General features: G+C 39.0%; 1 protein-coding gene and 2 pseudogenes across 1 annotated transcript; all 3 read right to left on the minus strand.

Annotated features, from left to right (window-relative positions):
• Positions 1-432: 432 nt before the first annotated feature.
• LOC136123784 (DNA (cytosine-5)-methyltransferase 1 pseudogene) lies at positions 433-8,512 on the minus strand (annotated as a pseudogene).
• A 373-nt stretch (positions 8,513-8,885) lies between these two features.
• ADH4 (alcohol dehydrogenase 4 (class II), pi polypeptide) lies at positions 8,886-23,896 on the minus strand. The gene is given in 10 exon segments (XM_065878132.1): positions 8,886-9,028; positions 9,522-9,611; positions 9,614-9,656; positions 13,101-13,361; positions 17,790-18,018; positions 19,726-19,813; positions 21,339-21,416; positions 21,419-21,479; positions 22,451-22,542; positions 23,869-23,896. Coding segments are annotated over 10 exon segments (1,113 nt in total).
• A 25,354-nt stretch (positions 23,897-49,250) lies between these two features.
• On the minus strand, positions 49,251-49,719 carry LOC136123866 (riboflavin kinase pseudogene; annotated as a pseudogene).
• Positions 49,720-58,740: the final 9,021 nt, after the last annotated feature.

The following is a 58,740-nucleotide window of genomic DNA, read 5'->3' on the forward strand; positions in this document are numbered from 1 at the left end:
AGCTCCTAACTACTGTTAGGATCCCAGAAAAAGACTGAGTGAAGCCAAGACCTTGGGAAAAGTGTGGACAGAGAGAAACCCTAGAAAAAGGGAGGAAAGGGGGTGCCCATGAAGGGCAGGAGGATCGGGCGTGGGGAGGGACTCCTGGGAAGGAGCAGAATGCGGACAGTCGTAAACAGAACTCAAGGATCTCTGGGGGTGCCTCAGGCAGAGCCCACAACACTCCACCCCTGCTTTTGTCACACCCTGGACTTCTGCTCATGGATTTCTTCTGGAGAATTCTGAAGCTCTGCAACTTAAAATAGAGGTTTAAAAGCAAGGACTCTGACATAGTTATAGTCATTGTCAGTACCCACAGATAATCAGAAACACTTGGAAAAACAGCTACCTCTACCTAACTCTTAAAACACCACCGTGTGTTACAGCCCCATTTCAGGCAGTTTTCTGGAAGAGTCTGCTGCCTCCTGGAAGAGCAGAGGCCTTTGCCCACCTGTAGAACTTGTTGTCTGATCTTGATGTCTGTCTCATAGGGCCTGCCATTACTCTTCTTGATACAGAAGATCTCTTATGCGGCCAATTTGGTGTGGCTCACAGGCATCCAGGTTGCTGCCTTTGATGTAGTTGGAGTATTTCTGGTAGTGTTCTGGATTCAGATCTTCATTGATAGGCTCCTTCTGTGGGTGTTTTACAGGACTGGACAGCTTGATGTTCAACGTGAAGGCCTTAGGGAGGAGGTACACACCATCTCCCACTCGATACTGGATGCCATTCTTGGTGGCTGAGCTGTAGAGAACCCGGCCATCCAGATCCTTGAGCTGCTCTGTGATCCTGGGAATTTCTTTTTGCCTCATTCCAGCCAGATGAACATAGCTTGTGCAGAGTTTATACTTTTCCTCCATCGGCTGAGTTTTTGGAGGGGACTGAAATCTCGCATCGTTTTGATCATACCACAGCTGGTAGAGATAGGACTTCCCATCCCATCATCCTCTGCCATCAGGGCCTCCGAATCCATGCCTCCCTCCAAGGCCCAGTTTTATGACAGAACTTTATAGACCTTCACTTTGCTGTGAGTGTATGAAAAGCTGCATGTCCTCACATTTGTCCACCAGGAACAGCTCCAAGGGGTCTGATGCGGCCCCGAGGACGTTGGGTGTCCCAACACAGAACCAGTGGGTACGCAAGCTCTGCCTTTGCTGCTCTCCTCCCACAGTGCCATGACAGTGGTTTTGAGGAATTATCTGGAATAACAGAGACACAGTTCCCCACTTCCAGGGTTTCTGAGGCAATGTATACTTTCTTATAGTAACTCTTCTTCCCAGCAGTCTTGATGGCTTCTCCAACCCAATAGATCAGATTCTTGTACTTTCTTTTCTCCTGATGCATTTTTTTGGAGTGATGGCATCTCCAGGATATTGCCATTGACATTGTTGTGATCTGCCTCCTTCATGACCATATTGGGACATCTCTCTTGGCAAGCCTGTTTGCTCCATTCCCTACCACAAAATTTAACCGTATCCTTACAGGCTTTACACTTTCCACATTCGGGCTGTTGACGAATGTTACAAATGCCACACAGTCGGCGTTTAAAAGCATTCTTCTTGTCTTTGTCATCCTTTTCAATTTGCTCTGTGAAGAAAGTGTCAAAGATCTGGTAGAGCAGCTTGGTAGTGGTGGCTTTAGTGAGGCCTTGGTCCTTCTTCTTGGCAGAATGCCCAATGGTCTGACATCTTTCAGCTTGCCTTTTTCCCAGGATGACCCCTGCCAACTTGATCAGGTCCCTCACGTAGTGGGTCAGGAAGATGGGCTGCTTGTCACTATCCCGAGTCTCATCATAATTCTCTACTTGTTCCACCACAAACTGGGCAGTGAATTGACTTAAGTTGAGCACAGAGGACAAACAGCAACTTCAATCTTATTGATCCGGCCTTCATAGGCTGAGTCAGGGCTGTTCTGCAGGAACTCAACTACTGCCGTACTTGTGTAGACCTTCTGCATCGTGCTGAACATCAGTGCTTTCTCTGCTTTGGGATCCATCATAATGTATCTGACAAATGAGGTGCTGAAGCTCATGAGAGCCTTTTCACCTCTGTCAAAGCCAGTGATCCACCGTTCACTTATGGGACCAAGAATTTTGCCATTAACACCACTTTCAAGAGATCAGTCATCATTTTATATTGATTTTGCTGAATCAGAAAAGGAGAGTTTGACATTTTTCTTAATTAGGCTGGTGTTGATTGGGCACAGGTAACCACTTTTACAGTACATGCTGAAGCATGTCAGTTTGGTTGGGGAAGAGCCTCTCAAAGCCAGATTCATTGTCTTCAGAGACAGACATTCTCCCATTTGTTAACAACTGTATCTCATCCACTGCGTCAGGAGGATGCTCTTCATATCCTAGTTCAGTGTCATCCAGGTCCTGTCTGCATTGAATGCACCTTGGAGGATGGGTCTTGGAGGACACAACTATTTTGGTTTGAGCAACTTTTTTCTCAGCTGGGTCCTTGGATATAGTTTTGCATCTCTTCTCCTCCCTACTGGCACTTTAATCTTGGACTTTCAGTCTCCAAACTTTTCATCCTTCACTTTCTAATCGGCAACTTGTGATATTACTCTTTCAGGTTCTTTTCCCTCACGTCTCTGGCAGCTAGAATCTTTGGGTTGTCTTCTGTAACTCTTTTCATCTTTCTTATCTCCTTCATCCTGAATTTTATCTTGAACTCCTTGTTCTGCCTGGCTCCTTAGATTTCTGTTTAGGTGCTTGTTCTTTAGTTTGACCTCTGAATTTCTTCTTTTTCATCTCTTTGTTCTTCTTCCTCCCTGTGTGTTTATGGTTTTACTCTTTCTGGTTCTTCTGCAGGGAGTGGTCTAGCAACTGGTTCTCTGGATGTGACTTTATGTCTCTTTTCCTCCTAGTCTTTTTCTTCTTCATTGATAGAATCATCCAATTTCGGTCTTTCAAGTTCTTCCTCAGATTTCCTTGCGAAATGAGATGTGATGGTGGTCTGACTGGTAGTTTGCCTTATAATCCTGGGCCTAGATGAGACTTCAGACTTTGTTTCTCCATCAGACTTGCATCTTCTAGGTATGCAAAGTTTAGCAACGGGTATGGGACACTAGTTTTCCTCTGCTATTCCCACTCTGCGGTCCTTACCACTTGTTTTCTAGACATCCATTCACTTCCCAACTGAAAGCCTGAGGTCTGTTCTCCAAGGATAAATCTTTATTTAAAGGGATTTGATTTTAGCCAGGTAGCCCTCCACTGATAATTCTTCTTTATGTACTTTATATAAAGTCACACAACTGATTCTTTATTTCTGTTTGCAGAATCATGCAAGGGGTTCAATTTCTCCTTCACACATTCTCTTTCTGTTAAGCTATCTGAAAACCCACGGAGTCTGCTCCTGAACTGCAAAGAAAATCATCCTCACCACACTGAGCAGGGATCATTCCTTTTCTTCTTTTTTTTTTTTAAAACATCTTTATTGGAGTATAATTGCTTTACAATGGTGTGTTAGTTTCTGCTTTATAACAAAGTGAATCAGTTATACATATACATATATCCCCATATCTCCTCCCTCTTGCGTCTCTCCCCCACCCTCCTTATCCCACCCCTCTAGGTGGTCACAAAGCACCGAGCTGATCTCCCTGTGCTATGTGGCTGCATCCCACTAGCTATCTGTTTTACATTTGGTAAATTTGTTTTACATTTGGTAGTATATATAAGTCCATGACACACTCTCACTTCGTTCCAGCTTACCCTTCACCCTCCCCATGTCCTCAAGTCCATTCTCTACGTCTGTGTTTTTATTCCTGTCCTGTGCCCCTAGGTTCTTCAGAAGCCTTTTTTTTTTAGATTCCATATATATGTGTTCACATACAGTATTTGTTTTTCTCTTTCTGACTTACTTCACTCTGTATGACAGACTCTAGATCCATCCACCTCACTACAAATAACTCAATTTTGTTTCTTTTTATGGCTGAGTAATATTCCATTGTATACATGTGCCACATCTTCTTTATCCATTCATCTGTTGATGGACACTTCGGTTGCTTCCACATCCTGGCTATAGTAAATAGAGCTGCAATGAACAGTGTGGTACATGACTCTTTTTGAATTATGGTTTTCTCAGGGTATATGCCCAGTAGTGGGATTGCTGGATCATATGGTAGTTCTATTTTTAGTTTTTTAAGGAAGCTCCATACTGTTCTCCATAGTGGCTGTATCAATTTACATTCCCACCAACAGTGCAGGACGGTTCCCTTTTCTCCACATTCTCTCCAGCACTTATTGTTTGTGTGTGTATATATATATATATATATATATATATATATATATATATATATATATAATTTTTTTTTTTTTGGTGGTATGCGGGTCTCTCAGTGTTGTGGCCTCTCCCATTGCAGAGCACAGGCTCCGGACACGCAGGCTCAGCAGTCATAGCTCACGGGCCCAGCCGTTCCGCAGCATGTGGGAACTTCCCGGACCGGGGCACGAACCCATGTCCCCTGCATCAGCAGGCGGACTCTCAACCACTGCGCCACCAGGGAAGCCCGTCTGTAGATTATTTGATGGCCATTCTCACTGGCGTGAGGTGATACCTCATTGTAGTTTTGATTTGCATTTCTCTAATGATTAGTGATGTTGAGCATTCTTTCATGTGTTTGTTGGCAATCTGTATATCTTTTTTGGAGAAATGTCTATTTAGGTCTTCTGGACCTAAATTTTTGGATTGGGTTGTTTGGTTTTTTTTTGATATGAGCTGCATGAGCTGCTTGTAAATTTTGGAGATTAATCCTTTGTCAGTTGCTTCATTTGCAAATATTTCTCCCATTCTGAGGGTTGTGTTTTCGTCTTGTTTATGGTTTCCTTTGCTGTGCAAAAGCTTTTATGTCTCATTAGGTCCCATTTGTTTATTTTTGTTTTTATTTCCATTACTCTAGGAGGTGGGTCAAAAAGGATCTTGCTGTGATTTATGTCATAGAGTGTTCTTCCTATGTTTTCCTCTAAGAATTTGATAGTGTCTGGCCTTACATTTAGGTCTTTAATCCATTTTGAGTTTATATTTGTGTATGGTGTTAGGGAGTGTTCTAATTTCATTCTTTTACATGTAGCTGTCCAGTTGTCCTAGCACCACTTATGGAAGAGGCTATCTTTTCTCCATTGTATGTTCTTGCCTACCTTGTCATAAATTAGGTGACCATATGTGCGTGGGTTTATCTCTGGGCTTTCTATCCTGTTCCATTGATCTATATTTCTGTTTTTGTGTCAGTACCATACTGTCTTGATTACTATAGCTTTGTAGTACAGTCTGAAGTCAGGGAGCCTGATTCCTCCAGCTCCATTTTGCCTTCTAAAGATTGCTTTGTCTATTCCTGGTCTTTTGTGTTTCCATACAAACTTTGAAATTTTTTGTTCTAGTTCTGTGAAAAATGACATTGGTAGTTTGATAGGGATTGCATTGAATCTATAGATTGCTTTGGGTAGTATAGTCATTTTCACAAGGTTGATTCTTCCAATCCAAGAACATGGTATATCTCTCCATCTGTTTGTATCATCTTTAATTTCTTTCATCAGTGTCTTATAGTTTTCTGCATACAGGTCTTTTGTCTTGTTAGGTAGGTTTATTCCTAGGTATTTTATTCTTTTTGTTGCAGTGGTGCATGGGAGTGTTTCCTTAATTTCTCTTTCAGATATTTCATCATTAGTGTATAGGAATGCAAGAGATTTCTGTGCGTTAATATTGTATCCTGCTCCTTTACCAAATTCATTGATTAGCTCTAGTAGTTTTCTGGTAGCATCTTCAGGATTCTCTATGTATTGTATCATGTCATCTTCAAACAGTGACAGCTTTACTTCTTCTCTTCTGATTTGGATTCCTTTTATTTCTTTTTCTTCTCTGATTGCAGTGGCTAAAACTTCCAAAACTATGTTCAGTAATAGTGGTGAGAGTGGACAACCTTGTCTTGTTCCTGATCTTAGTGGAAATGGTTTCAGTTTTTCACCATTGAGAATGATGTTGGTTGTGGGTTTGTCATATATAGCCTTTATTATGTTGAGGAAAGTTCCCTCTATGCCTACTTTCTGGAGGGTTTTTATCATAAAGGGGTGTTGAATTTTGTCAAAAGCTTTTTCTGAATCCATTGAGGCGATCATATGGTTTTTTCCTTCCATTTGTTAATATGGTGTATAACATTGATTGATTTGCGTATATTGAAGAATCCTTGCATTCCTGGGATAAACCCCACTTGATCATGGTGTATGATCCTCTTAATGTGCTGTTGGATTCTGTTTGCTAGTATTTTGTTGAGGATTTTTGCCTCTATGTTCATCAGTGATACTGGTCTGTAGTTTTCTTCTTTTGTGACATCTTTGTCTGGTTTTGGTATCAGAGTGATGGTGGGCTCATAGAATGAGTTTGGGAGTGTTCCTCTCTCTGCTGTATTTTGGAAGAGTTTGAGAAGGATAGGTGTTAGCTCTTCTCTAAATGTTTGTTGGAATTCGCCTGTGAAGCCATCTCTTCCTGGGCTTTTGTTTGTTGGAAGATTTTTAATCACAGTCTCAATTTCAGTGCTTGTGAATGGTCTGTTCATATTTTCTATTTCTGCCTGGTTCAGTCTCGGAAGGTTGTGCTTTTCTAAAAATTTGTCCATTTCTTCCAGGTTATCCATTTTATTGGCATATAGTTGCTTGTAGTAATCTCTCACCATCCTTTGTATTTCTGCAGTGTCACTTGTTACTTCTCCTTTTTCATTTCTAATTCTATTGTTTTGAGTCTTTTCCTTTTTTTTCTTGATGAGTCTGGCTAATGGTTTATCAATTTTGTTTATCTTCTCAAAGAACCAGCTTTTACTTTTTGACCTTTGCAATCGTTTCCTGCATTTCTTTTTCATTTACTTCTGATCTGATCTTTATGATTTCTTTCCTTCTGCCAACTTGGGGTTTTTTTGTTCTTCTTTCTCTGATTGCTTTAGGTGTAAGGTTAGGTTGTTTATTTGAGATGTTTCTTGTTTCTTGATGTAGGACTGTATTGCTATAAACTTGCCCGTTAGAACTGCTTTTGTTGCATCCCATAGGTTTTGGGTCATTGTGTTTTCATTGTCATTTGTTTCTCGGTATTTTTTGATTTTCTGTTTGATTTCTTCAGTGATCTCTTGGTTATTAAGTAGTGTATTGTTTAGCCTCCATGTGTTTGTATTTTTTACAGATTTTTTTCCTGTAATTGATATCTAGTCTCATAGCGTTGTGGTCTGAAAAGATACTTGATGCGATTTCAATTTTCTTAAATTTACCAAGGCTTGATGTGTGACCCAAGATATGATCTATCCTGGAGAATGTTCCCTGAGCCCTTGAGGAGAAAGTGTATTGTTTTTTTTTTTTGGATGGAATGTCCTATAAATATCAAAGTCCATCTTGTTTAATGTATCATTTAAAGCTTGTGTTTCCTTATTTATTTTCATTTTCATGATCCTTCCATTGGTGAAAGTGGGGTGTTAAATTCCCCTACTATGATTGTGTTACTGTCAATTTCCCCTTTAATGGCTGTTAGAATTTGCCTTATATATTGAGGTGCTCATATGTTGGGTACATAAATATTTAGGATTGTTGTATCTTCTTCTTGGATTGATCCCTTGATCATTATGTAGTGTCCTTCTTTGTCTCTTGTAATAGTCATTATTTTAAAGTCTATTTTGTCTGATATGAGAATTGCTACTCCACCTTTCTTTTGATTCCCATTTGCATGGAATATCTTTTTCCATCCCCTCACTTTCAGTCTGTATGCGTCCCTAGGTCTGAAGTAGTCTCTTGTAGACAGCATATTTATGGGTCTTGTTTTTGTATCCATTCAGCCATTTTATGTCTTTTGGTGGGAGCATTTAATCCATTTACACTTAAGGTAATTATCAATATGTATGTTCCTATTACCATTTTCTTAAGTGTTCTTTTCTTTTTATCGAATGTCTTTTTGTTACATTGCAGTTAACACTTTTGCAAATTAGGGAGTTCATATGAGTAGAGATATTTTCTCAGATTTCTTACCCAGGAAGTATCCTTGGTCCTCACACCATGGACCTATTTTCTTCTTTTGCAACATTTGTTCTCTGCTTCAAAGTCCTGTCATTTAACTATGTACTTTTCCCCTTTCACTTCTTTTTGTTGCCTTTTTGCATCTCTTCTGTGTAACACTGTTCCTGGTGTTTTGGCCTTTGCTTCTATTGATCAACACTGTGGTTGATTATTTTAACCAAAATCATTGATCCTAGTCTTACCCACTCCCCAATTACCAGGGATCCCCTGATTGGGACATTTTTATAAATCATTTCTCAGGGTCTATGCCAAGAGAGCACAATGTAGCTAAATTGTAGACTTGAATCACTTGTAAGACAACCATGACAAAGCAAGAGAATGAGGCAGTTGGGGAACCCTTTAAGTATCTGTTACCTGCCACTCACTACTCACATCTTCATGGTTTTCACCTGAGTCTGATAATGAAGGGCCTGGAGTGGGCATTCTGTGTCAGTTGCAGACCACAGTGATTCCAGACTCAGGGCCATATTGTACTATATTGAACCTGACATTATACTCTAGAAACCTCTCTTGCTATGGAGCAGCCCCAACTGAGTTAACAATTTGTGAAGGGGAAAATATGTGTCAGTTTATATCGCCACTCTATGTTGGAACAGTGTATGTCCATGTACATTATGGAAATAGAGTAGGAAGTTTTCTTTTTTGCAAATGGCCACTATTTAATCTTTTAAGGACATTGAGTACTTCTGATGATGTGGAAAGTGTCAGAAGAGACACACTGGTTAGTTTTCAACATCAAATGAAAATAGAATCATCATAAAGGTTTTTCAAACTGCTCACTCATCTCTTTGGTAATTTACCTTTTTCTTTGGTACATTACGTCAAATGCCTCATTAACTTTGTCAGAAGCAAGGGTATGGGACACCAGTGCATCCAGATCGAATTTCTTATTCTTGTAGTCAGCAGCCAGCTTTGGGACAGAATCGATACCTTTCCAATCTGTAATTGGCCAAAATACCAAATAAAGACATGGTGCTTGACATGAAAAGGTAGTTTAACCAGTGTTTGTCGAATGAATGAAATTATCAGGTCAGATTTGGGTTGCTTCAAATAGCTTATCCCCCTGCCATCTTTAATTTTTTGTACTTCTATCTATTAAATTTTTTTTCTTCAAAAGAAAAATTCAAGATTATTTTCTATTTCTAGATAAGGAAGTATCTCAATTTGATCACCGTCTACCTTTTGTTCCCCTATGTTGGTCCATTTTAATGCAAACTGAATTTCAGTTTTCAAATTATAGTTATCCTTCTATAAAGAAACTCTGTTTACTTTCAAGTAACTAATAGAATAAATAGCTTTCAGGTAGTCTTCAGATATGTTCTAGGCACTCAATATTTAAAAAATAAATTATTTTCCTTTCCTTTCAATAATCCTAATTATGATAATTTGAGTACTACTATGAAGAAAATTAAAAGAAAAAAAAAAAACTGACCACCAAAGCTTGTTCCATTTAGAGTACGGCCCATTATTAGCTCCACTGCAGAAACACTCAATCCGTTGTCACCAACGTTTACTCCAATGATGTACATACTCCCCAACCTACTGTTATGCTGTCAAGGGCTGCTCTCTGGAAGGTCAAACAAAAAGATTAGCTGAGTAAGTAGAAAAGTAGAACATGAATTCCAATGTGGGTTTGTACAATAGTTTAGGGAAATTTTACACAACTCTGCATAAAAGATAATGGCTAATGAGGTTGTAATATTGTAGATTGAGACTTGAGGCACCAGTGTTCTGTTTCAGATAGAATATCCAATAAAATTTTGAATGTCATCAAAAAAGATGTTGAAAAGAAACCAAACATATTTTACTCTGTTTAATACCACACTTATGCTGAACCCAGAATGCATCTCATTGTATATCAAGAAAAATATACATACATGAAGGTAAAGAAAGATCTATAGAAGATATTATAAACTCTAGTCAACAAGTTTTTGACCAGGTACAATGGTATATATGAAGATATTTGCAATTCCAGGGACAAAGGATCAAAATTAAGTCACAAACAGAGGGTAAGTATTCACTAGAGTCTAAAAATGAGGCATATACTGTAAACTTAGCAGATCTCAATGTAGGATAATTTAAAAGAAATGCTATTTAAAACAGAAGGCAAAACGGTTAAACAGAAAATAACAGTGGCTGCTGCTCATCAAACATTTCATCTGCTTCCCTATATTTTTTAGCTCTCTTGCAGTTAAGTAGAGTCATATGACTAGTTCTGGGCTATGGGCAGGAGTGACGTGTGCCATTTCCTAGCCAAAATAGAAAAGCCAGTGTACATCCCGCCAGCTGTCCCTTCTACTCTGACAACCAAGAGGACCTCATGTTGAGATTGTAAAGCCACAAATTTGAACTTCCTTGATTGATGAATCACTACATGGAAGACAGGCCCAGGGGATTTGCATTGATCTTTGCATGAGAGAAAGAGAAAATATTATCTTAACCTACTGCAGGTTTGGAGTTAATATAAAAATGCCAAGATTGAAAATGTAAATAAGTTTAAGAAAGATATAAACTTGTGGATGGCCATTCCACATAGAAGCCCTATGTTATAGTTGAACATTTAAAATCTTTTGAGACTAATATTATACAAGAAAAATATAAACTTATCCCATATTGTTTGCCATAGCCAGTGGTTAACTTTGTTCTCACCTGTTGAGGCAACTTTTACTTCTACAGAAGTCCCAATAGGAATACCATTCCTGTTCATCACTGATCATTATATGAAAGAAGCAATCTGAAGTACAGTAAATTCTTTCCCTCTTCTCTCTGTCTGTCTTACTAGGGATGGGCAATGCAATGACCTAGAACTTTTAGAATGTGTTTTGAAATCTTTATTTGAATATGTATTTATAGTTTTGAGAATTTCTAACATTTCTAAATAGCAACTCTTCTAGTTTCTATACTTCTTATATGGCAGAAATATTTTTGTTTAATGTATATTGTACAGAGAGATCCACAGAGAGAGGTAAAGAGCACAGGCACTGCTTGCGACCTTAAGGTAGCTGCCTACATTACTCCTGGTTTTTTTTTTTTTTTTAATTTAATGTTTTTCCTATTGCCCTTCTCTACATTTCTGAGCTTTGCTCCAAGCAGGGAATTTACCTCCATCATTATAACTTAGTCAAATGGGTATTATATGCAAATACAGGGTTTTATTTGGTAGCCTCTGATAACTTTTGATGAGAATTTTTAATTCTCAAAATCGTATAAAATTGTCCATTACTGTAAATTTCTAATTGTTCTGTTGGGTTCTTTAGACTGCTGTAGAGCATTAGTGGACATTGAAATTAAGTTCATGCCCATTACTGGAATCTCCTCCACGACGTAGAAATTAAGCTTTCCCTAGTTATGGAAGCTTTTGGTGGGAGGGTAGTTAGCCCATCTTTTTGTGATTAAGCCCATCTCTTTTTATTTGGGTTCTCTAGTGTAATTCTATTCCATAATTTAAAATACATTTCTTGGTGTAATAAATAAGTTAATAATAGAACCTGCCAAGTTTTGGATCAGTGGTTCTCAGCGTGAGAACCAATGCATGAGAATATCCTGGGTATGGGTCAATTCACTGATACTGGAAAACAACTCCCCAGGTACTTCTGAAGTATAGCCAGTTTTGAGAATCTCTATACTAGAAAAATAAGTGGGCTGAATTTCAGTGTTTGTGAAACATATGAGCTGTGGGAAGTGGAGGGAGGGATGTGGCACATTGAAGGCCACAGGTGCCAAGGACAATTGAAAAAGCAAGGCCTGAAGCTTTGGATGCAGGGGAGCGGTGCAGTACAAGGGGTCCTCACTGCACGGATGTCAGTAATAGCTAACATTTATTGAGTGCTTATTACCTGCCAGATCCTCTTTTAAGCAGTTGCACTATTATAATGAAGCCATTCTAAGAGGAAAGACCCAGGAAGGGCAGCCTTCCTAGTCTCCATTCTCTTTTGTCATATCATGTTGTGTCAGGTAAGAACCGAGGGGAAAATTGCCAAAGCCTGCTCCTGGGAGGTTGAAGTACAGAATTTCATTCTTTGTACCCTCTCTAGAGGAGAGTTTTAGGAGCCAGGCTGAGTGAAGGGGTAAATAAAAGGGAATACTGTCATAACTACTTCACAGCTCTCACTAATGAACTAAGAAGCCTCCATAGGCAGAAAAGTTAGTTGATGAATTCTTTGGTCATCTTGTTAAAAAAAACAAAACAAAACTCTACTTAGTGGCTTTGAGCAAAGATGCATTAGGTGAATATTTGCTGGAGACTAAGGCTGCGTGCTCTGGAGGCTAACTTCTCCCTATGTTGCCTGTGCAGTTGGCTCTTTACTCCGTTTTCTGGAGCAGAACAGACAGGACTGGCTATGTGGGCCTGCAACCAGTGCAGTTGCCCAGGGTCCTGCACTCAGAAGGGCCCTCCTTTCCTGTCCTGAGAGGAGAGGAAATCTGAATGGTACAAAATTGTAGTGTTTAGGAAAAAAAGATTGAGTTTTTAATTTTGCAGCTTGTTGACTTTTTTAATTGAAAATTTCACATATATAATTTGGACCTAATTCTGCAGCCCGATTATTGAGATCTGATGGACAGAAATGGCTTGTTTGTAGGTTGCTAACATCTCCTTGCTCTACTTTAAGATGAGAGTGGATACCTCTGGCTGTTAGGGGTGACTCCATTCACCCTGTCTATTCCCTCCTCTAAATCTGCCTTTTCTATTTTTTTTCCTCACTTCTCATAGGCACAATTCTTTGAAAGTTTTTATTTCTAAGTTTTCCCTTAATTTTTTGCTGACTTTCATGTGAAAGAATAAACAAATATTAATAACACATTAATATTAAATAGTAATATTTATTAATAAGTAAAAATTAATTATATGTATGTAACATATAATGATATCTAATATAGTATTAATAACTATTCTTAAACATAACTTATACATGTATATAAATATTAAAATTTAATAAGTATATTAAGATGCACATATTATAAATGTTAATAAGCAATATTTATTATATCCTATTATAAAAAATATACATACCATGATTTTAGCTCCACCTACACACTCAAAGACAAAATCCACACCTCCATTGGTCATTTCAACAATGACCTCCTGAATGGGTTTATCTAGGTCTCTAGGATTGAGGCAGTTGGTTTCTCCAAGGGATCTGGCCTTTGTAAACTTCTCACTTTTGATGTCAATAACTATGATTCTGGAAGCTTCTGCTGCTTTATAACCGATTACAGCTGAAAGACTGACACCTCCTAGGCCAAAGGTGGCACATGTAGAACCAGGTGTAACCTGCAGGCAAGAAAATTATACATTAACTTCTCAAGCAGCTGGTCCCACTTTTTTTTTTTTTTTTTTTCCTTGACCACTCCGTGCTGCATGCGGGATCTTAGTTCCCTGATCAGGGATAGAATGCGTGCCCCCTGCATGGGAAGCACAGAATCTTAACCACTGGACCACCAGGAGTCCCTGGTCCCACTTTGTAAAATAGGGACCGAGTGAGGTGGGGGCAGGACCATATAAATAAAGACTGCCTGTCATAAAACTAAATGATATAGCTAAATGGGGGCAATTTGCCAACATGAAAATGGATGAATCACTGGCTAAATCTGCAGAAACACTTGAAGGCCATTAGATATTCAGCTCATAGCGAACAAACCCAAGTGAAAATCATTCCCTTGTCTTCCTTTTCCCTTTGGTGTTATGAGAACAAAAACTGAAGCCCACACATTTTAATGGGTTTATTGGTTTCTTTTTAAAATAGATCAAAGTGAGAGAGTAGCACTGATATATACACTACTGAATAATGTAAAACAGATAGCTAGTGGGAAGCAGCCGCATGGCACAGGGAGATCAGCTCCGTGCTTTGTGACCACCTAGAAAGGTGGGATAGGGAAGGTGGGAGGGAGATGCAAGAGGGAGGGGATATGGGGATATATGTATACGTATAGCTGATTCACTTTGCAATACAGCAGAAACTAACACACCATTGTAAAGCAATTATACTCCAATAAAGATGTTAAAAAAAAAATAGATCACAAGCCCCAGTGTTCATTGCAGCACTATTTACAATACCCAAGACATGGAAGCAACCTAAATGTCCATTGACAAATGAATGGATAAAGAAGATGTGGTACATATATACAATGGAATAATTATTCAGCAATAAAAAAGAATGAAATAATGCCATTTGCAGCAACATGGATAGACCTAAAGATGATCATACTAAGTGAAGTAAGTCAAAGACAAATATCATATGATATCACATATATGTCGAATCTAAAAAAAAAATGATAAAAATGAACTTATTTACAAAATAGAAATAGACTCACAGACTTCAAAAACAAACTTACGGTTACCAAAGGGGAGAGGGGAGGGATAAATTAGGAGTTTGGGATTAACATACATACACTACTAGATATAAAAGAAATATATTTCCTTCAATTAAAATATAACCAATACCTCTAGGCCCAACTTAAATCACACTCTCCCCATGAAATGTTTCTTGATTCTTCAATTAGAAATTAGTGCCCACCTCTTTGCTTTTTTTATATCATATAATTTATAATTATTCTTGATTGATTTTGTTTGCATACACGTTTCTTTAAAAGACTGCAAAATCTTTGAAGGCATATAATCACATTGCTATCAAGGAGTGTTCTTATCTTTTGTCTTTGATAAATGTTTGTTACATTGAATTAAAAAGAAACATAATACATAAGATGATAAGGAAAGCTGCTATAGCTGGAATATGTTATTTTGTAGAGTGGCAAAAAAATTACTATACAGAGAGATGCTCAATTAATATTTTCTAATGGTGATGAGAAACTGTTAGAATTAAAGCATAAATAAAAGGGAAAGAGAAAATGTGTCCAAGGGAAGTACTGATATATTCTAAACTGGAAACAAAACTATTAAGGAACAGAGAGAATGCATGTATTTTACTTTAACTTATGTGTGATATTAGGCATGCATATGCTGACTTTTGCTACTCAGGGAAAATAGAATATCTATTTTGCAAATATTCAGAATAATGTTCTATATATACTATGTTCTATTGACTATGATACTGTGGCATATTTAATATATTTCCAGATATATTTCTATGGAGACTGTATTATAAAGTTTGCCGTAAGTCTCATCGAAAGTAACATGCATTTTTCTCATTGAAGCAATGTTGTACACAGTAGTTGTACATAGCTCACAACAGTGTATAAATTGAATACACTGCACCAGTTATGTTATACAACTGGACATCTGTGTGTAAAAGTGCATTTAATTGCACTTCTGAGTGGAGGTTATTATAAAGTACCCCCCACTTAAAAATAGGGCTATAAATAGTTGATGATTATCTATCTGCAGACAACACTGTTACAGGACATTTTTATGCTTCCAAAGATCTCTATGAAATGTGATTAATTTGGCAGTAAAGGATACAAATAGGTTAAAAAGAACCCAGAGTTCTGATGATACTGGGGGAGTGGTCCTCAATAATTAATCAGAGTTTTTGCATCACTTTTCTTCCCAGAAGTAAATTAAACATTATTAAAGCTCTTGCCTTTTGACTAGAATTACTGACACTTCACTTCTCTTAACTTGTTCCTATCAGATTTATTTCTCTTCTTTGAGCATGAGGTGGTTTAGCTATTTTTCAGTAGCAGGAAGAGCAGATTCTGGGAGTTTAGGTAAGTTCTGACTAGATTTAAAAGAAAACTGTGGCTGAATCTCTAGTGTTAATATCCCTGAAGAAAGACTAGAACAGTAGAAGGTGACAGTCAGCATGGAGTCCAGAAAAGGGCGCGGTGGGGTGTGGTGGCAAAGAGCAGTAATTTTTCCCTGTGGCTCCAGTGTTATCTAGAGGAAAATACGCCTTGACTGGAGGGTCACATCAGCTCTGAACTCCAGCCAACTAGCAACACCCTTCCTCCAGGAGCCTTCCGATTGTAGTTTGACCTCCCATATAGCTTTACATTTTTGTTAATGAATAAATGAATGAATGAACTTTTAGAGGGAGATAATACACTAAGAGCCAAGAGTAGCATTCCTGTGGCTGATGTAATTCTCAACGAAAAGTCATATCTCGATATTCTGGCTACTAGATCAGCCTCTTATTTTGGTTAGTTTGACTTTGTTTCCTTGGCACTGAACAACTCTAAGTAAGCTGATAAAAAAGAATATTTGGGGGCTTCCCTGGTGGCGCAGTGGTTGCGAGTCCGCCTGCTGATGCAGGGGACATGGGTTTGTGCCCCGGTCCGGAAAGATCCCACATGCCGCGGAGTGGCTGGGCCCGTGGGCCATGGCCGCTGGGCCTGCGCGTCCGGAGCCTGTGCTCCGCAATGGGAGAGGCCGCAACAGTGAGAGGCCCGCGTACCATAAATAAATAAATAAATAAATAAATAAATAAAATACAGTATTTGCAATAGTCAAAAAAAAAAAAAAAAAAAAAAAAAAAGAATATTTGGATTGCAAGGCTGAGGACCAAGCCTCACCAAGGCGTTTTAGGTGTTTCACATGAACCTGGCTTTATTCATTCATTTGCTGATAAATTATCAAGCTCATATTATGTGCCAGGCACAGGGCTAGGCTCTGGAGCTATCACAATGAACAAGAGAGTATTCTTGCCCTTACAGAGCAAATCATCTAATAGGAAGGAGAAATAAATGGGAAATTTCTTCATAGTGTGATAAGAAGGAAGACAGGGTTAAATACAGAAACTTTAGGGGAAAGTGGGAGGGAGGGATACCTCATGCATGCCTGGGAGGGTGGAGTAGGCTTCCAACAGGAAGGGATAAATAAATGGAGTCAGCCAGAAGAAGTGGGGGAGCTTTCCAGGCAGTGTTGGTGGGAGCCAGGTGTGAAAAGTCCAGAGGCGCAGTCCAGAGCCCAGAGACTGAGGGTCAGGCCCAGGGGAACAGTGAGCCACAAAAGGAAGAAGGAGAAAGAATGACTATAGCATATTGAAGGAAAAGGGGAATAATTAAAGGGGAATAAAAACTTTAGATTTTTTGTTTAGGAAGATCACTCTGGTTGCATTTTGCAGTTTAGAGTCAAGGGAAAAAGATTGATATCAAGGAGGTTCAAATAAGGAGGTTGTTTGAAGCGTCCAAGTGATATTGACATCTCTCTAATCTCTCAGTTGAAGAGCTTTGTAAAAGCTAAATTCTAACATGGAATTCCAGGGACGCATCTTACCATCATCAGGGCTGCCATCTTGAGACCTTCCCCTGAAGCCACAAAGGCACAGGTTGAGAAGCAGAGATGAATTACTACAGTTTGGGAGAGAGGAATCTGCTGTGTCAGGGAGAAAGTAGGGTAGCTCTATGGAGATGGGTGGAGGTTTCTGTTGTCTCTTGACTGGGTCTGCTGTCCCAGGGCGAGCATTCGTATTTAGGGGACATATTTATCAGGCTGTATTTAAATCAGGGACAGTCTGTAATCTAACATACGAGTAAAGGAAAAGAAATGAACATGAACTGGGTGCCAGCTATATGCTAGCCTCTGGGCCAGATGTCTTACGTATGTAATATGATTTAATTATCCCCACAACTATTTGTAGTAGATATTATGGTAGAGAGATAGGAATAGAGAGGTTAAATAACTGGCCTAAAATCACGGAGGTAATAAATGGCAGAGCCAGGTTTTGAAGATAAAGCTGGTTGCTTTATCATGCTGCCTCCTAGTAATGTCTAGTTTACACAACCTGGTGATTAAGTATTTTACCTTGGCAATGTTGACTACAGCACCATAGCCAGTTGAAAATGCACATCCAAGCAGACAAACTCTCTCTAAACTGGCATCATCATCAACTTTGGCAAGGTTAACATCTGACACTACAGTGTACTGACTGAAGGTACTGGTTCCCATGAAATGGTAAAGTCTTCCTCTGCAGGTAAACCTGCTAGTTTTGTCTTCCATTAATTTTTGATCACCCATAGGAGTTTTGAAATGCCTAGGGGAAAAAGATACAGAAAAAGAGAAAGTAGATGGACCACTGATTACTTTCCTGAAGAAAAAAATTAGGCGTTATGTATTTGTTATGATAATTTTATTAGATGGAAAAATTGAAAACAAATGGCTTGAGAATTTTCACCTAAATATATAGTCAGAAGTGGTCTAAAGGTAATAATGATAATAATAATACACTTTTGATTGTATACTTCTTATGTGCCAGAAACTCTTTTAAGGGCTTTACATGTATTTCTTTAAAAAATTGTATTATGGAAAACTCAAGCACATATAAAAGTAGAAAGAATAGCAAAATGAATCCTCATGTAACCATCTCCAAGCTTTGGCAGTTATCAATTCATGACTGATCTAGTTTCATCTATTACCTACCTGATTCCCCAACACTAGCACCTATCCTCCCCACTTTGGACTATTTTGAAGTAAATCCTAGACATCGCTATTTCATCTGTAAATATTTCAGTATGTGTCTCTAAAAGATAAAGATTCTTTTAGTTCCACACATTGCATTTGGTTGATATGTCTCTTAAGTCTCTTCTAATTTATAGGTTCTCACCCCACCCCTTGTTTTTTCCCTGCCATTTATTTGTTGAAGAAACAGTCATTTGGCCTACAGAATTTTCTTCACTCTAGATTTTTCTGATTACACTCTTGTAACCTGGTTTAACATGTTTCTCCATCACTGTATTTCCTCTTAACTAGTATTTTTGATCTAAATGCTTGATCTGATTCAGGTTTTATGTTTTTGTAGGAATATTGCTAACATAGTGTTGTGTATTTTCATCTGGAGGCATATAATACCTTATCTCTATTTTTGTGACATTAGAGAGAATTGATGGTCATTGTCAAAATCTATTATTAAAAGTTTGCAAAAGGGTGTGTTCGTTCTTTGAATATCTGCAAAACCCTGTGAAGTAGGCATTATTACTGTCCCCATTTTATAGATGAGGAAATTGAGGCACAGTAATCTATGTAAGAGTAGTAAAATTTTAGCTTCTAAAATAACTAGTTTCAATTAGAATTAAGCATAAACAGATCTTTCTATAGTCTCAGTAGAGAATAAGGCAATTAAAAATTTTGACTCTGGAGCCAGACTGCCTAGGTTCAAAATCTAGCTCCAGGACTTACATCTACGTGGTCTTGGAATAAATTACTGTGACTCGTTGCATTCCTCTCTCATCCTCTGTAGAAGTAGCTATTATTCTGAATGTGGCATTTATCATTCCCTTTACTACATACACATGAACCATAAACAATATATGGTATTGTTATTGTATATGACTAAATTTATCTGTGAGAAACTTGCTTCTTTCCCTTAACATTATATGTGTGAGATTATTCTATGTTGATACATTTAGAGCAAGTTTAGCCATTCTCATTGTTATATAGTATATTTAGAGGAAGTTTAGCCATTCTCATTGTTATATAGTAATTCCATTGTGTTACTACGTAGCAATTTGTTAATCTATTTCTTATTGAAGGACATTTACCCTATTTTCAATTGCTCGTTATTACAGTGTTGCAATGATCATTATGGTGCACGTCTGTTTGGGTGATTTTACAAGTTTCTTGTACACATCTAGAATTGGTGGGTACAAAGTATCCACCTCTTCAACTCCATTTAGGTATGCCAATGTACTGCCCAAAATATTTGTAACAATTTATACTCTTACTAATAGTTTATAGAGCTTACTTGATTTTTCCACAAAAATTTGTGTGTGAACTCAGACAGAACTTGCATTTTCTACATTGAGGTGTGTAGAGTGGAATTACTTTGTCACCTAGAAAAGAAGGCCATGTGTTAGATGATGCCTAAGATGTTACTTATAGTTTCTACCAGGTGAATTGGTGGAAAACACCATTCTTTATGGTATACATTTTATGTTCAGTAGGAAGTATAGGTGGCTACAGTATTTTATTAACCTGCAAGATCGCTGATTCTCCCAAGTATTGTATATACTGTCTTTTTTCTTTTTCATTTTCCCTCTGCTGGGCAGTCAAGCAACACATCTGTATTATACCATCAGGTGCAGAGTCCTTTGTGAGACTCTGCTGTCATTGCAACACTCTGCATTATGACTATTATTTATTACATAATGACTTTATTTATTACATTTCTAAACATCCTGCATGGAACAGAACATCCTTATATAATAGGGGAGGTGGGCAATAGGCTAGATATGGAGAGTAAACTATATATCATCTTCATGTTTCATTTAGTTCACTCTCAAATTCTACATTTTCTACTTTTTATTCAATTTCAATAATGATTTCTATCCTCTGATGACCAAGGTCCAATAATGATGATTAACATTTGTTCAACATTTAGTATGTGTCAGTCACCATTCTAACTGCTTGCATGTATTATCTCATTTAATTCTCAGGACAACCCTTTGAGATGGGTACTTATTGTCCCCGTTAGAAAATGGAAATCTGAGCTGAGTCACAGAAAAGTGACTTAACTGGTTAAGGTCACACAGCCAGTAAGTGGTAGGGCTGGGACTACATTGGCCAGACTTGTTTGTGGATGCCAAATTTTGGAGAGCAATTTGTTTCTATAATCTTGTTTTGAATGGAAAGATACTAATATACTTCTCAGTTTGGAGCATCCTCATTAAAGGAAGAAAGAATGGTACGGTTCATCCTGTCTGATAAGTGACAATTGCATAGCTCATATTGCAGTATTTGATGGATCTGTTACAAAATGTAAAGTAAATAATTCGACTATTGGCATGCTTCATACACGTGTTTATCTTACAAACTTCCAAGAAGACATTTAAGCTAACATTGACATATGCATAATATTTCTCGCTTAAGCTACCTATAAGTCATCATTCTTTAAATTCTTTATAATATTAAAATCGTTTTGTTTTATTTAGAGGAGGTTGTTTTAAATTGTCATCTATTCCCCCTTGGAAGCTCAGTGTAAGCTCACCTTGTAACTTTGCATCATAGGACAGTTTTGCAGTGCTATATGTACATAAAGTGACCGTATTTCCCAGATTTTATTAGACAGTTCTTTTTTTATTCATTTCCCAGACCAGGAATCAAACTTGCACCCCCTGCAGTGGAAGTGTGGAGTCTTAACCACTGGACTGCCAGGGAAGTCCCTAGGCAGCTCTGATCGGAAATATTGTGTCTCATTGCGAGACTCTGATAGACTGTGTGCTTCAGTTTTGCTTTGGAAAAGATGGTCCCCTTATGTAAACAGAGATCAATTATAGCATGCAAAGCCAGGACTGTATCAGGAATTATCCCTGAAATATCCTGACATTTCCATTTAATTGGAATCAGAAATTTAAATACCTGGTTTGAAGTTGGTCACTCTTGGCCCAACACTTTCCACGATTCCTGCAGCCTCATGGCCAAGGATCACTGGGAAAAAAACCCCTCAAATTGAGGATGGATGACATGGGCATCAGTATGGCACAAGGTGGTGGCGATTATCTACAAAGCAACCGCAGACTTGAGTCCTGTTTCTGTAATTATATCATTGGGGTTGTTAGGAGGATAATTTTAGGCCCAATGACACTTTGAAACTTAACAACACTCATTGAGCTCAATAAAAGAATTGCATTTTGAAAAAAAGAGAATAATTAAAAATATGTTGCGATATAGTCTTTCCTCTTAATCCATCTTTATTTTCTTCCTTTCACTGTCACTGAAAAAATCACACAAAGAGAGAGAATTGGCAGTCACTGTCTCTAGGAGAGGAGAAATCAAAGGTAACAGAAAAGTTAAACTCTGTTAGAGGGAGTGGAGGGGGAACACAGGTTTCTAGGGCTTGTTCAAATTTTGTTGAAACGACATGAAATACAATAGAGGTAATAAAACTTTTATAGTTAAAAGAGAGATATCAAATAAGGGATTGTCTTAATTAATTACGAAGTGTCCCAGTATTATTTTTCAGGATTCTGTTCATGAGGATAACTCATTCATTCTCATGCATAAACTCTTACTGTGGTTGGTGATCCTGAGGAAAAATATAAGCCAGGTCAGCTGCGGAGAAAATTGACTCAACTTGTCGCCTGTGATCCCTCTCTGCTCAGTGCCATGTCTTCTCCCTGCTGTCTCACTTCTGTCCCCTCCTCTGGGCACCCAGGACGCTTAGCATCAGATCTTTCCTTGTTTTGAACCAAACTCTCAATCTTTCTTTTAATAACACTTTTCAATAACTGGCAACTGGAAAACAAAAAGAAAACCTACCTAATTCTAATCTAAAATGAATTCCTTTGTCTGATTCTTACAATTTACCCCTCCTGGGGATAATACCTGTTTTTAATGTGAACCTAAATATGTAATTCCCCCATAGTGAAAACTCTTGGGACTCCCAGTTATACTAGATAGGCTTGACCTGACCGAAGCCAAGTCTGCATTTGGTGTCTTGCCTGTCCCGCCCTGGGAAAGTTCACACACACCTGAATTCGAACTTCATGAGCCTTGAGGGAAGCTCCCTCAACCTCTTCAACGCTGAGGGGCTTGTTTGCTTTCCAGGTGATAGCTGCTTTGCGGGAGAGGGGGAAAGGATAGGAGGGAGGAAGAGAGAAGGAGAGAGAAAGAAAGAATATCATGGAAAAAAATGAACGAACATGTTGATACTATTATTTTATGAAAGAGAGTTTTGGAGTTTGGGGCTGGATGTTATATATAATTATATTATTCTAAAGACAAGGGACCTTAATTGAAAATAAGAAGTCAAATTCTACATTGTAGTCATTGCACTTTTAATTTTCAAAAAGAACAGGTGTATTAAAGTTTACTCTATTATAAAGCCTTGATTTTTTTCTCTCCAGAATAAAGAGGATAAATCTATAGGATTTGGGCATGGTAGATGACCAATATGTGTTTGTTGATTGAACCATTTGTTATCAGCTCTGCATTACCTGAATCGTTATTGCTAGAGCAGATGTGTTTTACATCTTCGCTGCTCAAAATGTGGACCTCCCTGCCACCAGCAGTTATTGACATCACCTGAGAATTTGCTAGAGCTATAAGCCCTAGTAGTTTGTATCCCTTAATTTCCCTCATTTATTTCTCTCATCTTCCCAACTCCCCACCCCCACACCCTGGGCAATCACCTGTTCTCTGTATCTATGATTTTGTTTCTGTTTTGTTATGTTTGTTTATCTGTTTTTGCTTTTTAGAGTCCACATATAAGTGAAATCATATAATATTTGTCTTTCTCTGTATGACTTCACTTAGCTTAATACCCTCTAGGTCTACCGATGTTGTCACAAATGGCAAGATTTCATTCTTTTTTATGACTGAGTAATATTTCATTGTGAGTGTGTATGTACATGTGTGTATATATATATATATATATATATATTTAAATTTATTTTTGGCTGCGTTGGGTCTTCGTTGCTGTGTGCAGGCTTTCTCTACTTGCGGCAAGCGGGAGCTACTCTTTGTTGCGGTGCGGGGGCTTCTCATTGCGGTGGCTTCTCTTGTTGTGGAGCACGGCCTCTAGGCACGCAGGCTTCAGTAGTTGTGGCTCACGGGCTCTAGCGCACAGGCTCAGTAGTTGTGGCTCACGGGCTCTAGAGTGCAGGCTTAGTAGTTGTGGCGCAAGGGCATGTGGGATCTTCCCAGACCAGGGCTCGAACCCATGTCCCCTGCATTGGCAGGTGGATTCTCAACCACTGCACCACCAGGAAAGTACCTATATGAGTATATATATACCACATCTTCTTTATCCATACATCTGTTGATGAGGACTTAGCTTTTGATCAACTTTAAACTGCTGCTTTCTGAGAGTAATTCCCAAGGACGCTTCTTTTAGCAACTGTATAAAGACACACACAAAAAAAACAAGAATTGAACAAAGAAACAGTATATTTGCTTACTTTGCCCTTGGTGCCCATTTTCTTTGGGAAACTTGCCTTGGAAGTTTCTTTCTGATTTAAGAAGTTCTTCTTCTTCTATCCAGGGTGCTCTGTGTCCTGTGTAGAATTGTCTTTGAATAAATACCATCTCTGCTCTTCTGTTCTCCAATTCTTTTCTCTCCTTTTTTGTTGCTGTAATCTGCAACTTTGCCCATCTCTCTCCACATCATCATTTGTGGTGTCATATTTCAGCTGCAAACCCTCATTGCTTCCAACTAGTTGGGGATTTCTGTTTACTTGTTTTTTTCTTTTTTTATTGCAAAATATAAAATAACAGAGTAAAGGTCATTAAACCTATTAGATAAGTTAACAAATAATTATAAAGTGAAGGACATTTCCACTGACCCAGAATCCCTCCTATATCCATCCTTCTCTTTCACAATCCTAATAATAATTTCCTTGCATTTCTTTTATGATTTATGCTTCTCTACACAATATAGTTTAGTTTTACTGATTAAAAGCTTTATACAAATGGAGTCATAGTGTATGTGTTCTTTCATGTCTTTTTTTTCTCTCAACTCTATTTTTGTGAGATTCATCCACATTGCCTATAGCTGTACTTTGTTTATTTTCATTACTGTAGAGTATTCCATTGTATGAATTGACCACATTTTTTTTTCATCCATTTTCTGTTTTGTGATGAATCAGAATTGCATAACAAGTCTTTTCATGTATATCCTGTTGTACTTGTGCTTTTCCTTAGGGAAAATTCAGGGCTTATATGCAGCTAACATACCCTATTAAGGTGATGCCAATTGTTAAAATATTGAAATACATCTGATCCTGTTGGTAAAAAGCCATAGTATTCTATTATCTCCTCCAGACTTTAACTAATATTTTATTATTGAATATTTAAGTTGTTCTGTTACACTTTTTTTTTTTTGCGGTACGCGGACCTCTCACTGTTGTGGCCTCTCCCGTTGCGGAGCACAGGCTCCGGATGCGCAGTTATTTCAGTTATTGTATTCAGTTATGACTGGTTCCTTTTATATTTTCTAGTTCCTTGTTAAAATTCTCATTATGTTCATTGATTCTTTTCCTGAATTCAGTTAGCATTCTTATTACAAATGCTTTGAACTCTTTATCTGGTAAATTATTTCTGTTTCATTAATTGCTTTTTCAGGGGTTTTCTCTTGTTCTTTCATTTGAAATAAATTTCTCTGTCTTTTCATTTTGCTTAACTTTCTTGTCTCTGTGATATTGTGTGAAACAGTTACCTATTCTGGTCTTGAAGGGGTGTGCTTGTGTGGGAACATCCCTGTACAGTCTGTGTGTGCCCAGTGGCTTTGCAGGGAGAGTTGTATCTGACATGAGCATGAGTCATATCTTCCCCCAGGGTGTGCTGGCAGCTATCACCTTGGTAGGAGGTGGGGCTGGAGATAGAGGGGCTAGTGCCAGAGCCAGATGTGAGCTGGGGCTTCTCTACTGCTCAGTGGCCAACAGGACTTTTTTGGGAGTGGGGGTCAGGTCCTTAGTTGCTGGAGCAAAAGCTATAAGGGTCAGATCTGAGCTGGTTCCAATCCCTCTAATTGTGTGCTTTGCCCCCTCCCAGCGCCTGCACCCTCGCCCCAGAGGGGAGCAGTGCTTGAGCAAGAGAGGCTGGTGTGGACATTCAGCATGGGTCAGGGAATGGGCTGTGGCAGTCCTGGACCCAGTCAGAGTTCTAGATCTGCTGCTTCCATGGGCACCAGCAATGCCCACCCTCACCCTGTTATGATGCTACGTTGGGTCCGAGTCGGCTCCATCCTGCACAACTGTGCATTCCCCCGGTTCCATCAGCCCTTGTGCTAGTGTGGAGCTGTGCCGTGGAACAAGAGGGCCTGGAGCGGACACTTGGCTCGGGCTGGGGCTCAGGCTGGGGCGCATGCTGGGGCAGTTGTAGGGAACTTGTCAGAGTCCCAGACAATCTCATTTTGCTTCCTCTGCCTTGTTTCAGGAGTGAGCAAGTGTGTGCACACATTCTTCATGAGCATAGTCTAGGTTTCTTACAGCTCCACTGTCAGTCCCACTGGTTTTCAAACCAGCCAAGGGGACTTACCCCCACAAGCTGGGGTGCCCGATATGTGGCTCGCACGGCTCACTCCCCAGGGAGGATCTCTGAACCCACGTAATCCTCCCCCTCTTCTGTGTCCCCTCCTAGATGTGCAGGTCCTGACCTGACCACTTCTCTTCCCTTCCTACCTGATTCTGTGTGGGTCTTTCATACAGCCTTGGCTGTACAAGAGTCTGTTCGCCAGTCTCCAGTTTTCAATGAGAATTGCTCCACGTGTAGATGTATTTTTTTTTTTTTTTTTTTTTTTTGTGGTACGCGGGCCTTTCACCGCTGTGGCCTCTCCCATTGCAGAGCACAGGCTCCGGATGCGCAGGCTCAGCGGCCATGGCTTATGGGCCCAGCCGCTCTGCGGCATGTGGGATTTTCCCGGACCGGGGCACGAACCCGTGTCCCCTGCATCGGCAGGCGGACTCTCACCCACTGCGCCACCAGGGAAGCCCGTGTAGATGTATTTTTGATGTGTTTTTCTGGGACAGTGAGCTCCATGTCCTCCTACTCTGCCATGTTGATCCCTCTCCTGAAAAAGTGTCATTTTAGAATCTGGCTATAGTTTGTGACAATTGGCCAAGGGAAAATGAAAGTTTCAGATTGGTATGGGGGAAATGCCTTAATGGTGTGGGTGGTAACGTAGGGCAAGGATTCTGGTTAGAGCTTAGGTGGAAGACGTATAGACAAATAAGAATTATAGTAGTGTAAGTAATAAAATAGGAGGAATTTTGGGTCTTTTGCTTGTGGGTGGGTACAACAGAAGTACCAGTTCTTGGAGAAAGAGTGTAGAGAAGGGCAAGAATCGGCTTGTATGAGATATGAGTGAGAAAAGAGACAGCTCATGTAAAATTCCATGAGTGGGGGTGGCCAGAGGACATGAGGGCAGCAGAGCCTAACATTAAACTTAATGTTGTCAGTTCATGTCACACTGTACTATAATCTATCTTTCCTAAATCATCAGCAAAGTCTGCTACCCACTAGGGCTTTGTGTTGGTAGGGCTTTGGGAGCTACAGGAAGAGGGAAAGTGCAGCATATAGTGAAGTAGCCCAGATAACAGTAGCTCCAGGAAGACAACTGACCAGTGGGATGATTCAAAAACGATTCAGCAGGAGCAGGAATTCAGACCACATGAATGTTAGCTCCTGGGGATGCTCAGAAAACATGGAGGGAGTATGTACTTCAGTAATTGTCATGGGGACCCCAGCCATTTTTTTGGAGGGGGGATAGTGAATGAAAGGTGGGGACACACATGCACGACAAATATCTGGATTACACAGGTAGAATCCGAGGTTTCTTTTTCTACCAAAGAAGTCTTTTGTTTTAAAGTTAAATCTTGTCATGATTTTAAGCAATATAAACGAGGCAGTGCTCCATGGGTTCTGCTGTTTGCTAGAGTTCTCTTTCTGTTTTGTTAATACAGTTTCATTTATTATCAAAATATTTTCAGAGGGGTTAAGAAAATGTGAAGAAATGGAAAATATTTCTAAAGAGACAAAGGGAAATCTCTTTATGAAAGTTTCTTTAGAGAGGCTCTTTAACTCCTGTCCTCACTTCCTGCAATCCCAGGTCTGCATCTGTCTCCTTTTGTGTCCTCCTCGAATATTTACAATATACAAGTATCTTTGAAAAACCCCACTCCAGAGGTCTTACTCCTGGTTCTATTCTTCTTTTAAAAAATCATCAGGGAGAAAGGATTGTCTCCATGCTGTCTTCTGTGTTTTATACCAGCCCTTTCTCTTTGGCCATGGAAACCAATGGTAGGCAGTTTTCTCTAGTAATGTTTTTCTCTAGTAATGTTCAAAGTATAAGGAGAACATTAGAATAACTTGCCTGTGATGGACTTAGTGACTGTCCCATTGTCTACTGCTGTAAACCAGAGCAATTTTCTTCATATTTTCAGTTAAAAGCATTTGTAGGATTTTGACTCTTCTGTTTCACTTATTTTCATTTTTTAAAAAGTAACACATACATAAGGTAAAAATTTTAACTGCACAAGTGAAAACCGACCTCCTAGTCTCCAGTCTTCCTTACCCCACCCTAGAGACAATTACTCTTGTCAATATCTTTCAGAGATATCTTTCAGAGATATAACCTCTTTAAAAATACAAAGGCTGCATATTATTTACCCTGTCGTAGGCCTTGCTTTTTTACTTAACAATAGATTCTGGAGATTTCTCATTTTAGTACATGTAGCATTCTATCATTTTGTTTAATAGTTACATAGCATTCTGTTGTATAAATATATCATAATTTATTTAACCAGTCCCCTGGACACCGATAGACATTTAGGTTGTTTCCTGTTTTTATGATTTTTTTCTCCCTGACATGAAAAACAACAATGCAATGAATATTTTGGGCACACATGGGCTGTGTTAGGCAGAATTTCTAAAGTGGCTCCCCAAAGTTGTCCTATCCTAGTCCTCAGACACTGAATATGTCAAGTTATCATGCCTGTGAATACGTTGCATGGAAAGAAGAGGGGCTTTGCAGATGTAATTAAGGTTACTAATCAATTAACATTAAAATAGGAGATTATCTTGGATTATTTAGGTGGACCAAAAGTTCATGAAAGGAGCCCTTGAAAGGAGACAAGAGGAAAGCAGATGAGAAAGATATAGTGATTCAAAGGACAGGAAGGATTTGATGTGGCACTGCTGCTTTGAAGCTGGAAGGGGGTGAAGGATCCCCATGAGAAGGAATGTGAGCAGCTTCAAGCAGCTAAGGGCAGCAGCCCCAGCTGACAGCCCATCAGCTGAGGTTGAGAACTCCAGTCCTACAACCTCACGGGTCGTAAGCCCTATATATTATCATACTTTTAAGTCTTTACTAATCTCTTAGGTAAACGGTGTTTTTCCACTATATTTTTTAAAAATTTTATTTTATTGAAGTATAGTTGATTTACAATGTTGTGTTAATTTCTACTGTACAGCAAAGTGATTCGTTTACACACACACACACACATATATATATATATATATATATTCTTTCTCATATTCTTTTCCACTATGGTTTATCACAGGATACTGAAATATAGTTTGGTGTGCTATATAATAGGACCTTGTTGTTTATCCATTCTATATATAATAGTTTGCATCTGCTAATCCCAAACTCCCAATCCATCCCTCCCCCACTTATTTATTTAACATTTGAGAGTTTGAGGTTGGGCATCTTCTCACATGCTTAAAAGCATTTGTGTGTGTGTGTATATATCTGTATCTATCTCTCTCTATATTTCCCTCCAAACTAGATATGTATTTTCTTTGCCAATTTTTGTAAATTGCTTTTAAATTGCTTTTAAAGAATTCTTTATATAGTGAGGAAATTTGCCTATTGTCATATTGTTTTGTTGATTTTTGGGGGGATATTTTTTATATATGGAAATTAAAAAAACTTTTCAAATTTATCTATATGTTATTTTACATCTTATGGATTTTTGTATTGGTTAAAATTTCCTTTCCTTCTCCTTTCCTTCCTTTCCTTCCATTCCTACAGTGTTCTCTTATGGTACTTTATAGCACTGTGTGATTTCACTTTTCACATTTAATTCTTGGATTCATATCGCATTTTTTTTTTGTATAAAGAATGCAATAGCAACTCAACTTACCTTTTTTCCCCAGATAACTATCCAGTTGTTTCAACATCATATATTGAATAATCAATGTTTCTCTCTCAAATTTGAAAGGTAAACCTAATCCTATAGTACATTCCTGTATATATTTGGTCCAGTTCTGGACTCCTTCCCTATTTGGTTCCACTAATGTGTTCAACTATTTATCATATGCTTCATTTAAATAATTGTTCAACAGTTTCCCTTGGTTGACCTTTTTTTGGGAAATTTTTGTCTCGTTTGCACTTTCAGGTTCAGTTTCAGTGCATTCTATTTTTTGTTTACAGGGAGACCTGCTCGGTGCTTTGTGACCGCCTGGAGGGGTGGGATGGGGAGGGTGGGAGGGAGGGACACGCAAGAGGGAAGTGATATGGGAACATATGTATATGTATAACTGATTCACTTTGTTATAAAGCAGAAACTAACACACCATTGTAAAGCAATTATACTCCAATAAAGATGTAAAAAAAACAAAACAAAAAAAGACTACTGAAGAGGGCAGGATGGGTTCAGAAGAGACGGTTGTAAAACCACAGTGTGACTGATCAAAGGTCTCACTTTGTGCTTCATTGGAGCTTGTGGGTGGGAGTGTAGAGGAGAAGGACCAATTATAGAAATGAAGGAATTGGAACACCGGAAGGAAAAGGATAATGTCTCCTATTATAATTGAGACCTTAATTTATTTCACATTAGGGCTTTATAGTTGTGTTATTGGTACAAGTCATAGTCCCATTTTTTGTTGTAAATCAGCCAGATAAAGTGGAGACTCTCAAAGCAGTGGATAAGAAAGAGTTCAAAGCTGGAATCCTGGCTCTGTCCCCACCCCTCCTTCTTAGCTGTGTGACCTGGGGGTAAATTATCCTTCCAAGTCTCAGTTTCTTCATCTCTAAAATGGACACGCGTTCGGCACACATGTGCACACACACACACATACAGAACTAAGTCAAGAATTGAAATCTATTGAATTTGCCCATGTAAAAGGGGGATTATTGGAAGAATACCATAAAATTGCTTGTAACGTTATTGTAGGAAGTGCAGTCAGACCTAATGGATCTAGAAATCCATCAAGCAGCCTTTGTCTTCATCTCTCTACTTTGATTCATTGTGCGCATAGCTGCATTTTCCTATTACTCTTTGCAGACAGGCTTTCTCTTATTCGTCATGATCACATGGTTAAAATGGCCACCAGCCCTGAGCCCCTCCAGCCTTTCCGGTTTCCACCATCCCCTGCCTTGCTCAGTCTCTCTGTATCTTGTTCAAATGCACGGATGAGAGATTCAGATTTGTAGCTTATCAGATAATGGGTGGAGATGTCTTTGAGTTAGTGGCCAAATCTCATTGTATGAGTTGTGAGTCTGTGGGTAGAGTGTGGATGGGGTTAGCCAAATGGACTTCTGTGCACTCAGCAGGGGGTATAGACCAGAGAAGACTCCCTGAAAAGAGGACATGGATTGCACAGGCAACGTAACTGCAAGAAAATGACTCTCTGTAATCCATTAATAAGCAGTACTTATTCATCATTGTTAAAATTAAATAATGGCAATTTAAAAAACCTGAACGAGAAGTCAGGCGAACTACCTTCTGGGCTGGTAGCCTTTTATTAGAATCACCTGGGGGAGACTTAAAAACTCTCATGACCAGACTGCACTCCACACCAATTAAATCACAAATTCAAAATGTCTGAGGATGGGACTCAGTTATCAGCATTTTTCAAAGCTCCCGGGTGATTCCAAATATATAAGCAAGGTTGAGAAAAACTGTTGAAGTCTGTGTTCTTACTTAGCCGTTTGAACAGTCGCTGCACCTTATTGGATTTCAATCTTCTCATCTGTAAAATAACAGGTATCCCTAAGCCCCTTCCAGCTCTAACCTGAATTCCAAGGATTCAGACTTGATTTATCTATAATCAAACCAATTTCATACAACATACAGTCAGCCTTCCTTATCTGTGGGTTCTGCATGCACGGATACAACCAGCAAGGGATTGAAATTATTTTTTAAAATTCCAGAAAGTCCCCAAAAGCAAAACTTGAATTTGCTGCATGCTGGCAACTATTTACATGTCATTTACATTGTATTTACAACAATTTACATAGCATTTATCTTGTATTAGCTATTTTAAGTAACCTAGAGATTATTTAAAGTATACGGGAGAGGGCTTCCCTGGCGGCGCAGTGGTTGGGAGTCCCCCTGCCGATGCACGGGACGCCGGTTCGTGCCCTGGTCCGGGAAGATCCCACATGCCGTGGAGCGGCTGGGCCCGTGAGCCATGGCCGCTGAGCCTGTGCGTCCGGAGCCTGTGCTCCGCAACGGGAGAGGCCACAACAGTGAGAGGCCCGCGTACCGGAAAAAAAAAAAAAAAAAGTATACGGGAGAATGTGTGTAGGTTATATGCAAATACCACAGCATTTTATATAAGGGACTTGAGCATCCTAGGATTTTGATATGGAGTGGGAGTGGTCTTAGTACCAATCCCCTGCAGATATAGAGGGAGGACTGTATTTCAAGATAACTTAAATATCATGAGGAATATCATAAAGAAAGTTGAAAGTACAGATTAAAATATGGTTTGTGGGTAGAAACTTCTTTTAATTAGTAAATAGTAATAGTTATAAATAGGTATCCTTTGGGTATGTAGCCTATGCCAAACCTCCCTAAACTTTTCTCTGGCTAGATTTAAAGATGGATGGAAATTTTTAATAAAGAAGAAATAGGAGAGTGTATAGTTTTCTTTTTGAATTGAACATTGTGAAAATAATGTATAACTTACAGTGAACAGCTCTGAATTTTGGTGTGGAAATGTTGTGGATTTTTTTTTTTTTTTTACCTTTATGCGGACTTTATGTGAACTTCCTTTGCCTTTGGTGGAGCCACTTCTACCTTCTCAATGGAAAATGGTCCACCAGGCTTCCAGAGTATGGCAGCTCTGCACCTGATAACCTGGGAAAAAGAATATGGGGGCAGAAAAGGAAACTCCTTAGGCTTGGGAGTGGAGAAATCCTGTATTAATGATTATTTGAAGGTTGAATCCAATTCTTCTGCACTCAAGCCAAAAAAAAAAAAAAAAAAAGAAACCATCACTTAAATATACGCTGAATGTAGCCTCTTGAACCTCAATTCAACTTTTCTTGTACTGTCTCTGTATTCAAATTAGTCTTGCAATTCTAACTATATTTACATAATGCTGCACAACCAAGGGGATAGATGTCATACTTTTGATCTTACCGTGAATGAAGTTGTCCAGTGTCAGGGTAGAAATGACTTTGCAGTGTAGGAGTTTTTTTGTGATCTTAGGTATGGGAGAGAATCAATTTTGGGGTGGAGGCAGGGATGGCCATCTAGTTGTGGCAATTCATCAAATGGTGGTGGTCCCTGGCAGACTGAGATTGACGAGGTTGTTGGTGGTACGGTAGTTCTTAGGGGTTCTGATTTCAGCCCACCACTGTTCTCATTATAAATTCTCTTCTTATGTGGTCTCACCTATTTTTATAGATTCAGCTACTACCTTTATGTAGATGATGTTCGCAATCTGTATCTATGGATACACTTGTCCCTAAGCTTTAGATTCTATTCATCAGCTACTTGAATGTCCTACAGGTACCTCAAATTCCACACGGTAAAACATATACACACCATTATTTCTTTCTTCTGCCACCACCCTCCCCCTGCCCAGGGGTGGACCTAACACGCAATCTGTTCTTTACTCTTTACTTTATTCTCTGTTTCAGTGAGTGGCCATGTAACCTACTCACTCATCCAAGAAAGAAACCTGGGAAGTAGCCTTAATTTTTCTCTTTCCCTCAGTCTCCACAATCTAAAAGTTTCTGTTATCTGTCCCTTCTTCTCCATTCCTGCTGCTACTGTGTGGTCCAGTCCTCATTACCTTTCACCTGGCTTGGGTTCATCACCTTCAAGTCCATCTGCTATAGAATTGCTATCTCAACTATAATTCTGATCATGCTCTTTCCCTACCTAAAAATGATATTGCCACCAATTGTTTATCAGAATCTGTCGACATGGTCTATGAGGCTCTCCATGATCTTCTTCCTGTTATTCTCTCCAACCTTATTTCTGGTCACTTCCAGGCACAAAAAATATTCTGGAGATTCTCCTCATGTTGTTTCATCTGCCTGTACAATTGTCTCCTCCTTTACCTGGTGAATTCTTACATCTGTAAGTTTCCTCTTAGATGTCACCTTCTCTGTGAAGCCAGGCTAAGTTAGGAGCACTTTCTCTCTCTTTTTTTATTATTCTTGCACACTCTTATAATTACTGTGTCTCTCTGTGAGATCCTTGAAGGAGGGGGTATATCTTTGACTCTGGAAAGTTTGATGTAGGAGGGTTTGATATATTGCCTATTAAAGGACTGAAAAAACTGAGGAAAGGCAAAGCACATTAAGGGAATAAAAGAAAAGGGGAAGGAGAAGGAGAGGTATTAAGATTAAGACCCTCTCCCACTTTAGGAGTATAGAAACTACTTGGGCAATGAGGTGTTGGTAAATAGACAAGCGCACAGATTGACACAATTATGATATGACATAAAGAAGACTATACTTACTTTCTCTGTAGTACTCATGCTGATTTTCTCCGTGCTCTTCTGGCCACAGATGAACATATTGAGAAAGGGAGATTCTGGTTACAACTTTCAAAGTCCAAGAGAGTAAACATCACTGTTTGATCAAGAGGCTGGGTCCTGAGCTTTGTGTATAATCAGGAAATTAACACACCCGATGCTTGGAAGCTCAGATTTTCCTGTTCCTTAAGGGAGGTTCCTAAGTATGATATGAAATAGACTTAGCTCAGTGAAAATGCACAAAAGGTGAATTTGTGTAAACTTTTTTTTCTTCTCTCAATCATGAAGTTCTTTTGGTCTTTTAAATGTCCAAGTTTAAAATTTCTCATAACGTGTATAGAATTGTGTCTATGTTGTTTTTCAAATGCAGATATGATCTCTGTAACTCTAAACTTGAGTAATCCATTTGATTTTCCAAGCATGTGTCGCATTTTCGAGGAATTAGGATGTTACTAGGCAGTTTTATCTAGTAGTTTAGCATAAGCTCCTCACCTCTTGGTATTCTGAGCTGGTCACTCAGAGAAATTGAAACCAGTTTCTGTAAGAAGTCTAACAATCAGGATTTGGATTTGACCAAATCTCTGTATGTGGATTAAGAGAGTCTTGACCAGGACCCTGATGAACATGGGGACAAGGAAATACATTCCCGATGAAAGGCAACACCAGTGGGAAAGTTTTAGCTAGAGGGGAAGAGAAGAAGATTAAATGCTCTTTCTGTGTCATGATATGAGCATATGATTTTTCTTCCTTAGCCTGTTGGATTATGGTGGATTATATCGACTAATTTTCAAATGTTGAACCAGCTTTACATACCTGGAACACATTCTAGTTGGTGTACTAGTTTTCTTTCTTTGCACTGTCTCTGCCTGATTTTGTTTTCATAGTAATACTAATTTCATAAAATTATTTCCTCTTCTATTTTCTGTGACGGATTGTGTAGAATTGGTGTTAATTCTTTAAATGTTTGGGTGAATTCTTCAGTGAAACCATCTGGGTCTACAGATTTCTAGTTTGGGATGTTTAAAATTTTAAATTGTGAGTTCAGTTACCTTCATATTTGTGGGGCTGTGTAAGTGATCTGTTTCGTATTTGGTGAGTTGTGGTAGGTTGCGGTTTTTGAGCAATTACTCCATTTTATCTAAGTTGTCAAATTTATGTGTGTAGAGTTGTTAATAGTAGTCTCTTATTACTCTTTTGATGTTTGCAGTTTCAGTAGTTATATACTCTGTATTATTCCTGCTTATTGGTAATTTGTATGTTCTTCCTGTTTTTCTTTGTCAGTGTTGCCAGAGGTTTGTTAATTTTATTGATCTTTTCAAAGAACAAGCTCTGTTTCATTGATTTTTCTCTATTTTTTTCTTTTCAATTTTGCCGATTTTTGCTATTAACTTATTTTGTTCTTTCTGTTTGTTTTTAGTTTATTTTGCTCTTTTATTTCTGGGGTCATGAAGCGTGAATGTGCGTTACTGATTTGCAGTTTTTCCTCTTTTTTAATGTAAGCATTTGGTGCCATGTATCAGATTCAGTGCAGCTTTAGCTGTGTCACACACATTTTGGTATGTTTTTCATTTTCATTCAGGTATATGTATTTTTTAAACTTTCCCTTGAATCTTCTTCTTTGACCTACAGATTATTTAGAAGTGTGTTGTTTAGCTTCCAGGTGCTTAGAGATTTTCCTTTTATTTCTGTTATTGATGTTTATGATTTCTGTTATTGATTTCTAGTTCAGTTCCATTGTGGTCAGATAACAAACTGTATGATTTCAATTCTCTTTCCTTTGTTGAGATTTGTTTAATGGCCCAGGATATGCTCTATCTTGGAATATGTTTCATGGGCACTTGAAATGAATGTGTATTCTGCTGCTTTTGGGTGGAATGTTCAATAAATGTCTCTTAGGTTCGATTAATTGATGGTGTTATAAGTTCTTCTATACCTTTGCCTTCTTTCTAATTTGTCTATCAATTTTTTTTTTTTTTTTTTTTTTTTTTTGCTGTGCGCGGGCCTCTCACTGTTGTGGCCTCTCCCGTTGTGGAGCACAGGGTCCGGACGCACAAGCTCAGCGGCCATGGCTCACGGGCCCAGCCGCTCCGCGGCATGTGGGATCCTCCCGGACCGGGGCACGAACCCGTGTCCCCTGCATCGGCAGGCGGACTCTCAACCACTGCGCCACCAGGGAAGCCCTATCAATTTTTCAGACAGGGATTTTGAAGTCTTTAACTAAAATTGGTCATTTGTCTACTTTCCCTTTCAGTTCTATCAGCTTTTGCCTCACAAATTTGTAGCTCTGGGTGCATACACATTTAGGATTGCTGTTTCCTCTTGGTGGATTGCCCTTTTATCATTATATAATATTCTGCCCTGCCTCTGATCATTTTATTTTCTCTGAAGTCCACTTTATCTGATATTAATATAGTCACTCTTACTTTATTTTGATTAATGTTTGCATGATATATATTCTTTACCTCTTTCCTTTCAACCTGCCTATATATAAAGTGACTTTCTTATAGAGAGCGTACATTTGAGTCATGATTTTTAATCTACTCTACCAATTTCTGTCTTTTTAAAAAACAACTTTATTGAGATATAATTGACTTAATATACAATTCATCCGTTTAAATCGTACAATTCAGTTTTTTTGTAGATTCACAGATATGTGCAACTGTCACCACAATCAATTTTAAAATACTTTCATCACCTCAGAAAGAAACCCATACCTCTCTATTCCTTTCTCATCAACGCCCCCCACCCCAAACCACCACCCTGGTCCAATGCAACCATTCATCTACCTTTTGTCTGTATAGATTTACCTATTCTGGATGTTTTTACTGAATAGGATCATATGATATGTGGTCTTTTATGACTGACTTCCTTCACTTAGCAGTATGTCCTCAAGGTCCATCCATGTTGTGGCATGTATCAATAATTCATTCCTTTTTATGGCCAAAACATATTCCATTGTATTAATATAGTACATTATCTATTCATCATTTAATGCTTATTTGGGTTGTTTCCCATTTTTGACTATTATGAATAATGCTGCTATAGTCATTCATGCACGTTTTTGTGTGGACATATGTTTTTATTTCTCTTGGGTGTATACTTAGAAAATAAATTGCTGGGTTATATGGTAGAACTCTATGTTTAATTCTTTGAGGAACTGCCAGACCGTTTTCCAGAGTGGTTGCACCCTTTTACATTCCCACCAGCAGTGTATGATGATTATGATTTCTCCACATCCTTGTCAACATCTGATATTATCCTATTTTTAAAATTATAGCCGTCCTAGTAGGTACAAAGTGGTATCTCACTGTGATTTTGATTTGAATTTCTCTGATGTCTAATGATGTCGACCATCTTTTCATGTGCTTATTGGCCATCTGTATATCTTCTTTGGAAAAATGTCTATTCAGATTATTTGCCTATTTTCAATTAAGCTCTTTGTCTTTTTTATTAAGTCATAAGAATTCTTTACTCTAGATACACATATCTCTTATCAAATATATGATTTGAAAATATTATCTACCATTCTGTGGGTTGTCTTTTCATTTTCTTAATAATATCCTTAGAAGCACAAAAATTTTTTATTTTGATGAAGTCCAACTTATTTCCCCTTCTTCTTCCTCTTCTTCTTCTTGTGTTGTATCTAAGAAACCACTGCCTACTCCAATGTTACAAAGATTTACACTGATCAATTTTTTCTAAGTTTTAGTGTTTACATTTAGGTCTTTGATCCATTTTGAGTTAATTTGTATATGATGTGAGGTGAAGATCCAACATTTTCTTTCGTGTGAGGATATCCAGTTATCCTAGCACCATTTGTTGAAAAGATTTTCTTTCTCTATTGGATGTCTTGGTACACTTGTCAACTGACAACTGCATGGGCCTGGCGAGTGCTGCGGAAGGGTCTGCAGTGGCTGTAAGAGCTATTGGGGTTCTCAGCGGTACCTCTAGGTCCAATGGCTAGGGACCAAGGCAGGCAATGGTGGTGTCTGTGCAGCGGCTCAGCTGTGGGAAGAAGCTGCAAGTGTCTGTGTAGTGGCAGGGGCTGGTTGCAGACACACATGCAGTGGCAAGGGCCATTGCTAGTAGCAAAGGCTGGGGCCAGCTGTGGGTGCACCTACAGCTCTGGGCGCCCTGGCTGTTGGCAAGAACTCCTGTGGTATAGGGTCTTGCCATGGGCATGTGTGTAGCGGTGGAGGCTGGTGATAGAAGCCAGGCTGGTGGGATGCAGTTGTACAGGTAGACTGGCTAGCTGTAAGTGAGCACAGTGGTGCAGCCCAGTGACAGGAGTCAGTCAGGTCGGGGCTGGCAAGCAGCTATGGCGCCCTTGTTGTTGGTGTACACTCCTGTGGTTGCAGGGTCTTGCAACTGGCACATGGCAGTGGACAGGCTTGGACCAGTGGAGTGCAGGTGCAAAGCTGGAGTGGCTCATTGCAGGTAGGCCCAGCAGTGCAGACTAGTGACTGGATATAGGGCAAAATCAAGACCCACAAGCAGCGGTGGGGCTGCGTTCGCAGGGCTGCAGGGTTTTGCCGTGGGTATGCACTTGGCAGTGGAGGCTGGAAGTGGGAGTCAGGCTGGCAGCATGCAGATGCATAGCTGGAGGCACTAGCCCCGAGCATGTGCACGGTGGTGGGGGTCAGCCACAGGGGTCTAGGCTGGTATCTTTGCACTTGTACAGAGGCTGGGGCTGGCTGCCTGTGCAATCCCAGGCTCTGGCAGGGAGGAAGGAGAAGGAGCAGGGAGGGACTCAGGCTGCTGAGTGAAATCTGGGGTGAAAACTGATGAAATCTGCAGGGGATCCATGGTAGCTATGCAGGGGAAGGGGAGGGGGAGACTGACTCATTACTGTCGGGGGCTGGTGGTGGTGGAATTCAGGTTCCCCACTAGCTAGCATCACCTCCTGAGGCGGAGACTGCTCCTTATACTTCTGGACAGAGGTGAGAATTCCAACTCTCCGTTCAGCTTCCACTGACACCTCCCCAGTTGGAAAGGATAGCAGTGCCTTGTTACTGCTATCACATGGCCCCTATGACAATGGGGAGTGAGTGTGTGTGTGCGTGTTTGTGTGTGTGTGTGTGTGTGTGTGTGTGTGTGTGTAAGGGTAGCCTAATTATTGCTGGGTGGTAGTGAAAGTTCTGACTCTTCACCAGGGCTCCTCTGACACCACCTCAGGAAGGAGGGGAGGGGTGCCTCATTATTGCTGGGTGGGCATGGAAGTCTAGGCTTCCCACCCACACTATGGAGTGGGTGCTCCTTACTGTCAGGTGGGGTTGAAATTCCCAGATCCTTCCTTTGCCTTCTCTGACAGCACCCTGGTGGGTGGGGCTACAGTTCTTTCTGTTGTGTTTTGGTGGGAGTAGAGCAGCTATTATCTAAATGTTTTCTGTTTTACTAGGCTGCCCCTTTTGTAACTCTTTGGTTAGAGAGAGCAGGCTTTTGTTGGGGCCTTATTTTTTTGTCTGTGCCTGTTGGTGTTTTGAGGTTTCTGGCTTCTTCAGCTCTAAGTCTGAGATATATGAGGCATGCAGAAAACCCAGGTAACTCACACCCATACATTCCTTGGGTCTCCAGGTCTCTAGCCTTCTGCCTTCTTCTCTCCACCTTTCAGAAAGCAAACAAACAAATTAAAACCCCCCCAAACCCCACACAATATAAGAAATAATTATAAAAATATCAGCAAACAAAATAATGTAGATGCATTATATGTGGAATCTTAAAAGAAAGTTACAAATGAACTTATATACAAAACAGAAATAGACCCACAGGCATAGAAAACAAACTTATGGTTACCAAAAGGGAAAGTGGGGAGGGATAAATTAGGAGTTTGGGATTAACATATACACATGACTACATATAAAATAGATAACCAACAAGGGCCTACTATATAGCACAGGGAACTCTACTCAATATTTTGTAATAACCTATAAGGGAAAATAATCTGAAAAAAATAGATGTATACATACATACGTATAATTGAATCACTGTGCTATATACCTAAAATTAACACAGCATTGTAAATCAACTATACTTCAATTAAAAAAGTAATGTAGATGGATTAAACTCATACCAAAAAAACCCTACAAATTAATGTCAAACTTTAATCAGTAGGTTTATTAGTGAAAAAAGCAGAAAGGAGCATTGCTGAGGATGTTTATGCTCCATTTTCAACATCTGGGATCTCAAAATGAGAAGACACAGTGGATGCTGAAACACAAAACTTCAAACACTGAAATGACTGACTTGCCTGCATAAATGTGGCTAGGACAAAATAATTACAGCATGAGTATTTTAAAGGACAAAATTGTCTACCTGCCCCCATTTGTTATGTCTACATTTATCTCCCCTCTTTCCTCATAGGCACCAGAAAATGTCCCCTGGATCAAGTCCAGTGGGTAGCTGGCAATCGTAGGATTTGACTTTAGTAATAGGAAGCAGAGACAATAATCATCTCTGCTTATGAGCCCTGGAAGTCATCTCATTTGGATCTGTAGTTACAGGGTGCACTTCACTCCTTCAGTTTTTTTTTTTTTTTTGCATTTCTTTTTCTTTTCTTCCGGTTTTATTGAGATATAATTGACATACAGTGTAAGTTTAAGGTGTAAAGCATAAGGATATGACTTACGTACATCATGAAATGATTACCACAATAAGTTTAGTGAACACAGATTATCTCATATAGATACAAAATTAAAGAAATAGAAAAAATTCTTTTCCTTGTGATGAGAACTCTTAGGATTTACTCGTTATTTTTTTAATACATCTTTATTGGAGTATAATTTCTTCACAATACTGTGTTAGTTTCTGTTGTACAACAAAGTGAATCAGCCATATGCATACATATATCCCCATATCCCTTCCCTCTTGAGCCTCCCTCCCATCTTCCCTATCCCACCCCTCTAGGTTGTCGCAAAACACCTAGGTGATCTCCCTGTGCTATGCTTCTGCTTCCCACTAGCTAACTATTTTATATTTGGTAGTATATATATGTCGATGCTACTCTCACTTTGCCCCAGCGTCCCCATCTCCCTGCCGTGTCCTCAAGTCCATTCTCTATGTCTACATCTTTATTCCTGCCCTGCCACTAGGTTCATCAGTACCATTTTTTTTTTTAGATTCCATATATATGTGTTAGCATATGGTATTTGTTTTTCTCTTTCTGACTTACTTCATCCTGTATGACAGACCCTAGGTCCATCCACCTCACTAAGGATAACTCAGTTTTGTTTCTTTTCTTTTTTTTTTTTGCGGTACGAGGGCCTCTCACTGTTGTGGTCTCTCCCGTTGCGGAGCACAGGCTCCAGACGCACAGGCTCAGCAGCCATGGCTCACGGACCCAGCCGCTCCGTGGCATGTGGGATCTTCCCGAACCCTTGTCCCCTGCTTCGGCAGGTGGACTCTCAACCACTGCACCACCAGGAAAGCCCAGTTTTGTTTCTTTTTATGGCTGAGTAATAGTCCATTGTATATATGTGCCACATCTTCTTTATCCATTCATCTGTTGATGGACATTTAGGTTGCTTCCATGTCCTGGCTATTGTAAATAGTGCTGCAATGAACATTGTGGTACATGTCTCTTTTTGAATTACGGTTTTCTCAGGGTATATGCCCAGTAGTGGGATTGCTGGGTCATATGGTAGTTCTGTTTTTAGTTTTTTAAGGAAGCTCCATACTGTTCTCCATAGTGGCTGTATCAATTTACATTCCCACTAACAGTGCAGGAGGGTTCCCTTTTCACCCCACCCTTTCCAGCATTTACTGTTTCAAGATTTTTTGATAATGGCCATTCTGACTGGTGTGAGGTGATACCTCATTGTACTTTTGACTTGCATTTCTCTAATAATTAGTGATGTTGAGCATATTTTCATGTGCTTTTTGGCCATCTGTATGTCTTCTTTGGAGAAATGTCTATTTAGATCTTCCCCCCATTTTTTGATGGGGTTGTTTGTTTTTTAATATTAAGCTGCATGCACTGTTTGTATATTTTGGAGATTAGTCCTTTTTCAGTTGCTTCATTTGCAAATATTTGCTCCCATTCTGAGAGTTGTCTTTTTGTCTTGTTTATGCTGTCCTTTGCTGTGCAAAAGCTTTGAAGTTTAATTAGGTCCAATTTGTTTCTTTCTCTTTTTCTTTTCATTACTGTAAGAGGTGAGTCAAGAAAGATCTTGCTGTGTTTTATGTCAAAGAGTGTTTTTCCTATGTTTTCCTCTAAGAGTTTTATAGTGTCTGGCCTTACATTTAGGTCTTTAATCCATTTTGAGTTTATTTTTGGGTAGGGTGTTAGGGAATGTTCTAGTTTCATTCTTTTACATGTAGCTGTCCAGTTTTCCCAGCACCACTTATTGAAGAGGTTGTCTTTTCTCCACTGTATGGTCTTACCTCCTTTGTCGTAAATTAGATGACCATATGTGCGTGGATTTATCTCTGGGCTTTCTATCCTATACTATTGGTCTATATTTCTGTTTCTGTGACAGTACGATACTGTCTTGTTTACTAAAGCTTTGTAGTATAGTTTGAAGTCAGGGAGCCTGATTCCTCCAGCTCTGTTTTTTTTCCCTCAAGATTGCTTTGGCTATTCAGGGTCTTTTGTGTTTCCATACGAAGTGTAAAATTTTTTGTTCTAATTCTGTGAAGAATGCCATTGGTAGTTTGATAGGGATTACACTGAATCTGTAGATTGCTTTGGGTAGTATAGTCATTTTCACAATATTGATTCTTCCAATCCAAGAACATGGTATATCTCTCCATCTGTTTGTGTCATCTTTGATTTCTTTCATCAGTGTCTTATAGTTTTCTAAATACAGGTCTTTTACCTCTTTAGGTAGGTTTATTCCTAGATACTTTATTCTTTTTGTTGCGATGGTAAATGGGATTATTCCCTTAATTTCTCGTTCTGATTCTTCATTGTAAGTGTATAGGAATGCCAGAGATTTGTGTCCATTAATTTTGTATCCTGCAACCTTACCAAATTCATTAATTAGTTCTAGTAGTTTTCTGATGGCATCTTTAGGATATTCTATGTATAGTCTCATGTCATCTGCAAACAGTGACAGTCTTACTTCTTCTTTTCCAATTTGTGTTCCTTTTATTTCTTTTTCTTCTCTGATTGCCATGGCTAGGACTTCCAAAACTATGTTGAATAATAGTGGTGAGAGTGGACCTCCTTGTCGTGTTCCTGATCTTAGTGGAAATGCTTTCAGTTTTTCACCATTGAGTATGATGTTGGCTGTGGGTTTGTCATATATGGCCTTTATTATGTTGAGGTAGGTTCCCTCTATGCCCATTTTCTGGAGAGTTTTTATCATAAATGGGTGTTGAATTTTGTCACAAGCTTTTTCTGCATCTATTGAGATGATATATGGTTTTTATTCCTTAATTTGTTAATATGGTGTATCACATTGATTGATTTTTGTATATTGAAGAATCCTTGCATCCCTGGAATAAATCCCACTTGATCATGATGTATTATCCCTTTAATATGTTGTTGGATTCTGTTTGCTCGTGTTTAGTTCAGGATTTTTGCATCGATGTTCATCAGTGATTTTGGTCTATAATTTTCTTTTTTGTGATATCTTCTTCTGGTTTTGGTATCAGGGTGATGGTGGCTTCGTAGAATGAATTTGGCAGTGTTCCTCCCTCTGCAATTTTTTGGAAGAGTTTGAGAAGGATCAGTATTAGCTCTTCTCTAAATGTTTGATAGAATTCCCCCGTGAAGTCATCTGGTCCTGGACTTTTGTTTGTAGGAAGATTTTTAATTATAGTTTGAATTTCATTACTTTTGATAGGTCTGTTTATGTTTTCTAAATCTTCCTGGTTCAGTTATGGAAAACTGTACCTTTCCAAGAATTTGTCCATTTCTTCATGGTTGTCCATTTTATTGGCGTATAGTTTTTTGTAGTAGTCTCTTATAATCCTTTGTATTTCTGTGGTGTCAGTTGTGATTTCTCCTTTTTCATTTCTAATTTTATCGATTTGTGTCCTCTCCTTTTTTTCTTGATGAGTCTGGCTAAGGGTTTATCAATTTTGTTTATCTTCTCAAAGAAGCAGCTTTTAGTTTTATTGATCTTTGCTAATGTTTTCTTCTTTTCTATTCCATTATTTCTTCTTTTAAACTTTTTAAAATTAACTTTATTTTTTATAGCAGTTTTATGCTCACAGCAAAATTGTTTGGAAAGTACAGTGAATTCTCATACATGCCCATTCCCACACATGTACATCCTCCCCCACTATGAGCATCTGTACTATAGTGGTGTGGTTGTTACAGTCAATGAACATACATTGACATATCATTATCACCCCAAATCATTAATTTATATTAGGGTTCACTCTTGGCATTGTACATTCTGTGGGCTTGACAAATGTATAATAACATGTACCCATTGTAATATCATACAGAATAGATTCATTGTCCTAAAAATCCTCTGTAGTCTGCCTATTTATCCCTCCCCTGCCCCATTAACCCCTTATAACCACTGCTCCTTTTGTTGTTTCCATAGATTTGTCTTTTCCTGAATGTCATATAGTTGGAATCATACAGTATGTAGCCTTTTCAGATTGGCGTCTTTCACTTAGAAATATCCATTTAAATTTCCTCCATGTCTTTTCATGGCTGGAAAGCTCATTTCTTTTCAGCACTGAATGATATTCCATTGTTTGTATGTACCACAGTTTTGTGTATCCATTCACTTACTGAAGGACATCTTGGTTGCTTCTAAGTTTTGGTAGTTTTGAAAAAAGCTGTTATAAACATTCATGTGCAGGTTTTTGTATGGATATTTTGTATGAACAGTTTTCAGTTCTTTTGGGTAAGTACCAAAGAGCATAGTTTCTGAATTATGTAGTAAGAGTATGTTTAGTTTTTTTAAGAAATCACAAAAATAACTTCCAAAGTGGCTGCACCATTTTGCTTTCCTAACAGCAATGAGTGAGAGTTCCTGTTGCTCCACATCCCTGCCAGCATTTGGTGTGTGAGTGTTTAGGATTTTTGCTGTTCTAGTAGGTGTGTAGTGCCATCTCATTGTTGTTTTAATTTGCAATTCTGTAATGACATGTGATGTCAAACATATTTTTATAACTTTATTTGCTATTTGTATATCTTCTTTGGTGAGGTGTCTGTTAAGCCTTTGGCCCACTTTTTAATAGAGTATTTTCTTATTGTTGAGATTTAAGAGGTTTTTATATATTTTGGATAAGTCCTTTATCAGATAGGTCTTATATTTCAAATTTTATATTATTTTATTTTTTATACAGCAGGTTCTTATTATTTATCTATTTTATACATCTTAGACTATATATGTCAATCCCAATCTTCCAGTACATCCCCTCACTGTCCCACCACCCCCGCTTTTCCCCTTTGGTGTCCATACGTTTGTTCTCTACATCTGTGTCTCAATTTCTGCCCTGCAAATTGGTTCACCTGTACCATTTTTCTAGATTCCATTTTTCTTTTTCTGACTTACTTCACTTTGTATGATGGTCTCTAGGTCCATCCACATCTCTACAAATTACCCAATTTCATTCCTTTTTATGGCTGAGTAATATTCCATTGTATATATGTACCACATCTTCTTTATCCATGCATCTGTCGATGGGCATTTAGGTTGCTTCCATGACCTGGCTATTGTAAACAGTGCCACAATGAACATTGTCACGCATGTGTCTTTTTGAATTATGGTTTTCTCTGGGTATATGCCCAGTAGTGGGATTGCTGGGTCATATGGTAATTCTATCTTTAGTTTTTAAAGGACCCTCCATACTGTTCTCCATAGTGGCTGTATCAATTTACATTCCCACCAACAGTGCAAGAGGGTTCCCTCTGGTAGAGCTAATCAATGAATTTGGTAAAGTTGCAGGATACAAAATTAATACACAGAAATCTCTTGCATTCCTATACACTTACAATGAAAGAGCAGAAAGAGAAATTAAGGAAACAGTCCCATTTACCATTGCAAAAAAAGAATAAAATACCTAGGAATAAGCCTAACTAAGGAGGTAGAAGACCTGTACTTAGAAAACTATAAGACACTGATGGAAGAAATCAAAGATGACACAAATGGATGGAGAGATATACCATGTTCTTGGATTGGAAGAATCAATACTGTGAAAATGACTATACTACCCAAAGCAATCTAGAGATTCAGTACAATCCCTATCAAACTACCAATGGCATTTTTTACAGAACTAGAACAAAAAATCTTAAAATTTGTGTGGAGACACAAAAGACCCCAAATTGCCAAAGCAATGTTGAGGGAAAAAAACGGAGCTGGAGGAATCAGACTCCCTGACTTCAGACTATACTATAAAGCTACAGTAATCAAGACAATATGGTACTGGCACAAAAACAGAAATATAGATCAATGGAACAGGATAGAAAGCCCAGAGATAAACCCACACACTTATTGTCAACTAATCTATGACAAAGGAGGCAAGGGTATACAATGGAGAAAAGATAGTCTCTTCAATAAGTGGTGCTGGGAAAACTGGACAGCTACATGTAAAAGAATGAAATTAGAACACTTCCTAACACCATACACAAAAATAAACTCAAAATGGATTAAAGACGTAAATGTAAGACCAGACACTATAAAATTCTTAGAGGAAAACATAGGAAGAGCACTCTTGGACGTAAATCAGCACAAGATCCTTTTTGACCCACCTCCTGGAGTAATGGATATAAAAACAAAAATAAACAAATGGGACCTAATAAAACTTCAAAGCTTTTGCACAGCAAAGGAAACTATAAATAAGACGAAAAGACAACCCTCAGAATGGGAGAAAATATTTGCAAATGAATCAATGAAGAAAGAATTAATCTCCAAAATATATAAACAGCTCATGCAGCTCAATATTAAGAAAACAAACAACCCAATCAAAAATGGGGGGAAGATCTAAATAGACATTTCTCCAGCGAAGACATACAGATGTCCAAGAGGCATGTGAAAAGCTACCCAATAATTACTAATTATTAGAGAAATGCAAATCAAAACTGCAATGAGGTATCACCTCACACTGCTTAGAATGGGCATCATCAGAAAATCTACAAACAACAAATGCTGGAGAGAGTGGGGAGAAAAGGGAACCCTCTTGCACTGTTGGTGGGAATGTAAATTGATACAGCCACTATTTCATTTATTTCTGCTCTGATCTTTATGATTTCTTTGCTTCTGCTGACTTCGGGTTTTCTTTGTTCTTTCTCTAGTTGCTTTAGGTGTAGGGTTAGATTGTTTATTTTAGACTTTTCTTGTTTCTTGAGGTGAGATTGAATTGCTGTAAACTTCCCTCTTAGAACTGCTTTTGCCACGTCCCATAGGTTTTGGGTCATCCTGTTTTCATTGTCATTTGTTTCTATGTATTTTTTTTTCACTTGGTCAAGATTTTTTTCAAGGCCTGAAAACACTGACTAATCGAAAATGGCCCTACTGCAATTTCTTATAATATATAAATACTTAATATAAAACTTTAAAAAATGTAGACACTATTAACTAACTCCTAAACCACACACAATAGGCTTTTCAAAAGCAATAGTTATTTAACAAAATGTAAGGTGACAATATCAAAGAATTTTCACACTTAATGAGGACACAATCAGTCACAAGCTACTCAAACAAACACAAATCTTTTTTACACTTTCCATGTTTGTTTTTAACTTTGTTTCATAGAACCACTGATAATTCAGGCTTTTTTCAAGTATAGGATTTCTAACATTCAATTACATTTTCTAAGTATTTCTATAAAGAAGAAATGAAAAAGACACATACTACATTGTTTGCCATAAATTCATACACCAAAAAGTCAAAACAATCCAAGTGAATTTATTCCTGCTTCTCCCTTCTCCAACATTAGCTTTAGATGTTCTTCTAAATATTATATAAACAGTTTTGTTAAACTCAGTTCTCTCATTGATGCAGATTAGGGGAAAATGGTTTTATAATAAGTTATCTTTAAAATTATCTTCTAAATAGCACTCTTTAGCCTTAAATTACATTGTGCTCACACAACTACAACAGTTTGCATTTGCTCAGGAACATATAATCACATTAAAAACAAATGACCTTGTATTTCATAGTTTAGCTGGCTCTTAAAATAGTTTCCCTGTGGGGGAAACAAGTATTTTGTGTTGTTTAAGAAACTGGTATATGTAAATGAAATGCTAGGTGTTCGTTTAACCTACAGATGAACTTTTGGGTGTTTTTTCTAAAATGCAAGAGATATGTGCTTAATCACTGTTCATATAGTGAAGGAATGGGATGGCAGATACAGACGCAGATGAAACTCTACATTCTGTAAGTGTAGAGTTGGATATTCTAAATGGAAGAACTGACACTGACAGTTATTTACAGGAAACAAAGGTTAAGAAAAATGTTGAAGAATATCTACTCTTAAAAAGAGAGAAGTGTTATACAACACATAAATGAGAGCTAGAGATTCAAAAAACACTTATTTTACTGTTTTAAAAGAAAAACAAAAAAATAATAGGGAGAGAGTCTAGACCAATTAGAACTGAGGCAGCTGTAACAAAAATGGAACACAGTATAATGATTTGAGCCCTTAAAGGAAATGACTAACTAAAATGAAATTTCACGTCTTCATGTCTATAATAATATATAAATGCACTAAATATCAAAAATATGAAGTCTGAATTTTTCCCCTTATGTTTGTAATAAACTGTCAAGCCTCTGCTTAATATAGTTACTTTTATAAGCCTTCTGATTATCAGAGCATGCTATACAGGTACATGCATGCTAGAATTTTACCATGAGAATTATAGTTCTCATCTCAAACTAGTGACTTGCCTGTTACCCATATTTATATATATATTTCATTTCCATTATAAAACACTTAAGACATTTCTAGTGGTACATTTTAATTAACATATTACATAAAAAAGAATCTTGATTTTTAAAATGAACCTTTTTAGTACTGTAACATGATGGGTTTAATTGAACAGTTGGAACATAATATGGTAACTACATTGTACTGTTTAATTCACATTAATTCACAGTTTAATGTAGGAAAATGTTTGATTTTTAAAGTATAACCAAGATGAGACTGTAGAGTTATAAGCAGTAAAATATTAGAAAACAGTGAATGAATAAATATGATGCTTTTCCATCAGTGGCCATTCATTATTTTGCTTTTAGGAACCTGGAAGAAATTGTCTTCTTTGAGTTTCAAATGTTCTGGTAAATCTAGTCGTTTCTTAGCTTCCTCAATATCACCTTGAATTGCTGAAATAAGTGACTCTAAAGAATCAAAAGTTCTTTTCTGGTCTGGGGTAGCCGACGATGGCCACGTTGAGAATTTCCCCGTAGAAGTCCTCTTTGAAAGTATGCATGATATGAGTTTCCATGGACTGTTTTGTATTCTTGTAGTTTGGGTTCCATCCTATGCTCACCACCATCTTATGGACGTCTCCACTTCCAACACTGGCCCAACCATAATATATGCCAGTGGATACGTCAGCTGGAAGATTATCTACTACTTGTTCAGGAAAGTTAGCTGTAGGGATGCCCAGCTACTTGGAGCCGCGACCGAAGCCCCGCACCGCCTGGCTGCGGTGGAAGTACGGCAGGTGCCTCATGACGCCGTCAGCTAGGGGTGCAGGCTGTGGTCCAGTCTGCGCGTCCCGCGGAGCCGCTGTTGAGGCGGTGCCTGGACCCCCTGGACCAGCCGGGGGACATGGGTGGGAGCTCCGCAGGCCAGCCGGCTGGCTGGGCGAGTGCACGGGCATACAACGGGTCTAGCGGCACAGACGACACACCATGGCGAGACCCTCACGCCTGACCGAACAGAAGGTGCCGGGTGACTCAGATGCGGCGTCTGGGCTCCGGAACGCCGGCGACTGAGGAAGTGTGTATTTCTGTGTATTTTTAAATTTCTTCTTTGATTTCTTCAGTGATCTCTTGGTTATTTAGTAGTGCACTGTTTAGCCTCCATGTATTTGTGGTTTTTACAGGTTTTTTTCCCTGTAATTGATTTCCAGTCTCATAGCATTGTGGTCAGAAAAGATGCTTCATACGATTTCAATTTTCTTAAATTTCCCAAGGTTTGATTTGTGACCCAAGATGTGATCTATCCTGGAGAATGTTCCATGTGCAATTGAGAAGAAAGTGTATTCTGCCACTTTCAGGTGGAATATTCTATAAATATCAATTAAATCTCTCTGGTCTATTGTGTCATTTAAACCTTGTGTTTCCTCATTTATTTTCTGTTTGGATGATCTGTCTACTGATGTAAGGGGGGTTGTTAAAGTCCCCTACTATTATTGTGTTACTGTTGATTTCCCCTTTCATGGCCGTTAGGATTTGCCTTATGTATTGAGGTGCTCCTATGTTGGGTACATAAACATTTATAATTGTTATATCTTCTTCTTGGATTGATCCCTTGATCATTATGTAGTGTCCTTCCTTATCTCTGGTAACAGTCTTTAAAGTCTATTCTATCTGATATGAGAATTGTTACTCCAGCTTTCTTTTGATTTCCATTTGCATGTAATATCTTTTTCCAGCCCTTCAGTTTCAGTCTGCATGTGTCCCTAGATCTGAAGTGGGTCTCTTGTAGACAGCATATAAAGGGGTCTTGTTTTTGTATCCATTCAGCCAGTCTTTGTCTTCTGGTTGGGGCATTTAATCCATTTATACTCAAGGTTATTACCAATATATATGTTCCTATTACCATTTTCTTAATTGTTTTGGGTTTGTTTTCGTGGGTCTTTTTTCTTCTCTTGTGTTTCCTGCCTAGAGAAGTTCCTTTAGCATTTGTTGTAAAGCTGGTTTGGTGGTGCTGAATTCTCTTAGCTTTTGCTTGTTTGAAAAGCTTTTGATATCTCCGTGGAATCTGAATGAGATCCTTGCTGGGTAGAGTAATCTTGGTTGTAGGTTTTTCTCTTTCGTCACTTTAAGTATATCTGCCACTCCCTTCTGGCCCGCAGAGTTTCTGCTGAAAAAATCAGCTGATAACCTCATGGGGATTCCTTTGTATGTTATTTGTTGCTTTTCCCTTGCTGCTTTTTATACTTTTTCTTTGAATTTAATTTTTGTTAGTTTGATTAATATGTGTCTTGGTGTGTTTCTCCTAGGGTTTATCCTGTATGGGACTCTCTGTGCTTCCTGGACTTGATTGACTATTTCCTTTCCCATGTTAGGGAAGTTTTCGACTATAATCTCTTCAAATATTTTATTCTTTTTCTCTTCTTCTTCTGGGGCCCCTATAATTCAAATGTTGGTGCATTTAGTGTTGTCCCAGAGGTCTCTGAGATTGTCTTCAATTCTTTTCATTCTTTTTTCTTTATTCTGCTCCTTGGCAGTTATTTCCACCATTTTGTCTTCCAGCTCACTTATTCGTTCTTCTGCCTCAGTTATTCTGTTATTGATTCCTTCTAGTGTATTTTTCATTTCAGTTATTGTGTTGCTCATCTCTGCTTGTTTGTTCTTTAGTTCTTCTAGATCTTTGTTAAACACTTCTTGTATTTTCTCAATCCGTGCCTCCATTCTATTTTCGAGATTCTGGATCACCTTTACTATCATTACTCTGAATTCTTTTTTCAGGTAGATTGCCTATTTCTTCTTCATTTATTTGGTCTTGTAGGTTTTTACCTTGTTCCTTCATCTGTGACATAGTCTTTTTTCATCTCACTTTTTTTTTTTTTTATGAGTAAAATTGTGTTCCTGTCTCGCTGGTTGTTTGGCTTGAGGCTTCCAGCACTGGAGTTTGTAGGCTGTTGGGTAGAGCTGGGTCTTGGTGCTGAGATGAGGACCTCCGGGAGACCTCACTCCGATGAATATTTCCAGGAGTCTGAGGTTCTCTGTTAGTCCAGTGGTTCGGACTCGGAGCTCCCACCACAGGAGCTTCAGCCGACCCCTGGCTCATGAACCAAGATCCCGCAAGCTGCACAGGTTGGCAAAAAACAAAAAAAAAAGAGAACAATAACAAAGTAAAAAATAAAATTAGACTAGGAAACAAACAGATATGTTAGAAAGAAAAAATATACATATAGATGAAACAACAACCAGAAGGTAAAACAGAACCACAATAGTATAAAAGAGGAGAAAAAAAAAAAGGTGGAAATGCCTTGGCTGTGAAGGGTGGGACCTAAGCAGGGGTGGGGTTTGGGTGGTGGGTGGGGCCTCTGCTTAGGACCCACAGGGCTGGAAAAGGCCCTGGGGGTGTGGGGTGTGGGACCTCGGCTCAATGGAACAGAAGGGGCCCAGCCGTATCTCCCACCTCTGGTCTCAGAGGACGGGGGACCCCACCAGGGAGCTCAGCAGTTTTCCCGGGCTTGAGTGGGTGAGGCAAATATCCTCCACTCCTCTCCCGCTCCTCCGGTCCTGGGCTGCCCCACCACCTCAGCCTCCCTCCTATGCCCCCAGGACCCACGCAGCCTGGAGAGGGCTTTGGAGGCCGGGGGACTGGCCTGGGAGCTCAGTAGGTTTCCTGGGCTCTAGTGGGTGGTGCCAATGCCCTCTGCTCCTTCCCCTGCTCCTCTGGTCCTGGAGGGACCCTCCCGCCTGCCTCTCCTCTTCTCCCCCAGCCTCCCTCCCATGCCCCCAAGACCAGTGTGGCCCGGAGGGGGCCTCTGAGGGCGTAGGACCCTGCCCAAGAGCCCGCAGACATCCCCGGCCGATTGGGCAGGGGATACGCTGGGCACACACCCCACGATCTGAGCCCCCGAGCGTCCCTCCAGGCATGGGAACCCCTCACTCCTCTCAGCCACACCCCTCAGGGATGCCAGTCCTGTTCCGCCTCCACTTTTCCTCCCCAACTCAGTCCCCACACATCCTACCGGTTTGCTTTGGGGTTCCTCCCATCTCCTTGGGCGTTGAGGTCCCCCATCCACATCCTGCAGGAGCCGTAGTCGTGGGGAGATGCAAACTCCGAGTCTTCCCACACTGCCATCTTGACTCCACCACCTAGGATTTACTCTTTTAACATCTTTCATATATAATGTACAGCGGTTTTAATTATATTTATCATATGTGCATTATATCCCTAGTACTTATTTATCTTATAACTGGAAGTTTGTATCTTTTGACTACCTTCATCTAACTCACCCCCCCCAACCCCTACCTCTAGTAACTACAAATCTGATTTTTTACTCTTCACTCCATGACATTTAATCACCTTGTAGCTGCCCATGAGCTGGTATGATTGGAAAGGGAGGATTCCCACAGCATCTGTTTTCTAGTTGTGAATGGCTACATGAGAATCATCATAGTATTCCACTTCAAATGTCAGCTTCTTAGCTTCATCCCTCATCTCCTGTGGTACTACACAACCACTTCCAACAGCTGTAAAACAGTTCTCTGTTAGGAAGAATAATAAGCATTATACATTGTATAGTGGCAGGTACCCTAGATGTGTGCAGTATTCGACTTCCATTGTTCTAAATGCATTTGTAGTACCTTGGCTCATTAACACATGTTCTTATCTATTCATTTATTTAAACAGCTTTTTTTTACTGAGCCAATCCCATGTTTCAGGCATTGCATTTGATGCTGTGGTAATGATGATGAATATGATATTCAAAGAGTTCACAGTCTAATAGTACAAACAAATAATTAATCAGACAATTACAATATAGTGTTTGACATGTTATAATGGGGGGGGTAGAGGGTGCAATAGGAACAGAGAGGAAGTATATGTAACCTAGATTTCTGGGAGCTTGAGGGCCCTGCTATAATGTGACTTGGACAATGGCTGGGAGTTAAGGAACATGGAGTTTGGTGGGGATGGGGTTTGGGCATGGATGGGTTTCAGAACAAGGAACTACATGTGTGAAGGCTCAGAGACAAGGGAGCCTGGTATCATTTGAGGGGCAGGAACTGGGAGAAGACTGAAAGAAGCTCAGTGTGATTGAGGCACTGTGCGCGAGGAGTGAAATGAAAGATGTGAGAGTAACATGGAAGATTCATGTAGAGAAAGGAGTGGTAAGAATACAAAATTTACTCAGCTGGTAATTGGCTGTGTGATCCTGGTAAGTCACTACACTGCGCTTACCTGGATCTTGATTTTCTTCCCCATAAAATGAAGGTGACAGCCAAATGACCTCAGAAATTACATCTGCCCATACCCTATCAAAGCTAAGTTCAGTAAGTCCCTTTGCAGAAAGGTTTCTGCAAATGGCTTCTGTTAGTGGGGTTGGGAAGGGTTAATAATATTCTATCCCAGGAGTATAAAACCCAGAAGCTTGGTCTGAATTTTATTTTTCTCATGGAAGTTCATCTCAGTTTCTTTGCACTCCGTTTTGTTCTATTACTACATACTATTTTGTTCTATTACTACATACACTGTTAATATTACAAAGAATAATGTTATTTATTTTAACCTTTGGTACCAAAGTCTAATGTTGCTAAATCATAGATAATTATCAAGCCAATTCCAATAAAGTAAATTTAAAGAGAAGTAACATTTCCTCATATTCCAATTCAGTAGTGTAAATTGCTTGAGGACTTTCTGAATAAGTTGGAAAAAACTGCCTGTTTCTAGGGTCAAATTCTGAAATTAGGTTTCAAGGTAGGGAAGATGACTGTATTAAATTAATATCTGGGGCTTATTTATAGTCATTACCTGTTAGTTATAGTAAATGTGAAGAGCAGAAGTGGCAAATTTTCTGATCTTTTTATGTGCTTGTAAACTCTGCAAAAGTGGCCATTTAGCAATAAATGCATGTTCTCCATCAAATTAGCATCAATGCCTACCCCATCTCCTCAGGAAATTAGATTCACCTTTTGCATTTTCACCCACGATTTGGTGACCATGGTCTTTAAATATGTTGAGAACACTAAATTTAAAATGCTTGAAAAGCTATGTGTTATTAATTTTCAGTTTAGATTTTCTCGCGTACACCATTGTATGAAACATTGCGTTAACCTCATGCTTCAATGGAGAAGAATCTAAGTTCTAAATTCTCAGCATGCTTATCTTTTCCTATGAATGCGAAGCTTCAATCCACAGTCAATAATGTGGGAACTGTCTATTGTTTTTCTAGGCTAGTGATGGATGGATTTTGGTACTCTCTTACTGCTGGTGACAAAATAGGATACATTTATTTAAATACTGCTGAGAGATAGGAGTGAAATATTTAGCTGAAGATTTTTAAAGGAGAGCTACTTAAGGGTCAGTTTCAGAGTTCTATAAAAAGTATTTGGGCCACATTGTTTCAGAACCCAGAACCATAGTCTCATAAGCTCTGAACTCAATATACATAGAAGCATGGGCGGACTCATAGAGCTAGAAAGTGGCTTCAAGGTCAAACACTCCAACACCTGTATTTTTGAGATGCTTTGTAGCTTGACTGATTTCAGTCAATCTACAAAGTGCACTTTAATAATTTCAACCAAAATTATTGTTGATTTATGTCAATCACTACTAGGTGGGACTGTTTAGCAATATCATATAGTAAGGCCCAGAAAATGCATGATAATATACTAGGAAAACCCAGTTCTCTTTAGATGTAAAAATTCTTGCACTCTTACTTGTTTACATAGAAAATATTTTGCAATCAAGACCTTTAAACTCACTCTACTCTACACAAACACAATCTGGCCCTTGCAGATGGAATTGTTTGCTGCTTACCATATGCAAGTTTTGTTCTCTCTTTTCTGGGTCCTTACACACAGTTCCAATTTCTACAGTGTCTTTTACCCTGTTGTTCATGTTGTAGTTCTATAAGCTCCCAAGGCTCAGATTAGGGCTGACCTGCTCCCCGAGGGCTTCCCGTCTTCCAGTCAGAAATGAGGTCTCTATGCCTTGAATCTGTAGTCTTCTGGATTTCATTCAACTCTGCTTTTCCAGTGTGTCTAGCACAATGTTGTTATTAAATGTTTAATGAATGTATGCTGAAGAGAAATATTTCTGAAATACCAAACAGTAAACTGTTGATTGAAAATAAACCCATAAAAGCAGCACAAATTGTACCTTGTAAATAAATAATTTTCTGGAAGAAGTTAGGTCATTTCAAAATTGTGTTACAGTCGGTGGCTAATTAAGTTGTACTATAATTTAATTTAATTCCCAATTAAATTTAATTTATTGGTCATATATATCAGTACTCAAACAAATCACAATGAAAATTTTATTATAACATAATTTTGTAGTATTTTTCCTTTCATTGGTCTTGCCTTTTATTTTCACATTTGATCTTCATACCTGTTTCTCAAGAAAAGAGGTATCATTATCCCCATTTTATAGATGAGGACAGTGATGACATGGGCAAAGGTAGCCATCTGGGGTCACACAGTGACTGCTTAAAGGGCTCTTCAAAACTGACTTAAAGCTCTTTTATTGCCATTCTCTAAACGGTTTCCCACAGCCACCCTCTTTTATACTTGATCTGAGACCTCTCACTTCTCATAAAGTCTTGGGTGTAAGAGTCATATGCATAAGATATCTCACATTACACAAACACACATACACACAAATACCAATTTCCATCTTGGAGCAATTCAAATGCCTTATTGATTTCTTTCAAAAGGCAACTTATGCGGGGGGACTTCCATGGTGGCGCAGTGGTTAAGAATCCGCCTGCCAATGCAAGAGACACAGGTTCAAGCCCTTGTCCGGGAAGATCCCACATGCTGCGGAGCAGCTAAGCCCGTGTACCACAACTACTGAGCCTGCACTCTAGAGCCCACGAGCCACAGCTACTGAGCCTGCATGCCACAACTACTGAGCCCGTGCACCTCAAGCCCGTGCTCCGCAACAAGAGAAGCCACCACAATGAGAAGCCCGCACACCACAACAAAGAGTAGCCCCCGCTCGCCGCAACTAGAGAAAGCCCGCATGTAGCAACGAAGACCCAATGCAGCCAAAAATAAATAAATAAATAAAGGCAACTTATGGGTTATAAGTAGATCTATGTTAATTTTTTTTACAAGTAGTCAGTTACCAGTTTAGGAATAGAGTCTGGTTTTAAACTCTGTAGAAGGCGAGGTCAATAATAACAAGACTTGGAAAAAAAGAAAACTAAACAAAGAATCAAATGAACTGTTTATGTAGAAAATTGGCAAAAGTATTCATGGGGGATAGTAAACCATTTACTTTTTGACTCCTTTCCTAATCATCAAAAGCAAGGTAATTTAATTCATAGCAGAATCCAGTTACTGCTCAGTAGTACTAAGATTACCAATATGGTAGCTGAGCCCTACATGGGCTATAGTAGACTGGACTGTTGGAGTGGATCCAGTACTGCCATGATCGCAGACCATCAGCCCGCAGCTATCCTTTGTGCTCAGGGCACCAGTGATTTCCTGTAACAGCTTACCCTCCAGCTGGTATGATTTGAGTTACCATGTACCAAGCCTCTCTGAGGCTCTAGATATATCTCCTTCACAAACCTAACATTTCAACCTCAGAAATAAAATTCTGTACTTTAATAGTGTTTTGAGAGTAACGTAGTAGAGTAGTTGCAGAAGTTGCTGGTGGCATCCTGCCTAGATCCAATTTACTATTTGATTACAGTGAGTAAGGCAGAAGCAGGCATTATTTTCCCTATTTTTCTGACTTTGAGGGGACTGATGTTCGGAGAGGTTAAATATTTTTTACTGATTGTATTTATTATGTTTTTCTTTTTTAAAAATATATTTTAGAATACTTTGATATCTTGGGACCTTTTGGACCCAGCGAGGGACTGCCTCTCCCGGGGTTAGCTAATTTCCAGAGACAGCAAACAGCTTGCTTCAGTACATCTTTGATATGCAAGCCAACCAATCTCAGTCCATATCCCCCATCCACCTCCTTTTATTGGTGCCAACATTCTGGGACACTATCCTCCTGCCCTAAATCACCCCAGGGCCAGTTACCAGATAACTGGGACCACCCCTATGGCCCAGAACCCACTGAAACTCACTTAGCCTGCCTACCCCACCTTGCCTGTTCCTTTTCCTGAAATCCACAATAAAGGCCCTGGCCCATGCTTTTCCTTAGCTCTTTCTGCATCCTGACTGACCCTGGGCTTCCCCATATGGCCCTGCATGGCGTGGCATGCTCCCTTCTTTTGGGGGAACTGTGAGCAATAAACTCTTCTTTCAAGGCAGTTGTCACTGTGTCTGTCATCGTACCATATCTGACTAAATCAAATCCTGGGTACATTTTAAGACACTGATGCACATCTAGAAAGTGGAAGTGCTGAACCTAGAACCCAGGTCTTTATATTCCTAGCAGGGTTGTGTTTCTACAACATTATGTTCTTTATAAATGTTATGTAAAATTACATGTAAGGCTATTTTGAAATGTTAGGATATGGTAAAAAAAAAAAAAAGGGGGGTTGACTTCTTTTTATAAAAGATAGCTAGTACACTTTATCAGAGCCTTGGCCTCAAATATTTTATGTTGCCTAATGGGACAATTTTTACTAAAATATTTGAATATTATGTAATTGTTATGCAAGATTTTGAGTAACTTAGAAACTTGTCAGCATGGAATTGAATGATAGGAAAAAGCCATCACAGATTTTTCCATCCAAAACAAGAATCTTATTAAGGGTGTTTTTCTTCAGTGTGTTGCATATAGTGAGAGAAGATGGAGACATGGCAGATACATGAGGAATGTTAGAAAATGTGAATAAATTCCTTCAATGAAGCAAAGGGTTGGCGCTGAGAAGAAA

Source organism: Phocoena phocoena, chromosome 5 (genome assembly GCF_963924675.1).
Source record: "Phocoena phocoena chromosome 5, mPhoPho1.1, whole genome shotgun sequence".
Taxonomy (NCBI): domain Eukaryota; kingdom Metazoa; phylum Chordata; class Mammalia; order Artiodactyla; family Phocoenidae; genus Phocoena; species Phocoena phocoena.